The 72,089-nt window shown below is 24.9% G+C and overlaps 1 protein-coding gene across 3 annotated transcripts; it reads left to right on the top strand.

Annotated features, from left to right (window-relative positions):
- The first annotated feature begins 21,565 nt into the window (after positions 1–21,565).
- LOC145843367 (uncharacterized) lies at positions 21,566–68,499 on the top strand. Of its 3 annotated transcripts, none has more exons than XM_082950833.1 (57): positions 21,566–21,913; positions 23,874–23,909; positions 33,171–33,269; positions 33,945–33,998; positions 34,054–34,107; positions 34,258–34,365; positions 34,497–34,550; positions 34,615–34,668; positions 35,049–35,093; positions 36,358–36,411; positions 37,268–37,312; positions 40,420–40,473; positions 41,765–41,809; positions 42,085–42,138; positions 42,825–42,869; positions 43,372–43,470; positions 43,766–43,819; positions 45,014–45,121; positions 45,236–45,289; positions 45,348–45,401; positions 48,459–48,503; positions 48,612–48,665; positions 48,719–48,763; positions 48,886–48,939; positions 49,020–49,073; positions 49,261–49,314; positions 51,849–51,902; positions 52,359–52,412; positions 52,922–52,969; positions 53,951–53,995; positions 54,054–54,107; positions 54,803–54,856; positions 55,981–56,034; positions 56,538–56,591; positions 57,098–57,202; positions 57,348–57,401; positions 57,470–57,523; positions 58,030–58,083; positions 58,488–58,541; positions 58,641–58,691; positions 58,799–58,903; positions 58,954–59,061; positions 59,166–59,216; positions 60,394–60,501; positions 61,379–61,432; positions 61,655–61,708; positions 62,393–62,446; positions 62,892–63,053; positions 63,192–63,245; positions 63,321–63,410; positions 63,587–63,640; positions 63,964–64,053; positions 65,488–65,635; positions 66,065–66,171; positions 67,237–67,359; positions 67,631–67,780; positions 68,092–68,499. In XM_082950833.1, exons 1-57 carry the CDS (start codon positions 21,581–21,583, stop codon positions 68,242–68,244), a joined length of 4,263 nt encoding a protein of 1,420 aa, XP_082806959.1. In that variant the 5' UTR covers positions 21,566–21,580; the 3' UTR covers positions 68,245–68,499. The 3 variants fall into 3 exon arrangements, 2 of the variants coding, with proteins under 2 accessions (XP_082806959.1, XP_082806958.1); XM_082950832.1 differs by having other exon boundaries at positions 67,204–67,359; XR_014370235.1 differs by lacking the exons at positions 66,065–66,171; positions 67,237–67,359; positions 67,631–67,780; positions 68,092–68,499 and having other exon boundaries at positions 63,587–63,632; positions 65,488–65,625.
- Positions 68,500–72,089: the final 3,590 nt, after the last annotated feature.

Genomic DNA, 72,089 nt, shown 5'->3' with positions numbered 1-72,089 from the left:
TTAAATAAAAAGATGATGAAGTTTTTTCTCTTGCTTATAAATCACTGGAAGTCAGCTGAAAAAAATTTAAAAATGGCTGTGATGTCATAATGAATTATTATTTAAAAATAGCCTTTAAAAGAAAATTTTTACTTAATTGCTTAAAGTTTCCATTAGAATAGGGGTGGGCAACGTACGGCCCGCGGGCCGGATTCGGCCCGCAAAGTGAAAATAACCGGCCCCCAAACCTTTTTTAAATTTAAATGGAATCCGGCCCGCGGACAAAATTGATTTGGCCCGCGAGTAGATGATCCGGCCCGCTAAGCATTTTCAAAATTTATATGAAATCCGGCCAACCAATGTAAATATTACAAAATTTGTAAAAAAACTTTTTTGAGTTATTTTAATAAAACAAAAATGTAACACTTTGACCCTGAAAACGTTTGTAAAATTGGCTTTTTATTTTTGTGGTGATAAAAACACTTTTTTGTTAAAGTATATTTTTCTGTTTCGAGTCAGTTGAAGTATCCTTTTTCAAATTATACAAAAACAATTGTTTGCTGAACTAACTTTGATGATCTCACCTACCATAATGACTTTCATAAAAAATGGACGTGTTAAAAATTGCTGTCTTTCCCAGATGTGTTGTGAGTTGTTTTTATACTTGTTTAGAAAAGTAAAAAAAAATCTTTTTAAGCTCTGAAAATAATTTCAAGTCAAACTGCTCAACATTAAATTTTAATAAAATATTTTTAGTTGAGACTACAATTTCCACTCTTTTCTGCTATTGATTTTTTTATTTATGACTTTTTGATTAATTATATGGTTAAGTTTAGTGATGACCAATTGATGACAATAGTTTCACTTGATAATGAGTTTGGTCATCGTTTTGCAGACTTTCAACAACTAATAGAAGAGTTTGATACTGTGTCACCATAGTTGACGTTTGACACCGAAAATGCACCTAGTAGTATACAGTTAGAACCGCTAAACTTCAATGTGACAGTACACTAAAAAGAACCTTAAAAGTTTGACAGATTTTACGCCCTACTTAACAAGTCAAAGTTTGTTAATTTAAAAAAGATGGCAATGAAGTTACTTGTTCTGTTTGGGTCTACATATACTTGCGAACAAACAATCTCAACCATGTATATAAACAAAAGTTAGCTGCATTCAAATCTTACTGATACCAATCTGCAGTCATTACTGAGAATATCTACTTCAAATATACCTTAAGAATTTAAACAACTTGTTAAAAACTTTGATGATCCACAAATGTCTCATTGACTTTTTTTAGTGTAATTATTCTTGCTAAATTCTTCAACCTTACATTTAAAATACAATATGACAGTTTTATATGTTAGTTTTTCGTTTAGTACTATTTTCATTAGTGAAATTGATCTTAATCTAAAAGTCTATTAAATCAATATGGTTATCATGTTTAATTATAAATTAATCTCTTTTTTATTTTAGTATTTCGTTATTTTATGTTAAAATTTTATAAAAGTGTTTTAGATTAATTTTTTGATAGTTTATTTTTAGAGTACAGAACTTAGTTAAGTTTCATAAGTTGATCATTACTGTTTGATATTTTGAAAGTAAAAGTACTAGAATTTTAAGCCAAAGTAGTTTTTTATCTAGGTTTAACTGTTTTTTAAATATGTTGATATGAAAGTTAAAATCAAACATATAATTTTTGTTGCTTTTAGTAGATTTTTAGATAGATTTTTATGATAGATAGATTTGATAGAACTATTAAACGAGCCAAAATTTGTCAACTTCAAAATATGACCATGAAACTAATTGTTTTGTTCGAGATTCCATACATTTGAATACAAACATTTCTGACCATAATTATTAACAAGGATAAGCTAACTTGAAACCTAATCGGTATTTCAGTGCACTTGCAGATTTTCCCAAACCGTCATGCAACTAGATTTAAACAACTGTAGTTTATGATTAACCTTAAGTGTTACATCGAGATCTTTTAATTTTATTTTTTCGCTTTTTATTGTAAAACTGTTTATTATTTCAGAATTATTTGTTGTTTGGTTTCTTTTATACGTGCAAAAATATTTAATGAATCTTAATTAGTTTGTTCAAATTTAAAGTTTGTAGTTTAATTTGTAATGTTAGTTAACTTCTGAATATTACTATTAATGAAAACTCCAGCTAAGGATTGCCAAAATTAGATAATTTCGGATAGTTAACAATTTTTTAATGTTTTAGCTTAAAATATTAGACTCAAGTATTTTTTACTAAGTAAGTTATTGTTTTTATAAGACTAGCTAGTAGTAATTCGGTCAATAATTATAATAAATACAGAGTTATGAATACTTAATAAAAATTAACACAAAATTTCATACTTGAGAACCTTGGTAATTAAAATATTGATTCAAAGTTCTGAAATACCCGATCAAATAGCATCCAGCTGGATCGAGTTTTTTTTTAAATTAGCTTCCATTGGGATCCGGATCTTTGTTTAAAATTAGTATTTAGCCGGGTCAGAATAAAATTTTCAAATTAGGATCCGGATCTAAAAAAGGATCCAGCTGAATCCGGTAGATCACTAACTCGAAATGCTCCGGCCCGCTGAGGACTATTTTTTTTGGATCCTGCCCGTCAGCTATTTACGTTGCCCACCCCTACATTAGAAAGTGCTATTCAATGTAAATGTATGATGATTATGCATTGTTTTAGAACAGGGGTCTGCAAACTGCGAAGGGTAAATCTGCGGCCCGCGAACAGGTTATTATTTTGAAAGGAATGCTGCACGCAAATGAAAATTTTGTGGTCCGCGAGTATGTAAATGTGGCCCGCTAAGCAAAAAATATTTCAAGTTAAACTTTTTTTAGTAACTCTATTTAACTTGATTAGTTTGGTTTTAAGTCTCTGTATAATATTTAAAAAAAAAAAAAAAAAATTACTGCTTTAGTTTAAAATTTCAAAAAGACAGATTAGCATTCTAACAGGATATTTTTCTCAGTTTCATAATAACTTCTTTTTAACAACAACAAGTACTTATCTGAAAAAAGAGTGTAAAGAAGGCTTTGATTTAATAAGTTAGATATATAAAAACTATTTATTAAATAAACTAAATGCAAATGTTTTCCATTTTGTACAAAAGTAATGCACATTAATTAATTAAACTGTCATTTCTTTATAGCTTAGATATTCTTTTTCAATATTTTTATACCTAAGTTTCCTTATAGATTTTTTATTTGTAAATGTTACATTTTAGTGTAAAAACATTTAACATAACATAGTAATAAGAAATAAGGTTTATTTGATCTTTGTTTTGATAAATTTTAAACTTTAAAAGTTTTCTTTGCACTTTAAATTTATTTCTATGCACACCAACTTAAAAAGATGCTCATAATTTGAACCACTTTTTATTTAATAGTTTAATTAGTTAATGTTTAGTTTATGCGTAATTTTCTAACATTGTTGTTTCTACATGTAATATCTAAATTGCACACACACATTTAAAACAATATATATGACATAAGTCAATATAGTTTTTGTTAGGTAAACACTTTCATTTTTTAAACATTTTTTTTGTCAAACTTAGTTAATTTTTATGTTTTGCATATCAATACACACAATTGCTGCTTTTTGGAGCTACCTAATAAATATAAACTAGATTTAGGGATGGTAAATTTATTAAGTTTGTACATTGTTAATCAAAATAGTTTAAATTAAAGCAAAGAAACAACTAAACATTGCCACACACTCAGACTATCACTATTTGAAGACTTTAAATTTCAGGCCAACTAAGTCATTTTTAAAGTTTTTGGCTAGAATTGCTTTTTGTATACAAAAATATCAGAAATGTTTTGTTGACTCAGGCTGGTTTTTTTTTCTTGAAAGAGTGGCAAACTAAACTTATGATGTATGTTTTGCTCAATCAACAGTTTTAGTTTGATGAGCTATAATATAAGTTAAATTTAAGTATTATAGCTAATATAATTCAAAATGTTATTTATATTATTGTGTACATTCAAGTGTGAACAATTAGTGTTGCCAAAAAACTTGAATCCAGGAAAAGCTTTGAATTTGAAAATTTATGCTTAAAAATTCTGGAAAAAAGCTTGAATTTGAGTATTTGTGAAAAAACCTGAATTTCAAACAATTTTTACATGTAAAGTAATAAAACTTCGATTTGACACAAAAAACTTACCAAATAGATATTTTTCTATTAGAAAATATATTAAAGTAGATTATCAGTATTTTTTGATATTGATATATTTGTTAAGACATTTTTTTCAACTTTAATTAAACTTTATACTAAAAGTAAAATAAGGAATTGTACTTCCAAAAACTTAGTTTTGGTGAATTGCACCTTTACTTGTAAAATTTCACTAATTTTTGTGCTTCGCTTTGAAACTAAACCATGAAATTCTACTAAAGTGTCAAAGTTAGTAAAAACATCTCTAATAAAAATTCTCAGGTGAGCAATAGTTTTTTTTATCAGTGCTCTCATGTTAACAGATTAATTAAAGTCCTAATTTGATTTATGCGACTATAACCTTAATACTTTTCCTAAACACGACTTGTAGTTGTCATTGAAGAAATAAACAAAAGCTTTTCATTACCGCCAACATAAATTCTTCAGAAAAGTATTCAATTATAAACGGTATCTCATTTTAAGTATTAAATTTTGCTACTTTATAACTTGCCTTAACAATTTTTTCTGATTATTCTGTAGTTACTAAAGATAATCATGTGCTTTGTTGGAGAACTGACTTTGGTGATTTGTTTTTGTTATCGTTTCTCACAATAACTCCTAACTAACGTTTTTTTATTCTTGTACCTCGTCTTATATTTTACAATTACTATTTTTAAATGCAATATTCTTATTTCAGGTAAATAATTGCTAAAATGCTTAATAAAAAATAAGTTTTTCTACTTCGCTAATGACTCAATAGAATTTTATACTTTTGTTAAATTTCTTTAAGAATCTTAGACATCCATTCCAGCTGACTTATATTTTCTTGGCATGTAATTTATTTACTGCTAATAACCTTCGTTATTTCTTTATGTTGTGAACTTTATTTTAACTGGGTTGCAACACAAACAAGCTATTTTAAAAGCTTGAAAACTCAGGTGTGTGTGAAACTTTTATTTTAAACACTTTAAAGAAATCTTTCAATTTTCAGAACAGTTTTTATGACTGTAGTGTATTTTACTAATTGTAATTTTTTCTTGTTTTCTTACATTTTGTGTACTTTTTGATAATGATGATATTTTAACTAGGTATTTAGGCTTGATTAACAACTATTTATTAGCTTTTTCAAATTTTAATAAACTTAGGCTGGTTTGATACAACTTAGACATTTTTGCTTTTTAACTGGCAACCATGTAAAATACTAATTACTAACAAGATATAAAAACAAAAAACATCGGCGAAAGTCAGCAGTGCCGAAGCCTGGACTTTCGTTTGCCGTGAGACAAGCTCAAGTTTAACAATAGGGTTGATCACGCCAATTCGATCATCAGACCACAAGTTTCGGTAGACTGAGACCGGTTTCGTCCTTATTAGGACTCATCAGTCAGTCACAACCGAAAAACTTGTAGTAAAATGTTTTTTGTTGATGAACTTCGCCGATGTTTTATTTGATCGTACTAAAACGAGCGTGCCAGATGTCTTGCTTAGTGGACAATGTTTTAAACGTTGCACGGCAAATGACAATGCTGACGTCACTGATCATTGCTAGCAAATAGTTGATTCATGTGAAAGCATGATAAACCGTTTGTAGATTGACGACTACAAGTTTTTCGGTTGTGACTGACTGATGAGTCCTAATAAGGACGAAACCGGTCTCAGTCTACCGAAACTTGTGGTCTGATGATCGAATTGGCGTGATCAACCCTATTACTAACAAGATATTTTATTAAAATTTTCGAGAATAAATTATGTTAAAGAATTTGTTTTAGCTTTCTGAAATACAAACAGGTATTAATTTTATTAAGTTAACTTATTAGTAAATTTCTTATGATTGTAAATTATTTAAGGGGAAAAAACTTTTTTTGAAGTAAATATTCTTAGAAATATGAAAAAAGGGTTAATAATATAACAAATGTATAAAAGTAACCCATAAATTGTCTTTCAAGTTAGGTTTTTATAGAGAGTTAGGTTGTAAGTAAAATTACAAAAGTTTTAAGCTTAACTTATCAAGTACATAGTTTATTAACAATTAAGTATATTAGTCAATGTAAATTCTATTCTCTTAAATATTGATTTAAATCAGGGTTTCCCAAAGTGGGCCAAGTGGCCCCCTTGGGGGCCATTTGAGCAAGTCAGGGGGCCATAAGCAGTAAAGGGGCCAAAGGGGGGGCCATGACTAGAAAAGGGGCCATAAGGGAGCCTTTTCAATTTTTGGCCGTCTTTGAAAATTACGTAAATTTTTGCAACAGCAATTTTAGAATTTTAGTTTTTGGCCCTGAGTTTAGATTTAAAATACACTTTGTGTAAGTTTATTCTAGAAATAGCTTTAGTGCTTAGGTCAGATAACTCAATGTAAAGTTCAATCTTTTGCCAATTTTATTTACAGTATATGTTTACTTTACAGTTTCAACCAATTAAATTATGAAATTTACAGTCTAAAGATGTTGCTTAAAACAAAGTTAAACATCAGCTGCTCAGTTTTTAAGTAATTTAAAACAGTTCAGTTTTATAAGGTAATGTGAATTATTAGATTATTAGCTTATCTTATAAAGAGAGATAGTTATTTGTGTATCAAAACTGCAACTCCTACTTGATTCAACATGCCAACCAGGCAATCTCATCAAATGTAATTCAAGTATGTTTTCATATATTTATACTCATGTTTTAGCAAACAATATTTTATTAAAACTAGTTGTATTTAAAGTTATTTTAAATTTACAATATGATGAATCAGCAAAAAAAAAAAGTTGTTTTTCATGTTATTTTTTATTTTATTTATTAAAGCTTTATTCTTTGATTAATTTCTAATATGTATGGGTAAAGTGGGATAGGGATAAGGGTAAAAAAGCAATAAAGCTTTAAAAAAGTGTATCGATTCTGTAAATATGCATATCAGACTGACCTTTAAGTATACTATTCATTAAATTTTAAATTGTAAGTTCTTAGAATTTTTAATAACTAACATAAAACATAACTTTTCAAAATTCAATAATGTAAACAACTTTTTTTTTAAATGTAGATTCTTACTTAAATTAATATAGATTTTTTTTTATGGTTGACCCTATAAGTTATAAAATTGTAACTTTCTAGCATATTGCTAGTAAAACTATTATATTTTTATAAATAAATGTTGTGTACGTTGGTTTAACTTTTATTTTAAACCAAACCACATTTAAAAAATAATTTTTAGTTACCTTAAAAATTAAGTAGTAGGGTACCATTCTTAACTACCACTCTTATTAAATATTTCCAATAAACTCTGACTAACTCTTTTTTTGGTTAGTATGAACCATTTATTATTCTTACACATGTTGCCTTGAGCTTATTTTTTGTACAATTTAAACTTAAGATAATTAAGACTTAAAAAAAAAGTCAAAAGTTGTTTACAAAATTAATGGTGTGAAGTTCATTACCAAAATGTTTTTCTCCACACTAATCCATTGACCTTAGTTGTAAGTGTTCACATTTTTCTTTCTTACTAATCTTCATCTATTTTTTAAATCTTTACAATAAACTTTGTATATACTTGTTAGTAATGTTAAAAGTGCTAATAACCTATTTTATCTATTACCAGTTATAAATGAGATTTTTTTCAAATTATTTAAAGTATATATGAAATAATATAATAAAAAAAACTTAATAATATTTGAAAAGGTTTAAATTTTTTATCACTGAAACCTTGTAAAAAATATAAGAGTTTATTTTCACCTTTTTTTTATTTAATTAATCTCTTTACTTTACAGTAAATTTCAGCAATATTTTAAAGTTTAGTCAAATAAGTATATACATTTTTTTTAAACAAGTCATATGGTGAAATTGAATGTTTTTTAACTACTTCTCAGTTTACTTTACATTACACTTAACATTTTACATACAAGGTTGCTAAATACTTGGTACACTCAGAATAAATCAGGATATTTTGAAACTTTTGAAAATCTAAAAATGACTCAGGACAGCTTAGGATAACTCAGGGTTTTTTCTAACTCAGACTGACTTAGGATAAGTTTAAATAGAATAATAGACTGAACTATTATTTTGAATTATTGAAAAAGATTTAAGATGCCATTCTCAAATTATAATATTTTTTGGAAAAGTAAAGTTGCTCTTGTAAACTTATAAATTACCCATGGATTGCTCTTTTTATTCTTCATACAAAATTGTTTAAAACTTTTCAAGATATGGCTAAAATAAATTTTAAATTATAGTATTTTTTGAAAATAGTTAAAAAAAAAGAACCAGACCCAAATAACAAGTATGTTCAAAAGAAGTGTACACAAAACATTGATGACGGTGTATTAACTTTATATTACCTGTCTTTAATAATTACAAAACAAGGGTTACCTCACACCATTGGGGAAAAAACATTTATTCCAGCCATAAGAACAGTACTTGAAAAAGTTCTACATATCAAAAACATCAGCAATGTTCTACGCATAATCCCATTGAGTAACAACACAGTTAAACGACGCATTGATGAAATGGGAGAATGTGTAGAAAAAAAACTAATTACATTGATGTGTACCAACTTATTTTCCATACAAGTTGACGAGTCTACTTTGTCTGGAAATAAGTGTCTACTTCTTTTATGTGTACGAATGGTAGTTGGTGACAAAACCTATGAAGAATTAGCTATATCTCAGCTAATGGAAACCCACAGCACAGGCCAACTTGTTTTTAATAAGATCAAAAACTATTTTGAATCTAATAAAATACCTTCAGAAAACATCATAGGTATTGCAACAGATGGTGCTCTCTCCATGGTTGGTAGGCATGTTGGATTAATCACGTTTTTTAAAAAGGTTAATCCTAATTTATTTACAATTCATTGTGTATTCCATAGGCAACATTTAGTTGCTAAAAAATTAAGTAATCATCTACACACCTCATTGAATTTAGTTATTAAAGCTGTGAACAAAATTAAAAGACATGGTTTGCAAACTCGTTTGTTTAAAGAGCTTTGCAATGTCAATGAGGAGGAGTTTGACAACTTAATCATACACACTGAAGTCCGATGGTTATCAAAAGGAAACTGCTTGGAAAGGTTCTTAGCAGTTTTTGATACAGTAATTGAATTTTTTTCTACAAAAAACAGTGAGTTATCAATTAAACTGCAAGAAAGAAAAATTGACATAGCATACTTGTCTGACCTCTAAGGAAAATTTAATGTGTGAACAAACTCCTACAAGGAAAAAATTTAAATATCATAAAAGTCAAGGCTAGTCTAACCAGCTTTACAAACAAACTGGAACTGTTTGAAAAAAACTTTAAAAAAGATCAATTCTGCCAGTTTTCAAGCTTAGAAAACTTAAAACATCAGCTAAGTAAAGATGAGGTAGAAATTTATACATCCCACTTAAAAGAGCTAAAACTTGATATAGTTCACAAATTTAAAGATATATTTCAATTAAATGTTCCAAATTGGATAGTAAGCCCCTTTGAAGCAAGTCTTGATGAAGTAAAAGTTGAATTACAAGAAAAGTTCATCGAACTAGTTGCTGGTCCTGAGCTTAAAGTAAAGTTTTTGCGATTTGGGTATGAAAGTTTTTGGTTGCAAGAAAAAGTTAGACAAGAATATCCAGATATTTGGGAGGAAATAAGTCTTTTATTCATTGCATTTCCTTCTAGCTATGTAGTTGAAAAAGCTTTTAGCTCAGTTATAAATGTCTTTAATAAAAGATCAAACTTAGACATATCCAAAGGAGGAGACTTGAGGTTGTATCTAACTGAATTAAAACCTAACATAGAGAAGTTAGCCAGTAGTCATCAAGCTCATCCTTCACATTGAATGGTAGGAGCAGACCAAACTTACTGTAAGTTTTTTTTAATACAAGAATTAGTAAATGTTTTTATTCGAAATAGATGTTTCTAGTGTACATTTATAAAAAAGTTTTACATATAATTTTGCAGTTTGATATTGTTATATTTACAGTATTTAAAATAAGCTTTTCCAATATACCTATGAACAAAAAGAATTAACTATATGAGTTCCTTTTTTTTTTATTAGCTTAAAATATTTCAATCTGGTTTAAAAAAGTTAGAAAAAAGTTACAGCATAGTTGTCTAAAAATTATAAAAATGTTATTATATACAGAGAGATTTGTCATTATATATATAACATTGATTAAAGTATTCTAATCAAGCAAACATTTTTTTGATTTTATAACACATTACTTAGTTTACTGGTTGAAATGTCAAGAGTTTTTTTTTTTGATTATTTATTTTCAAGTACAAATTAAATCAGATTTTAATTGTTTTTTGACTTATTCTAAAAATAATTTTTATATTGATTTTATATAATTATAGTACTATGCATATATAAGACCACATAGAATGTTGACTTATGAATTTAAATAGAATTGTTTTTTTACAGTTTTAGTTCAGCTTTTATTTAACTAGTATGGTTGCCACACAATCAGACCACCTCAAATGTTTTGAAATTAAAAAATTAACTCCAGCTGGTTTGAACTTAAAAGTTTTATTTTAAATTTTCTTATTTGTCACATTTTTTCTTATTTTTATACTTTTAAGCATTTCTTTTTCAAATTTTGGCTGTTAGTTTTTTTTTCAAATAATGACCAGGTCAGTTTTTAATCAGTCGTGATGATTTTACTTTATTTTCAAGAGTGGCAACCCTCACTTAATTAAGACCAGTTTTTTTCTTGTTAAGTTATCTTAATTAGGTATTTAAAATAGCTAGATTTATTAACTAAGTACAAATTCAACAGTCTTTAGCAAGCGAACTAGCCACATCAACTAGTCTACAGCAACGTAACTAGACAATCCAGCAATCAACACCCTAACAAGCAGTTTGCCTATCCAGAGAAAAGTGTCATCTAATTTTATAACTCAATTATGTTTTATGTTTGTTAAATAAACTAATAATTTCATTGTCCTGGACAAGACGTTAAACTGTATCCAAGTAGTGTACAACGCGATTACCGAAAGGTTTTTTCAAATACTAGTACATTGGACTAAGTATTTTTGAGTTCTTTTTTTTCATTCCACAGAATATTAATTTCTTTGCAATTTTTATGTTACAACCATTAAAAATATCAAAATGTTTTTGATTAACATTTCATTTTCTAAATTTGATATATAAGGTACGAACTAAATTATTTAATTTGTTGCAACTAACATTTACAAAGACATTTCAAATTAATAAATTGTATTTATTCCAAGTTTTTATTGTGATAGAGTAGCTTTTATTTAAACAACATTTTTGTTACTATGAAAATTATTTATTACAACCAGATGTAATGTCAGCGTTAGAAGCGAATTAAGAATTTGAATGAGTCACCTTAAAAATTCAAAAATAGAGTCTTTTAGTAACAGTGGTATTACGCTGAACTTATTAGAATGCACCTATTCGTTTTTAAACGAATAAAAAGAGTGAACAATATAATTTTGTGAAGCCATATTGTAGGGGGGCCATGGCCTTTTAAATTTACTCGAAGGGGGCCATTAGAAAAAAAGTTTGGGAAACCCTGATTTAAATAGACATTCTATGTATAGCTAAAAGTCATTTAAAATAAAAAAATGAATAAAAGTAAAACCTTTCTTTTGTGTGACTAAAACTAAAACCAAAATATTATTCAAATGTCACTAAAACTAAAACTGAGGCCCGCGAAGACTTTGGAAACTTGAAATTTGGCCCGCGACCACCAACTGCCTGCCGACCCCTGTTTTAGAACTAGCAAGTATAATTTTATTTCAAAATTGTTCAGTTTAGTTACTTAAGTATAAATACACTTAGCTGGTTGTATAAAATGAATTTGTGTGAAGCAAACTACATAGTAATCTAAAACTTAGTTGAGTGTTGCAAGGTTGATACATATACAATAGTTTTTTAATTTTTGATTCTTATAGCTCGCTAAACACTGACCATTTCATTTTAACAACTTGACCACGACATTAATACTGTGAAGTTTAAACATTTTTATTTTGTTTAACTTTATATCTTCTACATATACATTTTTTTTTGTATATGTGTAAACGATTGGTTTTGGGTCTTGAAATTTTCAACTCAGTGAGTTTTCAAAACCATCATTAGAATCTCTACACCATTAGGCCACACGTTTAGTTATGAATAAAAGTATTTAATTTATTATATTAGTTAAAATTATACTTTTTCAAGTGAAATTTCAACTTAAAAACAAAGTTACATAAAAAAAAGTTTTGTTTACAAAATATAGTTTCATGTAAAGCAAGTTAAAAATAAATAATGATAAAAATATAACTTAATCTATATAAATACATGATTTTATTTACATTGAATTATAATAAATTAATGACCTAGTAAAATAGTAGACAGTCATTTTCGAAAACTTATTATTGAAAGCTAATAAAGCACTTTATTTTTGAACAAAAAACCCCACTGAAAAAAGTCTAGACACGCATCTGATCTGCACTTGTTTATAATTAGAATTAACACTAAGCATGTTTTAGAACTAAAAATAATTTTAAAAAAAGAAAAGCAAATAATTTTCTTTATTGTCACTTTGTATAACAAATTTAATACTTCATTATGAATCATTAAACGCTTCTAAGTTTTTAAGAAAGAACCTAAAAAAAGAGTGATCAGTAGCATTTAAAAATAGTATGTTAATCAAAACTAAAAAAAAAATTAAATAAGTTTTTGAAACTAGGCTACGTACTCTTAAACAAGGCACTTTGACGAATAAAAAATAATCGAGATTTCGTGTAACTTCACAATAAGCTTCTGACTATTCATTATTTTCAACATCATAGCAAGCTATTCTTTTGAAATACAAGTAGTTAATTTCCTATAGATATAGTTTCAATGGAATGACTAAGTTTCGGTGATTTAAACCTAACAAACTTTTTAAAGATGTTGTCAAAAACTTCACAAAACTAAACAGTGGCAACTTTTACAAGAGTTCATACAGGCATTGAAGATCATCTATCTGATAAGCATCATATGATTCAGCAGTGTTTGGTTTACGAAACACATTATTATATCCACCAGAAACTATAACTTAAAAAAAAAATACACAAGCTGCAAGTAATCTTGCTTGGTTCATTTTAGCAATTTCTTTCCAAGTGCAATCACTTGTATCAAATTGTGAACAGGCTTCAGTAATAACACAAGTAATCCTTCCACCGATAACAAACATTTTATCCATGATCGCACAGACACAAAACCTAACACAATCATACAAGTCAGCTACATTACTCCATTTTTAGAATCAGATGAATATTTAATAATTGACATTACCAAATAACGACTACTATCTCAAACTTCAAAAACATAAAGTTTATCTTTTAAATTAATTACTTTTAGAGAATGTTGTTCTGTATTCATTGGTTGAATAGCTGTTAAGTTGTCTAGATTGTTTACACCACTAACTGCTCTTCTTCTTAAATTAAATGAATATATTAAAATCTTTCTGGTTACAAAACATACTTTTAAAATAATTGATAGACTACTATATCATAAAACTGTTTTTGCTTTCAAAAATGTCTTTTAATAGTTGACTACAACCATCACCTTTAGTAAACGTTGTTGATTCATGTAAAAATTGTTTTAATGTTTCATTTCACAGCAATGTAAGACGAACTTTTAATAAAAGATGTTTAACATACTTGCGACGTTATGCAATATTGTGGTTCAACCATCTGTCAGCTGCGTTATAAGCTTCTACTTCTGTTCTTATTAACAGATTAGAACTTTTAAGTTTTTTGAAACATAAGTATAGTCTAACTCAAGTAAGTTTTGACCATCTAGCAAAACAGTGCTCTAAAAATCTAAAAGTTGCTTTATTAAGACTTGGTAAACTAAAATATTTGCTAACTGATAAAAACATGCAGCATCTTCAATTAACAAGTTTTTTTTCATTAATACTGTATATTCTATTACTCACTTTGTCTTTTAATAAAAATTTTAGTAACTTTATGTTTGAAACTAGCTTGCGGACATTTTGGCTTGTATCATCTAAAAGTATTTCTACTACTAAACTTTAAGAAATCTAATTAAGAATTTATCTTTTACTTAATAAGATTTACAACAACTTTAACACCTTACGTCAAATTTTATTTCAAATTAATAAGTTTTGGACAATTTTTTATTTGTTTTCTATTTTACTATATTATATAAATGTTACCTAATTTTTTATACTTAAAGTTTTTTATAACTAAAAACTGTAATATGATTTTCTAATTAACATGTAACCTTTTCTTTAACTTAATTGTTTTTGGCAAAAACTAAAGCAATAAAAATGGCTTTAATAATAACCACAAGTGATAAATGTAACAGTTAAAGTTATAAAACCTAAGTAAACTATGATAGATGTAAAGTATAAACATTTGAATTTAACAGTAGGGTTTTACTAAAATAAATCAAAACTAGAACTATAATAAATAAGTGTTATCTTATATTAAAAAGATTGAAGTAACTAATCAAAGTTAAAATTAGACAAAAATAAATAAGTAAAGAAATAATTTTTTTTTTTTTTTCAGTAGTTGACCTTTAGTCTTAAAAACCAGTGGCGATACTTGGTATTTTTTTAGGGGTGCAGAAAAATTAAAATAATTTAAAAAAAATCTTAACTTGATATTAAAAATATATTTGTAAGATAAAAGTATTAAAATTACAAATAAATAATAGTGTTATTAATTTTTAATTGTTTTTTTTTAGGAGGAGAATATGTTCTTATGCTCCAGCACACGCGAAGCCCCTGTTACATATAAACGATTATAAAATAATGATACGTCAGTAAAATAAAGAATGTTATCAAGTTAAAAGAAACAAAAATGCTTACCTAGATCGTTAAGACTTTTCAATTTGGACAATTCATAAAACTTTAAGTTTTTTGTGCCATCTTTATTGCAAAACTTCTTCAAAGCATGATTTTTGTATTCAGTAATACAGCTTACATTTTTAGCAACTTCAGTTGGCTTTTTTTCAAATTAGTTTCATTCTGATATTGTTGTATTGACATAGTAAATTTATTAGTTATAAAGAGTTAAACACCTGTAGAATGAAAAGTTAATAATCATTTTGATTGTTTGATAAAACGTTTGAGAAATAGTACTTCAAAAAATTTTCAAAGCGTGTTGAAAAATTAAAATTAGTACTTCATTATTACAAATCAATTAAAAGTTAAATGTCAACATACTTTTTCTTTCTTTTTTTCAAGTTTTATAGATTCCAAAAAATTATAACTAAAGTATATTTTAATAATTTAAATAATTTAGAAAGTCATACTTTTTAAACTTTTTGATACTTTTTTGTTAACTTTAATTAAAACTCCTATATTTTTATTTCTTGTTTAATAAATTATGTTTTTGTTATTGTATTATGTTAACATATATAAATTCCGTGTAGAAAAATATCAAAAAATTCTAATAAATACACTAGTTGTTTAGCCAGTTTATCCTATGTTTACACTTTAACTCTTGAAGCATATTTTTAAATAAGGTAGGTACCATGGGCATAGCGTAGGACACATTTGAGCATGCGTGTCTCCTAAAAAAAAGAAGAAATAAAGAAAAAAGTATAGAATGTATTATCGCTATTCTTTAAGCATTTAATTTTCCTGCTTAATTTGTTTTTTCAACTATGTATATGTAGTATATAAAAAGTTAAACGAACAATTCGAATACCAAGTATACATAGCCGGTGCGAAGAAATTATTGCGCACCGGATTTGATGCAAAACTCCATAAGAATTTTTTTTTTCAAATTCATAAACTCCATATAAATTAAGATTCAAAAAGCGCACACCTATTGTAGTGCATCGCAGTAGTATAACAGTTATGATTGATTTTTTACAAGGAAAAACACTAATATTTTCTTAACTATCCAACACTAACAAACCATCAAGTTAAACCTATCATATGATAATCATTTAAGAACAAACAAATTTGTATAAAAAAAGTAAAAATAGCTACTAATAAAGTAAAAAGTAAACTAATAATAATAGCTATTATTATTATAATAAATTTTAATAAAAAAATCGATAAAAAGCAAAAAAAAAACAATTAAGTATAATAAAACAAGTGATAAATAAACAGTAAATACTATGATTACAGTGTTAACCTCACTATACAAAAAAGACTAACTTATATCTCAAAATTTTTAGCAAAATTAGTTTCTCATTAAATTAAAAAGTGTACAAATCAAAATTGTAAATGTACCAACCAGTAGAGTTGAAAATTTCATCAATTTTTGTAGCAAGTTAGTCTACTAGTTCTTTCACTTGTTTTTTTTAAATATTCTCTAAGAATATTAAATTCTATTAGCTAGTTATTTTCATTTAATATAGATATATATTTAAAACAAAGTAAAGAAAGTTTTAACATTTAAATAAACATATATATTACTATAATACATATTTATATATCATTAAAATTTTGTGCTTAAAGAAAAAAAAAAAAAATAGTAGAGACCTTATTTAGAAGTTTAATTCTACAGCGTATGACAGCAAAATTAGCATATTAAAAAGTGTTTACTATGATTTTATAGGTTATTTGAAATATAAATATGCGTTGGAGTTCTTCTTTTATGCAACCTTTGTATGCATTTAAACTTGAATATACTATATAAATACAAAATAAGACCATTATGTATTAAAATTAAAGATTTTGTGTTTCCAAATTTACCTAATAAAGCCCTTACTTTATTGACTTTGAGAACACAGAAATATAATAACATACTAGAAAACAACAATAGAATTAAATCATTTTAATGAAAGTAATTTTAAGTAAATGAGAGCTTATTAAATTTTAATAAAAAAAAATCCAATGTTCATATGACAATTTTTGCTTTAAAAATATTATAAAGTGTTTTCAGCGGAACATCTGTAATAAAATAAAATACATAAAAAAGAAAAAAAAGAAGGCAAAAACCTTCAAGCAATTAAGTCAGGGCGTGTTTTGACTACTTTTCTGTTTCCTGTGCGGCCCCTGAAAAAAGGACTGAACGTAATAAAAAACAATTGAATATGGTTTTGTTTTAAAGTAGTACTCATACCCATTTCTTAGCATTTAACTATCAAGTAACATTTAATTTATCTTTATTTACGTAGCTTTATAATTTATTTTGAAAAAAAAAACTATATAAAAATTGATAACTATGTCTGGAGAACATTTAGAAAAGGAAAATTTTTACCAAAATTAACCAACCAAAAGTGTTATTAAAACGGTTTTTGAATGATTTTAAATCTACAATGGTTTCATTTTTAAATAGAAAACTTCACCACAAGACCAACAACAACAGCATTGATATATACATATTAATAAAACACAACGTTTTACAAATACAATTGTTTCACTGTTCTGTTAAACAGAACAGATCTTCAGTTGTTTATTGTGATAATATTTTAAAACACAAGTTAAAGTGTACATGAAATTAAGCAAAAACTTTAAGGATCGTTACGTCACTAAGTGAATCATTAAAAATTATAAGACACACTAAGATTGCATATATGTTCAAAACTATTTAAAATAAAAGCTTGAAAAATGTTTACAATTATTAAAAATATATAAAAAATAGAAAAAACTATATATATATTGATCGCAGAAACAGTTGTTCAAAGCAAAAATTTATTTTGTGTATTTTGATTATAAATACATATTAATATAAGATAAAATAGTTAATTATAAGTTAGTATTTGAATGTATTCTTTTTTATTAAAGAAACTCTATAAGTTTTACAATTGTTTATGTTTAATAAGCTTGAACATCAAAAAATATAGTTTAACACTATTTTGGTAAATTTGGTAATAACCTTCCAAAAAGGATAAGAACCGCTGTTCTAAAGAAATCCATAAATTCTCGATATTTGAGTATAGCTCATCTGTTGTTAAGGATACCACCAAAAGCAAAAAAAAGAGGTTTCGACAAGCAGACAAGCGTTTGTACAATCTTGTGAGGCAGTTTACTGAAAACGATAATTTAATGAAAATCTTACGAGTGATTTCTTACAATTCCAGTATAGATAAAGTACAGTGTTGTTAACTTTTGTTCGTGTTCGTTCTTTCAATAAAGTCTACGCCAGGTTCACACAAATAAACTAGTAATTTTAACATTATCAGCGTGGTTTAGTGTTTAAATAAATTGTTAGTAAGTTATTAATAAACTTTTTGACATATGAGTAAAAAATTTAATCAAGTATTTAATAGTTCAATTACCATTTAACTTAAAAAAAATTCCTATTACAGTACTTATTTTTATTATTAATATAGTTCTTCTCTAAAAGTAGAGCCTTTAAAGGATGTTTTCTAACTTATTGCTACTTGCGAGTGAATTCTTTTAGTATATACAGTAATTCATTTTAAATGCTGCGAGCTTTATCTTACAATTTTCTCAATACTTAATTATAATTTTATATCAAAAACTTTGATAAGTATTCTTTCTCTTGTATTCAAACTTTAGAAATCCTTAAATGTATACTTAACAGAGTGCTTACTGTATTAAGTTCAACTTTTAATGTTTTATTAAAAAAATCTTTATCATTATTAAACTTACTAACTAAGAAGCATTCATCGGCCTTAAGGGAAGCTAAATGCAAAAGTTACACTCCGTGCAAAAATGACTCCGTGTTAAAGTGACGTCCCACAATAAAGTTATTTTTTCAGTCTATGTGCTATTCTGACACCTACACAAATAGTTAGTGTGTAGCGCGATGACAAATTTTTTTTATATACACCAGATGCTTTGACCAAAATTTTTTAGAGCTGACTTTTTTATCTTTTAAATAAACTTATTCTTTTACTTTCATACTTTTAAATTATTTTAAATATAAGAATCGTGTTATAAATGAAAATATAAGTTGTGTTTTATAAATTCTAAGGTTTATAAGTATCTAAACTAGCTTTATACATAAAACCCTGATACATGATATAAGATGATCATGTTATTTACTAACAGTGTAAAGTAAATTGTTTGTTATTAAAAAATATTCTTTTTGATTTTTTGTTAAAGCTAGGCTTAAAAATCATTGAAAAAAAATGTTAAAATAAGAAAAATTCAAGTGTTATAAGGGGTTTTAACTAAATTCAATTAATCAGGTAAAGTATTTCGAAGTCGTTGAATGCTAACAACAGAAAGTTTATCTGAGTTTGTTATTATCTGTACTAATAAACTTACATAAATAGTTAATTAATTAACAACTTCCTTAGTCGGACTTCTGTTTAAATTTTTCCTAAACTTATGAAGTAATTAGTGTTGCTTTTTAGGAGTTTTAGAATTTAAGTTGTAATCTTGTCTTACAAAATTAGAAAAAATCTCTAAATGGACTATATGTTTATAACATCTCAGTCTTCAAGAATTTTTTATTAATATACAAAAGTAAATATTTATGGTAATTATTGTATTTTATGCTAGTTTAAGCTGATTTGTAATGTAATTAGTTAGTTTGCAAACAAAAAATTTGCAAATAAAACCCTTGGTTCCAAAACACCTTTAATTGTTATTGTAATTTTTTTTTTGTACTAAGAAAAGTCTATTTATTACATTTATTAATTTGAGAGATGGAACTGCTTGATTTAAATTGACATAGTTTAACGAGTAGAACCGTTTATATAGTTAAAATACATTTATTTTTATATACAACTAATTCCAAATATAAAAACTATTTTTGATAATTACCTATGAAAATGTGTTTAGTTGCTTGGTAGGAATAATTTGTTTAGATTAATACAATTTATATTAAAGTTATAAATAATAACTTTAGTTTTTGCGCTACTTTTTAATTTTTGGAAACTTTTATTCAGATAAGCTTGAAGAAATGTCAAAAGTTTTCGCAGAATAAATAGCATTGTTTAAAAGATCTCAACTGTATTTAGAGTAAGCTGTAAATGGTATATCAGAGTAATAATTACTTATGCCTTAAACTTACACTAAACATTTTTTCAACTACATATCGATTAAAGAAACTTTAGTATTGATGACAAATATGTTTTCTACCTTAATATATGGTTAATGAATAAGAATCATGCTTTAAAAGGTTTTAAGTTTAAATTATTTTACAATTTATAGTTTTAGTCTTTCATAAAAACTTGTTTAAATGTTAAGGAAACAAAAACTATCGTAATGGCAAAATAAGATATGTTTTGACACTTTACAAGAGAAAAAAGTAGATATTTAAACTATTTTGCATGCTTTTAATAACTGATAACGTAATTTGTTTAGGTAAACTTTGAAACTATGAAAAAAAGTTTTACATGTTCTAAACCGTATACTTTTATATAGGATTTAATTTTTTAATGTATTTCAGTATAAATACAACTAACTATCAAAATGAACTATATATCAATAAATTTAATTTTGTACAAAACTGTATGTGAAAACAAGGAAATATATGTGCGCATACAACGACCTACGTTTTGAAAAAAAAACAAATATACTGAAGTTAAAACAAAGCTTTGGAGCATTTTGACAGTATAATTTGACTTTTATATCTTGAAAAAGTCATTAAAATGTATAAAACATAAATTTTTTAATTTAAACTCACTATAAAATTGTTCGCACGTAAAAAACTTGGTCTAAAAGTCTTATATTATATTGTTTTTATAGATAAATAACGTTTTTAACTTAGATATAGTATGTTTAGTTTAAAATAATAAATCTATCAAAAAAAAAATTCTGTCAAAAAAAAGAAAGAAAGTGTATTCTAAATTTTAAAGCATTTTTAAATGAAAATGTGTATATAATGGTTTGACATTAAAATTTTTATAAGTTATAACAGTTGCATGTTTACGTTTGTTATTTTTTTTCTTTTAAATCAAGAATCTCAAAGTTCTTGTTAAAACAAAATTAATCTATTTTATGGAAAATAAACTGTTAAATGTTTTAAAAGTTCTTACTTTAGTATTTATTGAACTTTTAGTTTTTTTTAGATATAGTTTTTATATATAAATACAAAAAGTGTTTTGTTATAGTAATTATAAAATGTTTATTATAAACTAGTTTACGGTATATTTTTTATGATTTCAGTCAAAACTTCCAACAAAAGTCTTCTTAAAATAATGTATTTTAATACAAAATTACAAAGTTTTATACTGTTTAGTACGATAACAATGTGTTTTTTAAGTCTAATAGTAGTTAACACTTTTCAATTGTTTCAACAAAAAAAAAAACTTGCAAGTTTATTGTAGCATAACGATGTTTGGTGCGTTTGTTGGCATAGTTACAAAGTTTACCCATGCGGATCCGACCATAACTTTCCAAATTTGATTGAAAAATTGGTTGCGAAACGGTTATAGCTCTCAGTCGTAAAAACATCTAAAACAGACCGGAAAAGTATTGCTGTAAATCAACAATTAATTATATTCTTTAAAAGCTTGTTTTTAATGAATGTATCTGTATTTTGAATAACTAGTGTTGTGTACCTTATTAAATTTTAATAAAACTAAAGCTAAGTTTTTGAAAGTTGAATTTGTTACAAACATTTAGATTGAAAACAAAAACAAAAATGAAAAACTGTCTAAAAGTATCCAAAATTTTTGTAATCATACTTTTACTGTTTTCTGTTCAATCACTTTCAAATAGAAACAAAAAATCTTTGGAACGATCGAAGTCAGAAAGTATAAAGGGTTTTAGTTCTTTATCAAAAAACAAGAATGAAAGAAGAAAAAGAGAAATCTCACAATCGCGTCAGTCTCATCAAAAATTTGAGAAATTTTATGGATCAACAGATTCGAAAATAAAACTGGAAGACATCCAAGTAGACCCTGACTTTTTTACTTATTCTTCTTGGAGTTCATGGGAATCTTGGTCAAGTTGGGAAAGTTTTGGAGAAATCCCTGTTAGTTTAACAAGAATAAATAATTTTTAGTATCCTAATAGAAGTCAAATATGTTTATACATGTTTATTTATCTACATTATAATGATATCTTTGATATACCTACTACCTATTTTTCTTACTTCAATTTTTTCTAGAAGTAATGTAAAGACTATCGAAACATTTATACTTTATTTTTAGAGACATAAATCTAGTAGCTAAGGATACTTTGAAATCAGTTTTTAAAGTTTAAAGGTTGTATAACTTTTTTTAGTTTTATAAGAAAAGTATACTAAAAAGTGTTAATTTATTTTCAAACTATTAATATTACTAAGCGTTTTAAAAAACAGGTAGTTGGATATTTTGTTTAATAAATGATATATATTTAGTCGTAAAATTAATTAAAAAAATAAAGTAAAAAAATACGAAACATGAAAAATAAATAATAACGAAAGAAAATTTTAACTTAATATTGTAATAAAATTCAGTTTTATTTTACTCAATTTAAGTTTAATACTAATTAATATTTTCTTGTTTCAATACCTTCATAAAATTTTGAATTAAAATTGAAACTTAAAATTTAAAAAACTAAGCAACTACTTCCAGTTTTAATATTAAGTATAAAAACAAGAAAAAAAAATAATGATTGTTAATTTAGCTCATTCTAATTATACCAGAAATTTGCTTATAAATAAAAAGTAATGACACTAAAGTTGAGAAAAGACAAGTGCGCTGATTACCAAAGTACAAAAGGTGTTATTTAAAAATTTATAACTTTATGTATAAGCAAATGTATATGAAATTATGTATTTTTGCCATGTTAATAAAATAAACTGACTGAGGATCTGTTTTGTCAAACAGAACAGTGAAACAATCGTTTCAATAAAACAAGTAGTGTTTAATAATACATATAAATGTATACACAACATCCAAGAAAACTAAAAAATAACAAAGTTGTCGGAAACATTGAAACTGTTTAATTTAAAAGATTTATCAAAAGTATAATACAATTTAATTTTTTTTTCTTTAAAGTATGTTTTAAAAAAATAATAGAGTATGTTATAATAGGGGAGTTTGATAGTTGTATATCGATTAAACCGAGTTTAAGCGGAGCTAAACTAAATAAAAGTTTTCGTCTGACACACAATGACATATTTTTGATTTTAAAACTAACGTGTTCAAAGAATTTGGACATCACCTACTTACTTATATATGATATAATACCTTTGTATGAAATAACCTAAAGCAAAAATGTTCTAAAAATTTATAAGCCTAAAAAGAATTTCGTTTAATTAATGTTACCACTAAGGCAGCTGCCAACTTTTTATTACATAAGTGAGTAGTTAAAAGTTTTGATAAAATACAAAATAGAAATAGTTAGTTTAAAACCGTTTAAAAATATAAACAAAAGCTACTTTAAACAAACTGTAAACAGTATCCTGGAAAAAATTAGTTTAAAGTAGTTGCACTATAATCAATGTTGCTATGACTTTTTTTCTTGTTTTGATCACTTGAAATAAACTTTTATAATTAATATTATTTCTATTTTGGTATAAGTAGATTAGTTTTGTTATTACTTTAATAATTAACAATATTTTTATTTTGGTTTAATTATATTATTTTTGTTAACCACAAGTTTTACTTAAGTAAGAATACTAAACGTATACGTTAGACATCATAGACAATTTTAGAACATTATTTTACTTATTTTATAACAAACTTAACTAGTTTGAATCTTTTATAAAAAATATGTATATAGTGTTTTTAGTTGTTAAGTAACTGTTTTATCTTAGTCTACTATTATATACACGTTAATTGAAAGCATAAGAATCTTAACTAGTCCCTAACTAAAATTTTTTAAATCATTACAAATTAAATGAATTACATAAATATATTTACTGATATGTAGTAAAGGTTGAATGACTTTTAGTAAAACATATCTTAGTTATTCTGAAAGTAGTTTAAACTATATTAAATTTTTAGGTACCAGTAATCAAGAAAGGTGAAAAAGGTTATAAGGTAAGTTTTATAATTACTATAGAAAATTATAACAAACTTTAGTTTAATATTTATTAAGTTGAAAATAGTTTTATGTAGTGATGTGTTTAATTAAAAAAATTGCAGTCTAAGTTTATCTTAAATATATTTTATTAATTTTTATAAATTTTTTACTTTAATAAGCTCAAATAGAACTATTACTCACAAGTTTTTTGTAAAGCTGTGAGTCAAGTTCTAGTGTGCTATTATCTAAACATAAGAAAGTAATTGTTAAAAAAAAGATTTTTAGAAAACTTTAAAGAAAAATTGTTATTTTTTTCTACTATGTTTTGTAACCTTAGTATTTTACTATTGTTATATGTTTTTTTTGTAAGATTCAAGCTATGAAGAAAATCTAATATAAAGTAAACTAACTTATCTTAAAGTATTTAAAGAATAACACAGTAATGATATGACTGAAATCCAGATAAGAAGTTAAATAAAAATTCTCTATAATACTGCTGACATTGAAATGATCAGTGACCTTATTTGCTAAAAACACGACATTAAGTTAGTAAAATTATATAAATTGAAGCAATAATTGACCATTTACAGTATTTATTATCATCTTTAACATTTTTAATTTAAAAATAGTGAAACCTACTTAGAACAACTAAACTACTACAAGCAACCATTTGACACTTGGTTTAAGTTAGCATTTTTAGCCAAAACATTTTTTCAAAGTTTGTAACAAAGACAAAATATTTCATGCTTCTTTCGTCAGTTGTATACTAAGCAATAAAAATAAAATTTCAAATCTAACTTATATAGTGAAAATGCAATCAACGTAGTTAATAATAATAAGCAAAGAGTAATTAACAATACATAAGTACTTCTAATTACAATGCAACTAAAAAAACAATAAAACAGAGAAACAACTTATAAAACACTTTAAGAAAACAACGAAACAGTATAATAAAAATCTTTATGTTTACACAACTTAGGTTTCCTTAACAAAATACAAATAGCCTCAAGTTTAATTAAATCCGAAAAGTTAAAACAATTTTTAACAATTTTAAATCTATTTAAATTATAATTACTAGCACAATCAAGGTTATTTACTAAGTGTACAGCAATAGCAGATCTTTTTGAAGCATTTATTATTCTAATAGATTTAGTTTTCTTATTACTCTTACAAGATTCATCGATACTTTTTGGAATATGTTCCTTTATTCTTTTGCCATATTGTCTTGAGGTCATCCCGACATAACTAGCTTCACAGAAGCAGTTAAACTGGTAAACTACCATACTTTGTTTAAATTCTGCTATCGGATCTTTTCCTCCAGGTCTGAACATTGGTTTGGATACGAAAATAACAGTCGGCTTTGTCGAATGATAAGTCCTACTTACTAATTGACAAATCTCTCTTTCTAAAACTCCTGAGTTCTTATTGACATAAGGTAATACTAAAGGAATCAAGCATTTCTCCGGCCCTGCTGGCTTTATTTTGTCAAACTATTAAGATGTAAATTTAATAAGTTACTTTGTACTTAGAGATCGCCTTTCTTTCTATAAAGCTCATAAATATATTTGACAAAGTTGGCCCTAATGGGGAGCCCATGGCTATTCCATCATGTTGGGAATACATTTGTGAAATAAATGTAAATTTTACACCACTAGTGGATAACTTTATAAGTTTACGAAAACTGTTTTTGCTTAAACTGGGTGTCTCAAGTCTATACAAAGTGTCAACACAAATATCCAATACTTCATCTAGCGGTACATTTGTGAATAAACTTTTGACATCAAAGGATGCCATAAAAGTATTATTTGAATTAATCTTTTTTATTTGATCAGCAAAAGAAAATGAGTTTTTTAACATATAAGAAGAGAAATGTTCCAATACCGGATAAAGTTGGTCATTAGGAAATTTTGCCAACTTATGTTGAGCAGAGTTCACCATGGATAGGATTGGTCTTAAAGGAACATCTTTCTTATGTATTTTTGGTAAGCAATACAATCTTGGAGTAATGGAACCAACAAGTTTGATCAAATTATAAATGTCTTCATTAATTTCTTTGGTAAAAAGTAGATTTTTAAGAATTTTAACAATTTCATTCTCAACTTTGTTAATATTATCAAACTTATTTGCTAGACCAAGAAGTGCAAATTTGGTTGTGTCCTCAATAATCTCATGCATTTTATTTATATAATCTGTTTTATCCAAAACAACACAACCATTACCTTTGTCAGGTTAAGAAATTATCACAGAATCATCCTTTTTCAAGTATTTAATTACATTTCTTATCTCACATATATTTAACAACTCACTTTTATCTGGCTTAAGTTTGCAATAATTATGTGCTAAGGCAGTAAGAATTTTATTTTTATTGCTTAGTATACAACTGACGAAAGAAGTATGAAATATATTTTGTTCTGAAAAATTGAGTCTTATTTATATTGTTTGAAAGAATTTATTTTTAGTGTCAAGTAATGTTTAATTATCTAAAGACAAAATAATTGACTGTTGAAAAGTAAAACATTAGGTTTTGTTTAAATAAGAGTTAAAATACACATTACTTAAAACCTTTGATTAGTTTATTAGTAGTACACAAATAAAATTTACCTGAGTTCTTTTTAGCTTTAGATACATCTTACTTTAAATTTAAAAATTAAAAAATAAAGCTTAACTTAATTAACTTTTGCAAAGACTAGTTAGTTGTAAAATTTAGTATGTTTTAATTTTCAAAATATCTATAGAGATAAACTTTAGGCTCTTTTAGAGTATAAATTATTTTTGATGTAATTTATAGAAGTTGATTATTTATCACATTGTAAAAACATAATTTTTATTGACGTTTTTATCTTGTCATAATTAGTACTGCTTTTAATTTTTTTTAATACTAAAAATATTGTAAATACACCTTATCATATTAAAACGATTTTGCTTCGTTAAGATATTTAGTTATATAAGTATTATTATGAAACTTTGCAGTATTTATTTTTATACTATTTGTTACGAATTTTGAAGAAACTGTTTTAAATTTTTGCATTATACTTTTCATTCTCATTATTAAAAAAGTACAAAAGGGTTTACAAAAGTTTATTAAATAAGTTATAATTTAGTGGTTCGTTGTTTAAAGTAAGTTAATTTAACTTTATCCAATCAAAACGTTTTTGATAATTCTAAATTCAATTTTTAAATAAATATTTTTATTATTAATTTACTAATTCTAAGGTTAAACTCAAAAAAAGTTATTAACAGTCAGTATTTATCTTAAAAAAACTTTTTTGTTTAAATTGTTTATAGAACGATAAAAAAAAACACTTAAAAAATTTGCTTTAAGGACCTGGTGTACGAAATATTCTTTCGATTATTGAGTCTTACACCACATCGTTTAAACATGTGAATTGTTAATGATTTTAAAAGAGTTAGTTCAAAATTAAATCATCGAATTTTTAGAGTTGTTTTTACAATAGTTCTTAAAAATTACCGTTTGTTATAGTAACAGTTGTTTATCTATTACTATTTTAAATATCTAATTAGTTGATTCCAATTAAGATAGTTTTTTAGGATAATTAAAAAAATTTAGTTAAATTTTTTGGGTAGCTCTACTGATAACTTTTTTTACTAAAACTTGTTTACAAATACTAAGAAATATTCTTTATATTTAAGTAGATTGACGAGAGTTTAAGCGATTACAAAATTTTCCTTTAATTTTTTTGAAATTTATTTTTGTTCTTAAGTACAACATTTTTCATAGTCGATTAAAATTTAGCAAACTGTTTCCTCTAAAACGTTAGTTTTAGTATGATTTGACGGACTTTTTTATTCTCATACGGATTATAGGACTACAAAACTTTATATATACAATCTTTGTACCAGACATTTTTCTAATCCTTTAAAGTTTAAGAAGTGTCAGTAGTATTTTATCAGAAATAAAATACTAATTTTTTTTAATGTACTTCATTAGTTTATTTACTTCTAGGTTATTATAATACTTTTAAGCTTAGTTTACTTTCTATTTGTTTTTGACTTGGTTCTTTTGCTTTGTATTTTATTAAGCCGAAGGCTGTTGTTGCTGATTTTATAGTGTTTACTTTAAGTTAGAAAAATAAATTGTTCGAGTTTTCAAAAGTTTTTTTTTAGTCTTTAAAATAAGTTATAGCATATACAGCTGTTTTATTTATGTAATAGTAAACATTTCTTTAAGTTAAAACAATAAAATTTAGATATAATTTTTAACACAAACCACTTTGGTTTTTTCCTTCTACTGAACAAACATAAAAACTACCATTAAATTTGGGAAAGGGTCTAAATTGCACGAGGAAACTAAATTGCACGAGTGCACAAAATTGCACGAAGCGAAATTTGCAATAGGGCAAACAATTGCACGTATACGATTTTGCACTAAGGGTCAATTTTGCACGAGTTATATTTCTGCACGATGGTAAAAAAAAACCAAAAAAAATCTAGCAGATAATTAAAAAAAAAAGTTACCGACCGAGAGTAAGGGTTAGGGGTAACAGTGATAGTAAAAATAAAGAAGTATATATATATATAAATATAAAAAAATAAAAAGTAAAACTAAAAAAAAAGCTTATCGACCGACCGAGGGTAAGGGTTAGGGGTTACAGTGAAAGTAAAAAAAAAATAGCCCGTGCAAAATTGTCTACTCGTGCAAAAAAGTCTTCGTGCAAAAGTATCTTCGTGCAATTTTTTGCACTCGTGCAATTTTGTACGCTCGTGCAAATTTGACAGCTACCCATAAATTTAGTTGGTAAATAGTTTTCAAGTTTTTACTTGGTCGTAAGTTTATTTATACTTTATTTGTTAACTACATCAAACACTTCTGTATCTAAATTTTTAAAGCATGTTTTAGCTAACAGTAGTACTTAAAAATTAAGTAGATTTTTTGTTTTGCCAAGTAATTAAAGATAATAAAATTTTCGTGAAAAAATCTAAAGTTTAAATACTTACTTATCTGAACTAACAAATTTTTGTGTTTGGATAAGACTAATTGTTTGTGCCTACGAAAAGTATTTTTATTAAGTTTTCAATAACTAAGTTATTTATTTTAGTGCAATTCATTCAAATATTAATTTTATTAAAATTATTAAAAAAAAAAAAAATTGACGAAAAGAAACTTACGCTCATAAATATGTGTAAAAAAACCTCTCGGTCATCGAGTTACACACCATATACTTACATTAACTATCATGATCATAATAAACAAAAACCTCTTTTTCTTCATTAAAATAATTAAATTTTAAAGAAAAAGTAATCAAAGTAGAACAAAAAAAACAGTTTACGAAGTTCAACCTAGTAATATTTTTAAGTTAGAAAAATATATATTGAAATGGTAAATAAAACAGTATTTAAAAGTATAATCTCAGAAATAATTACTGAGATAAAAGTTTAACGTTTAAAAACTATGCGCATACAAAAAGGAAGTTTTCTTTTCTCTTTTTAAGTATAAATTTTTACAACTGCTCATTTATATCTAGACCTAAAAATTTTGTTTTAACGAAAATTATACAAAATTGCAAACATGTAAAAATTCACTTAAGACCTCAATAGTACATTAATTTCTTTAAAATAAATATAACAGCTAAAATATTATCAAATTAAAATTTTTCAGTAGCTTAAACTAATAATTAACTATTAAACTTATTGGGTATCAATTATATTTAGAATTTTGTAAATTTAGTTTGCTAAAAATATTTAGCTAACAAATAAAATAGTTTACTAATAATCTAAAACATAATTTAAATATAATACAAATTTCTACAACTAAACTAAAACAATGTAAACAGAATACGAAACTATAGTGACTGTTCTAACATTTAAGCTAGTTATTAATGTTCTCCTAAAACTTAGGAAATAGTATCCCAATGCCAATTATTTGTTCTTTTTTTATTCAGTTAAATATAAAGTTAAGTATCCTCCAATTCGACCTTAAACCTTAAAAAATAGTTTATTTTTATTTTTCTTTTAATGAGTATTACAGCTCATAGCTTACTACATTGATAAGCCAGTTATTTCCAATCAAATTCATTAATAATCCTTGGTAGTTTTTTTTGAACACCTTGTTACATAGTTGTGCATTTTTCTTTATTTGAAAAAACTTTTAAACAATTTCTTGAAGGCTATTAAAACATAAAACACCAAACAGGTTTTAAAGAATAATTTCTAAATGTAACATTTTATTTAACTTTTTAGTACTACAGATATTATACAAAAACCTGAGACACGATTCATTCAAAAATATTTTTCTTGAGCACACAAGTAAGATATATTTCAGCTAACCCTTATCAACTACTTCTGCTAGCAACTGATTTAGGTTTCATAGACAATAATCAATTTATAAATTAAGCAAAGTTAAGAAAAATTAATTATAGGTAGATTAACAGTTTATAATTACATAATAATCCTAGAAAGTTGGCTTAATTTCCTGTTTGGTTACAGAGTGCACAAGGTTTGTTCAAAGAAATTGTTTAAGGAAGAAATAGACAAAATTGAAAGTATTTTTAGAGCTCTTGGTTATCCGTCACATATCATCAGTAAAACAAATACTAATACGATCTTTGAACTGGAAAAACCTATTAAACAAGGAGCAAAAAGATGCACTATGTATTATTTAGGTAAAGAAGCAATAACTCTTGAAAAGAATGTCAAAAACATTGTCAACTCTATTTTTAGATCTATACAACTAAGAATAAGTCGTTTTGATAGAAAATCTTTGAATGGATTTTATAAGGATTTCACTGCCGATCTAGAAAAAAAAAAGCAAAGTCATTTATAAGTCCGAATTCCACTGCTATAGTATGAATACTTGCAGAATTTCTTAAAAATATCATAAATGAAGTGACCAATATGTTTCAAAATCCCATAGAAGTTGGATGAACACGTGTTTGAATAAACAATCTAATAGGTCATCGGTGATTGCTGAACACTTATCAAACAATTATGATTGTGCAAAGAATTATAATGATAGTCTTTTTTCTGTTCTAAGTAAAGCACTTAATGAATATTATATAAGCGTTTTGAAACATTTATTTATAGAAACATTTAGACTTAAGTTATGCAAGCAACAGTACGTTCATAAATCTAATCTTTATAAGTCGTTATAAATGTTTTCTATAGTTTTTCGCTTGTTTTATTTTATCTATTGTTTGTTTTACTTTTTTTTGTATGTATGCTTATCTTGGTTAAAATACATATAAATTTATAATTATGTAACTATAAGCTGTTATTCTATATCTAACTAATTTTGCTTAATTAATTAAGTATTTCTGATGAAACCTAAAACTGTTTACTTACTAAAATTTAATTTTAAAATTAGTTGTTATCAGAAGTAGTTGATAAGAGTTGGCTGAAATATATTTTACTTGTGTGCTAAACAAAAAATAGTTTTTATGAACCGTGTCTCAAGTTTTTGTATAACATTTTATTGTTACTTTTAAGCTTTTTACACTTTTATTATATTACTATACTGAAAAAAATAAGTAGTTCTATTAGGGCTCTATTACAAAAATGTTAAATCTATAGTTTTAGTTATATTTTATCTTTATCACCACACATATCGTATCTAGTTTGACTTGTAGAGAATTATTTAGAAATTAATTATGAAGATTTCTGGTTTAAAAGTACCATTCATAAATAGAAGACTTATAACACATGTAACTTCACTTTTACAAGTATTTCATTTGAAATACTTACAGTAACGTAATTTTGATTATTTTAATTATTTTATCTTGCTAAAACTTTTTTGTTTTTTTCAGTTAAACATCAAAGAATCATAACTTATAAGAAAATTGTTATGTATATAAATTTTTTGTTACTTAAAGAAAAAAAAAAGTTGTTTTTAGTAAGTTTTATATTTTAGTGTATTCCAAAAAGCGTTATTTAGTTTGATTAATTTCTAAATACTGTTTCCAAATAACTTCAAAATTTCTACTATACGAAGTAATTTCATGATCACGAAAACTGAGTTTTTTAAAGAAAATTATAACTATAAGTTATTTTTTATACTACTATTAGTTTGTGTTTAAAAACTAATTAAGCTTTAACCTAAACAGTTAGTTTACAAACTTACTTAAATATGAAGTTATTGTATTCAACTTATTTATCAATTCGGATGGATCTACAGATAGATATTTCCAAAACAAAATATCGTAGTTTATAAGTCGTTTACGTTAGAATTTTAGTTACATTTTATGATAAAACGGTTATTATCGTAATTCAAAAAACTTATATAAATAAATGAGAAACTGAATAAATAAAAATTTTAAATGTGACTAAATTAGCTTTAGTTATTACCAACCTTATAGAACAAGGTAAGCAAGCGAAAAGTCACTTTTAAAGTTTGTGTTTATATCAATGGTCAAATCAAAATTAATATTTTTTTATGTATTTTATATGTTTAAAAAATTTAAATGTTTATTCGCCATATAAATAGACAAATTTATGTGTAAGTGATCACTAATTAAATAACTTAACTAAAAACTTCAGTATTTTAAGTGTATTGACTTTATTTTTTTCTCTTTCTAAAAAATAAACTTCTGAATAAATAAGTTACCTTTTCTAATAGAAGTAATTATTAAAAAACTATCTTTTATAAAAAAATATAGTATTTTATGACTTACTTTAAAACAAAAATTCTTTAAATTTATTAAAATTTCAACAAACTAAACAAAACATTTAAAAATAGAATAAAAACATTTATGACTCTAAAAATGTATATGTTTCTGATTATACTAGTTTATTTTAAAGAATGTAATTCAAAACATAATTATCTCAATGATGCTTAGTTTTTAAAAAGCAACTTCGATACTTTTTATTTTAAACTTTAGTTAGAAAACTGTACAAAAAGGGTTTTTGTGACTTAACAAGCACATAAATAAAAATAGTCGTTTATCAAAAGTATAACCATCAATAGAAACAAAATGTAAATAAGTCATTAAAATACAAAAAAAAAAACAGTCTTAAAAAAAGCTTTAAATTCACATATATGCATAAAATGACAAATACAAGAATTCTGGTTTATTTATTTACGAATTCTTTTACTAATTTGAATATTTTTTAAAACTTTTATATCAAAATGAAATAGAATCACATACAAGAAATAGTTAAGTTATGTTTTAAAGATAAGTTTATCGTGATCTTTAAAATTAAATCTTAAATAACAAACTGAAAATTGAAAAACCAATTTTAATAACCGGTTAATTCTTCACTTAGTTTTAAGTGAAGTTTTAAAAGTTTTCTTTTTCTTTTTAACATTTTAAACCAATAATTCAAAGGGTGATCGTGGGCCACCAGGAGCACCAGGTGCAAAAGGTCGTAAAGGTGAAGTAGGACCGGAAGGACCTACTACATACGAAGTTCTCGGCGATCAAGAAGTATTGTTTGGTTTTGATAATGAGAATTAATAAGTTGTGTATTTACACTTGGTTTCATAATAAATGTTCTCTAAGCAGACTTTTTTATCTATCTAAGGTAAAATAATAAAAACTAGAAAATACTAAAAAAGTTTTTGTTGAAGTTATTGAACTCAAATTTTGTAGATAGAAATTGACATACTTTAAATAGTTCTTTAATTGAAATCATTTGAAAACATCATAGCTGTACTTTATTTTCTAATGCCATTAAGAAAAAAAAGACAAACTATTGCTTTAATTTATTTAAATGGATATCTAAAGTTTTTATTAGATTAATACTATAGATGAATATTTTATTTGAATCTAAACCTACTAGTTATGCTTTTAGTACCCAATTATACTTCCATAAGTTTCGTAAACTTTATAATTCCCTGCTTGTTTTATAAAACTTTTAATTTGTTAGTTAAGTTATTTTTAATTCTTTTTTTTATAAATATTAACAAACAGACATTTAAAAGTCTAATTATAAAAGCTATAAAAATAGTTAAAATTTTGTTCTAAAAATTAATTATGTGTACATTTCCGATTAAATACTTCAAGTAAGAATAAAGACCATAAAAAAGTAAATATCGTTAGTTTTCATATATTTACAAAGATTTCGTATTCATGTAAAAATATATTGTTGAACTTTTACAGACTATTCCTGGCCCTCCTGGTCCGAGAGGTCCGAAAGGCGAAGAAGGAGAAAAGGTAGTTTTGTTTTTGAAGTCAATTTTTTTTATTCTAATATATTTTTTATGTTAAGGGTCCAACCGGCCTACCAGGATTTCAAGGTTGGGAAGGTGCTCCTGGACCTGAGGTTAGAATTAAAAAGAAGTATAAATTTTGTACTAATTGTTTTGCTTACATTAGCTGTTTTATAAAACTGCTTTTTATTTCTGTAGGATTACAAAACCACTCAATAATCGAATAATAACACCATTTTTTAAAAATTAAAAAAACTTTATAGGGTTCGCATGGGTTACGAGGCAGAAAAGGATATAAAGGTGCAAAAGGTAAAGAAGGAATAAAGGGAAGAAAAGGAAGAAAGGGTTTAAGGGGAATACCAGGACAAATGGTAAGTTGACATTTTAAACTTTAAATTGTTGGAAAATTACTAACTGTTTCTTTAAAAACTTTAGAGCCACATTACTTGCACTAATACTAAAAATAATCTTTAATTATAAACTTTATTTTCAAAATTTTTAGGGCGATCCTGGTTACTTAGGAAGGAGAGGTCTGAGAGGAGACTCTGGAGACCAGGTTTAAGAATTAAGAAAAAAAAAACTTTTAAAATTTACTTCAAATGTATTTTTATTTATTTCAGGGATACCCAGGAGTGCGAGGAATTTATGGCGAAAAGGGAAGAAAGGGTGAAATTGTAAGTTTAATTTGAAGTTTTTATACTTTTCTTTTTAAACTTGTTTCATCAAGTAGCTTCAAAAAAAAGTTTTTTTATAGTAACAATGTATGAAAAATTTTCTGTAACTACTATTTTTGTTTATTATTCTATTAAGTTTACATATCAGTTGCCATTAACACGATTTTAACAAATTTATTTTAGTTTATTGATTTAATTTTGCTTATTTTAAAGTGATCAAATCAGGCTATATTTGCCTATAAGTTTTATATATAAAAAGAGTTTAAAAAGCTCGAAATTTTTTACCTGCTTATACAATATTTAGTAAGATTTTCTTATAAAATACTAAACATATTTTTGTTTAATTTATTGTTTTTTGTTATTCTTTTCTATTGTTTTAGGGAGAAATAGGTCCAACGGGTTCAAGAGGAAGACAAGGAATGCAGGTTTGAAAAACAAAGTTATAAATAGATATTTGACAATAATTACTTTTACTTCAGTAGAAAGTTAATGCGGTTTTACGTAATTTAGTTGGAAATTGGATAATAGTGTACTGCGGAAACACTACTTTTATAATTGAGTTTCTAGTATTTACTTTTGAGAAGCTTAGCTGTTATTCAAAACAAAAGTTTTACTCGGTAGACAAAAAAAAACTAAATATTTTAAATAAACATATTACGTGTACTATAACAAATTTTCTGACTGTTTTATCAATAAATTTAGTAAAAATTTACAAATGTTTTTTTTCTTTTATAAAAAATATACTATTGTTTAAACTCTTTATTGACAAACTATTAACGTAAAGTTATATTTATTATAAAACAACAAAACTTGAACAAGTATCTATACTTAGATTAGATCAAGAGTCTATGGATAAATTCAGATTTTATTCAGTAAGGTATATCAAAAAAAAAAAAAAAACGGTATTCGAGTTAAACTGCTGCAACTTGATTAGTAATAAAATATTGGTCGTAAGAAAACTTTATCTAGTTTAACAACAGGGGTCATATATGTATGTGTCAAAATATACTTTGTGACTAACAGTTTTTAGTTTATAAAGTAAACTCATTGTAATTTTTGCCGACATAGCAAATGGAGATTAAAAACGGCGAGTCACATTTTTGTAGTATTGTTATTAAAACACGTAAGGCTACTTGATATTAACCTTTGCAAATGTCTATACATTTTTGTTTGAAATTATAATGACCCTAATGTTGCTTTTTAATTAGTAGGTTTAAATAAAAAACAGGCTTAGTGCACATAATTCAAATTCTTATTGTAATTATTATCTATGTTTTTAAAATCCATCATAACACATCATTCGTTACTATCAAGCAACTAATCATTTTTACTAAATTAGATACAAAAAATAGTCAAAAGAAAAATTCGAAAAACTAGTTAACCAACCTGTTTTGTATAAATTTTATTCTAGTTCCAAAAATGTTACACAATCATATTTGAATTGTAAATTAACAAACTAGACTTTTTAAAATGATAACTTTTAGTTTTATCTATAAATAAAGATTTAGTTAATGATAAATATTTTAAGTGAAGTTGGTAAACGATAACAGCATATTTTTGTTAAGGTTTTGACAAACTACCTTAATTATTAAAATTTTAAATAATGATGCTGACAATAAAAAATAAATTAGTGGTTTTGTATCTATAATAAAGTTTAAACTTAAATTTAGCTTCTTTAAACACTCATAGGGTCCGAGAGGATTGAATGGTCCAAGAGGACCTCAAGGAAAACAAGGAGGGCTCGTTAGTTTATATGTTAACGTTTACAAAAGTTGTTGATAAAGTTTGTGAAATATTTATTTTTATCCTATAGTAAAAACAAAAACATTTAAATTTTTTATTTGTTTATTAATTTTAAAGTAATTTTAAGTAAAAAAACATTAAATATAAAATAAATCATTATGTTGTTTACGAACTTCATTCACTCTTCAAATGTATATAAAAAACTAAATGATTTACGTATTCCTTTATATTTAAATTGATTACTAACTTTAGTGAATATAAGTATCTTTAAACGTTAACGAACATTTTGTTGAACTTACTTCTACAAAAAGTTATCACATTTAAATTTTATTTAATTTAAGTTTAATAGTTTTCCAACATACTGTACTTTACTATCCTTACTAATTTTATTGTTGACTAAAAAGTGCTTTTAATCTTTTATTTTGCATTAAAAAAGTTTTTATGTCTGTGAAAAACATTTGTTATCTTCATTATTTTTAAACCTAATATAACAAACTTTTTTATTTAAAATTACTTTGTTTTCACTTCTTTAACATACCAAAAAAAATAGCTTAAACTCCAAACTGAAAACTTTTGATTTTAAAAGTACTAAAAGCTTCACTTTTGTTTAAGTATAGTTATTTTTAGATATAGTTACATTTAGAATTTTGAGGCTAATGCTATAATACTTTAGCAAAAAATGTTTTTCCATTTTTCTTTGTTGTTAAAATATAAAAACGAAAAAAAAATCTAAGAAATAAAAACGTTTTGTATTTTATTTAATCATTTATCTTAGTTAACAAACGTTAAAGTGAATTTTCAGTGAAACTAGATTTGTATAAAAATAACTACGATAATATTTTTTTTTAATATCTAGGGCTTTCCAGGGTTTGCTGGATATAATGGAGTTCAAGGAGTTCAAGTAAGTTTCAAAGTAAATTAAAATAAGAAGACAAAGTTAATAATATTAAGTAAATTTATAGTTTGCTTTTTTGTTCTTTTTTATATATAGTTATTTGTCTGAGCTAAAAAAGATTGCTCAATTTACTGAAATGTAAAGAGCTTATTTAAATAAAGATGTGTAAATTAAATATTTTATTTACAACCGGGTTTCGGTGACAAAAAGTTGCGACCTCTTCACGTTAAATAAATAAAAGTCGATACTTGTTTTTTTATATATAAATAATTGAAATTGGTGAGTTTAGAAATGTTTTAACAGCTGACTAAGTATTCTAAAGTTAAATATGCAAAACAAAAGGGTTGTTTCTGTTTATAAAACCTTGTTGTTTAACTAATATAATCAGTATTTTGTACAACTGATCTTCATAAAAATTATTTTATTACCTTTCTACATGATTATATTAAAAATGTCTAATTAGTATGAGTAGTGTTAAAGTAAAAAAAAAAAATTTTTTACTTCTTTAAAACAAATGTGTACACAACTAAACCATTAATCGACAAAAAAAAAGAAGTTTACTTTGCAATTTTTTTTTACAAGTATAGTTTAACTTAAAAATAATCAAAAACTGATTGAACAGTAATTTTTATTGAACAATAAGATAAAAATAGTTAAAATGCTCGATCTAAGGACCTGATGTACAAATAAGCCTTTAGGTTATCGAGTCGTACATCAATTGCTTTTACAATTTATTACGAGCTTATAAAAATTAACTATTAAAAGAAACTATATAAACTTTCGAATGAATAGTATTTGTTACGTAAGGATTAAACATGCAGTATTTTAAACTATATTTTAGTGAGTCGCACCATTTGAAACTTAATAAAAACTTTTGTTTTTTAAAACTTGTTTCAAAAATCAAGTTAAATTAAAATTTTCAAAAAGTTTTATAAACTTGAAGTAATTTATAGTAGTGTCAAAAAAGTTCCGCTATCTATTCAATAAAAAATCTTGAAACCTATTTCAGTATAAAAAGTTCTATATTAAATAAAAAACTGTAAAAAAATAACAGCACGCTTTTATAATTAGATCAAAAAGTTTATGTCTTTAGTTTTTACCAAAACCGTTGCTTAAACTATTTTTAAACCTTTAAGCTATATTTAAGTTTAAACATACTTGGTTTAATTAAAAAAAATCGTTAAAATTTAAGCAAGTTTTTTAGTAAATATACATTTGAATTTTTTATCATAACCGTTTTTATTGAAACAAAAGTTTTGCAAATATTCACGCTTTAAAGATAGTTTTTACATTAGTACTTGGAATTTAATTAAAAATATCTATTTTAATTAAAATTCTAACATACTTATTAGTTATCTAAATGAAAAGTATTAGAAAGTGTAAAATTTAATGATTTTTTTTTTTAACCTTTTAAGAAAAGGTAAATTTTTTAAAGTAAATACTTAAAAATTTAACTATAACAAAAATATAGACTAGTTAAAGTTTTTACTTTTTAAAGTGGTTGAAAAAAAAGGAGTATATATAAATAAAAGTAATCCGATGGTTTTTAAGTTTTGATAAAAAAGTACTAAATGCATTGTCAGAAAGTTTATTTAATTCAGACTAGAGGTATTTTATTAATGAAGCCGAAAGTTAAAAAAAAAAGCTTTATACTTATATTAAAGAGTTAATACAAAACAAATACAAAACAGTAAAACATTTTTTCAGTTATTATTAGTTGCAAATTGTTAATAAAGAACTTATAGTTGTAGCTTTAAAATAGAAGATATCTACCACATCAAGAATCCGGATCCGGCTTGGTCCAAGTTTTAAGATGGATACGGATCCGGCTCCAGCTGGAAATAGTGTATCTGGAACCTAGTATTTGAAACGAGCAATAAGGATTTTTAGTTCTGAAATATTTCTATATTTGAAGAAATAATCACACTTACTTTATAACAAACTGTTCCCTGAAAAGACACAAGTAAAATATCGAGTATAAACAAATTAACAGTATTAATATTTTTAGAAGTTATAGTTGAAGTATACTGTAAGTTTACAGATGTTTATTTGTTTTTTCTCGGTTCTAAAGAAAGTACAAAAGTTTTTGATAAAAAACAAAGGTAAACTTTTTAAATGCTAATTGTTGGTAATTGTTTTCTTTAGTTGTATCAATAAAACCAATAAATGCACTCATTGCTTAGTATTGAAAAAATAAAAAAACATATCCAAATCGTTTACTTTCTTATTTTATTCAAAACAATAATAAAACAGTTAAGTAGTAAAAAACAATAACACAAATAAACGCATAAAAAATACAATTTATGTTAAGATGTGGTTGATGCTTGTAAACAGTGAAAAAACAAACAAAATAAAACAAAATTTACAAAAATTATATAATTCCTGAAATTATTTATAAAACAATCATTCACTCTGAATGAGATTAATAAGATCATCAGTTGCATTATAACTCTTATTCAAATAGAAATCGAAAAAATATCTATAGTTAATTTTAATAAACCGGAAATTATTTTTCTAAATCAATTTAATTATTAACAATAACATGTTCATTGGTAAGGGCTTTAGTAAAGTGTGAAAAATCTGGATCAGCAAGCTCAGTAGAAACCTTTTGAGTGCGACGTACTTTTTAGCTTGAAAATAACTTGTGCAAAACTTGAGTTTTTTTAAAGAAAATTTGGTTTTTAAATGTGAGTCAAATTATATTTTTCGTAAAAAGTAGTCATGAAAATGGTTTTTTCAATACAATTTTGCGGTCAAAGATTAATTTTCAATTTTTAAAAATTACACGGCCTGCCAAGATTTATTTTCTATTATGTTCGGCTTTTGTTGTATACCTTTCTCATTAACTAGAAAACTTTCAAACCCGTTTGAAAAATGATTGAAACAAATAACTTTATAGTTTAGTTTAAAACATTGAAAGTTTTGAAGGTATCAAATTGACTTGGATCCGACCAGATCTCAATTAAAAAAAAAAAGAACAGGATCCGGACGGTCCTTAATTTAAAGAAAAAAAAAAGGATTCTGTAGATTACTAGTCATAAAAACTACTTTATACCTTGGTTTTATAAAATGAAATTATTTAAATTAGTTTAAATTCATAAAACTGTTTTTAGGGACCGCAAGGATTGCCTGGTCCAGCTGGTTCAAAAGGGAGCAATGGTACACTAGTGAGTTTTGAGTTTTATTATAGATTAAATTAATTAAAAAATAAATATTATGATTTTTTGAATTAATCTTCAGCAATTCTCTAAAATTTTTCTCTGAGTTAATAAAAAAGAAGGGTAACATTGTATAAATAACAATGACTCTTAATCTAAAACTTATAACTTTTTTTTAATAGTAAATTTTAGGTTAAACCAAAACAATAAAAGAACTTACTTCGATATTACATAACAACTAGATTGTAAAAGTCAATAAAATTAGTATAAAGTAGTTTTTGTTATAATTTTAAAAGTCCCTATCATAATTTATATGTTTAGAAATCTACGTGATTGTTTATCAAAATTTTATTTCACTCTTTATTATAGGTACATATTTTAGTACAATAGATATTTAATTTGTGCATTAATAATGATTAAAAACTAGTTTAAAATTATTTTTAAAAAAATGTGTAAAACTATTTGGTTTCTGCTATTTATTGCATTATAGGTAGACTATGATTTCTTATTAATCATGATGAAGCTAAATTCAAACATAACTAACTTTTTTGTATCATGTAGACTACTAAAAGTTTTTTTATAAAATTACATAATCACTTACTTTAAGTCATGCATTTTTTTGTCAAAAAAACTTTTTTGACCAATGTATTATATAGTTTTAATAAAGCATAGAAGTAAACTTAAAACTGAAAAGAAACATTTTTTATTTACCTATATATGTTTTTCTATTTACTTAGAACTCAACAATAAGTTGCAACGATATAAGTATATTTTTGAAAATTACATAATTTAGAAAATGCAACAGTTTGAAGATATATTTTAGTAAAAACTAAACAAAGTTACAATTAAAACTTGTTTAAAATATTATTTTTTTCTTAAACTCATTGACTAAAAAAAGTATCAAGTAATTAAATAGTTTTTTTTTTCTTTTTGATTTTGCAAAGAGCAAGTATATTTTGTAAAATTTTGTGAGTTATCATCATTAGACGCAAAACTGAGTAATAAAATTATATAATTTTCAGATTACCACTGATAGCAATTCTTTTTGTTTTTCTATACTAGTATACAATGTTATAATCAAAATTTAATTTGTTAAATGGTTTTTAATAGAATAGAAAGAAGAATGACAACAACTATTTAAATTACTGCGTACTTGTAATTTTGCTTAAGAAAAAAAAAAAAAAAACTTTTACCGTTGCAAAGATTGATGTTTTGTTAGGTATATATTTATAACAAATACTTATAAAATAAGTAAACATTTCGTAAACGCCTAGTCAATTCTACAAAACATTTTTAATAGGGTACTACCGGAAGAGCCGGTCTTCCAGGTCCAATTGGAAAAAAAGTTTGAACTGTTTAGTTTTTTATACACAGTACAAAATCTATAAAAGTTTAAAACTTTTATTTAAAATTTGAAGTTAAGCTTCTGCTAAAAAAACTAAAAGTAATAAAGTTATTATTTCTAATATTTTATAGTTCTAGCTTTAATAACACTTGAACTTAAATTTATATACTTGACTGAAATATAATTTTTTTTTAATGTTTGAGCTGACGTTATTTTTTTTTCTTATATGAAATCTTAAAAACGTTTGATTAAAATGTTTGATTTTAAAATGTCAGGGAGAACCCGGAAATAATGGAAAAAAGGGAATTAAAGGAATGAATGGATTAAAAGTAAAATATATTTTTTTACTTATTCACTTAATAAGTTGTATTTGACCTAATTAATTCATTAACTAAAAGTTTAAAAAAACTTAAAATCTTTCGAACAATGTTTTACAGTATTACTTTTTTGAATATAAGTTGTTTAAAAACAACTAAATTGCATTTTAAACTCTAAAAAAAGATCCTTTTCGATAAAAAAACAGGTTGTTAATCGTAATCTGTTTAAACGTATTGTTATCTACAAGTGAAATACTAGCTTAACAAGAATGTTTTTAAAAACAAAATTTTAAATTTAAAACGAATAACTTCAAACATTTTTGTATACTTAAATTAATCGCTAATCGTTTTTATTTTTTACAAAAATATCTTTTATCCAAAAATACTCTGAAAATGAGTAACTGAAAATATTGAGCTAATACATTACGTAAACAAGTTTCTGATCAAAACATAAGCTATAAGAATTATCTTATGTTAAAGCTTTACTATAAGAAATACATAACAACATTATAATTCTTAAAATGTTGTTTCAACCTTTAAAAAACTCAATTATGTGCAAATACAAAAAAAAAAATTAAGCGATTTTTTCTTTAATTTATTTTATTATTAAAACTTACTTGTTTGTACAAATATCATTATAATATTTTTCATATAACTTTCACTAATTTAACTTTATCTGGTGTTTAAATTGAATTTAGGGTAGAAAAGGATCGCCAGGAAGTAAAGGGTTTAAAGGGGAACAAGTAAGTTATTTATTCGTCTTGAGTTATCTTAAGTTTTGTTGTAACTTACTTTATTGTTAGGTTTGAAATACAAACAGTAAAAATTAAAAAATTAAAAAAAAAATTTTTAGTATATATCATACTTTAATTACCTTTAAACTTTTCTATTTTCGTACTTAGAAACCTTTTACTCATTATTTTCTAAAAATGAAATAAACAAGTTGAACTATGACTTTTTTACCTTATTTTAAAAACTCAAAACAATTACGTGTAGCATATTTCTATGTATAACTTTAAAATATTTTCAAGTTAACCAAAAATCATTAGCTATTTTTTATTATGATGTTTTTTATTTTACATATTATTCTAAAATTGTGTTATTGAAATTTTAAAAGTACATACTTGAGTATTAAAGCTATAAATTCAACGTTTGTAATAAACGTTGTTATTTAGGTATGTAATGATTTGTTTTTTAAGCCTTTCTACTAATTTATTGTTATATACACTTATTTCTTCATACTAGGGTGAGTTTGGATCAAACGGTAAACAGGGAAGTAAAGGGCTAATAGGAGAAACTGGTAAAAAAGGAGTAACCGGAACTCAAGGACCAAAAGGAGAAATGGTAATCTATAGTTAAATATAACTGAAATACTATAAAAAATTTGACAAATTGTAACAGATAGATTAAAATATCTATTTTACTAAAATTGTTTTTGAGGCAATAATTTTCTTCAACTGGCGTTTAAATTTTTATCGATGATATATGAAGAACCATCTGAAAAGTGTAATCACACTAATTCCCTGACTAGTAAACCAAACTTATCTAAATAAATCTCCGATGTTATAAATACTCATTTTAGTTTTTAAAACAAAGTCTTTGAACATTAGTTTTTAACATGTCTTAACTAACTTTTCAGGGTCATAGAGGACCTATAGGAGTAAAGGGATCAAAAGGATCTAGAGGAGATAAGGTATTGTATTTATATATTACGTCTTAAAATAATTTTTTTGACAACTTTTATTTAAAATTAACATTAAGTAAACGAAAATTTTATTTTATAAAGACCTTGTTACTTCATCACAAAGGGTTTTAAATAAAGTTCAAAAAATCAGACAATATAATACATATCTTTTTTTATTTTTAAATTATGACCGTATAATTATATAATCAAACAAATTATTAGTTAAAAAAATATATTTTCAAGGAAAAAAAAAAGATTATATATAAAAAATACAAAAGTTAACGAATTTGTTCTAATGATGATTTTTTAATGATGACGAACAGTTTTAATAATGTTTTAATGCACCACTTTTGTGAAGCCTTGAAAAAACTTTTAAAAGTTTTTTAAATATAAATTTAAAAAATCAAATGTTTATCAAGACTTATCTTTACAACTTTTATGTTTAAGAAATAAAACAGTAGTTATGTCATTACAATATTTTATTTAGTTTGTCACTAATATATAAAATTATTACTAACTTAACTCTTTATGATTCAAATACGACAGAATCTATAAGGTTGTTTATGTGTTCTTATTACCTAGGTGTACTTTCCATAAGTAAAATTCTAGAAATAACTGATTGAATCGTATAACTACTTATATGTTGTATTCATACGGTTTAGTATAAAAACTAATCAGTTTTCTATTTTTTAGTTTTAAAGTTATGATTTTTAGTAAAAATATAAATCAGTTTAGTATTTTTTAGTTTAAAGTTATGACTTTGGTCAGACTTAAATTTGAATTTAAGTATGTTAGGTTTTAAAATTAGTTAGTGTTTATTATTTGATTAGTTCTATGTATAAAAAAAAAAAAACAAATTGTTACAAGTTATATTTGTAATTATGTTCATATTTATATTTTTAATTGGTTTTGATGAAAAACTTTGTGTTTGAAGACCAATAAAAACAACTAATTCTTTATAGAAAGTTTTTGTTTACTAAACATTTTAGTATACGAAGACCTAAGATACTACATCATCACTTTTAGCACAAATACTTATATTTTTTATGATTAGACACATTTTTTGATAAAAGTTATTTTAATTAAGCAAACATATTTTTTTAAACACACGCATACTTTGTGTTAACAGGTAGATATAGACACATGAAGCTACAAAACTATTTGTTAATGTAGTTTATGAATAAAACAAGTTACTTAATTTAGGGGTTCCCTGGTTTTATCGGGAAAAAGGGAGTCATAGGTAACCCAGGAAAGGAGGGTGAAATAGGAATAATCGGAGGAAAAGGTACTCCTGGTTTTACCGGTGACCTTGTGAGTTTTTGTTATTAAGCACTATAGAATTGTTTCATTTCAGTTTTAATTTTTTTAAACTTTAAAAACTTTTTTTTGTTTTGAGAAAAATAACTTTGTACATACCTAAATTAGGGTGACCCTGGAGAGCCGGGATACATGGGGAAGAGAGGATTGAAAGGAACAAAAGTTAGTTTTGCATTTAACTTTAGTAAAAAAATTATGCAACTAATAAATTGTTGCGCAGGGTGACAAGGGTTTTCGAGGAGATAGGGGACTAAAAGGTGCGAAAGGAGAAAGGGTTTGTTTTTTATATATAGTTTTAAAAAAAATTAGTAAAGTTTTTTTTCCTTTAGTTAAAACTTAAAAAAAAAAATTAGAAAACAAAATGGAATAGATAATGCAAATTATTCGTTTTTTAATAACTAATACTAAATAAAAAATTGAATCCATTAAAACCAATATGTTAGATTTATAAAAAAATAAAAAAAAATATGTTTTAATTTTATTAGTAGTTATATTATTGATCGCAACAATAAACTGACGCACAAAAATTTTGTTTAAGGACTTGGTGTTAAAAAATACTTTATGGTCATCAAACTACACACCACGTAATAAAATATATGTTTAAAGTTTTTTGAATTTTCAAACACTTAGAGTTTATAAAACGGGATTGAAAACTGCGGACTGCAATCTAAATACAGTCCCCAAAACAAAATTCTACGGCACATGGTGTGTTTTTCAGGCAAAAAACATGCTTTTCATACGATATAATAAAGTAGTTGATGTGTAAATAAACTTTTAATTAGGTTTTTAGTTTATTAACTAATAATTATAACTACTTTATTATTATTTATTATTATTAGCTTCTTTAGTCACACATTTGATCAAAAATAGTGTTTTTTATAAATTTAAAAAATTATTTTATATATTTGCGACCCGCAGAAGACTTTTTCCATAAATTGAAGTTCGCAAAAAAAAAATTATAGGAAAATGTACTCCTTATTTATAAAAGGCTGCTGTGCTGACACTTGGTTAATTGATTGTTTACTTAATTTCTAGTTGTTTAATAATATTTAACTCCTCACGAAATATTTGGAACACAAACATTATCTATGCACGACACTACTGACTGTACACAATTTGAAAAATACTGGTTTAGGTTATTATTTTTTTTAAGTAGAAGTGATTTTTAGGTAACTTTTAAAAATATTAGAGACTGGAAATAATTTTTTACATTCGTACAATAAATCATTAACCTAGAGAAAAAATATTTCTTAGTTTTTAACGGCAATTTGCATTTTAAAAGTTTCCATAACTGATTTATTAGAAAAAAAACTAACAAAATAAGAATTCATATGATTTTTTTTTCCTTAGACTGAAGAGCTTTTATTTAAAGTTGTTAAAAATTCTATTTTTAAGTCTAATGAAATAAAAAAATATGCATCGTATTTACCTAAAACCTTTACTCTAGACGTTATTTTTATTAGGACTTATTATAATCAACCTTCTGTTTTCAAGGCTTTCAAAAAAAACTGTTCAACTATTCTTTGTAATATATAATCCGCTCTTCTATATGTTTTAAGTATAGAGCACTCTATATTAAGTTTAAAATAAAACAATGTAACAATTTTGTTCTTGACAAAAATCAACTGTAATTAAAGCAATTATGGAGGTTTTTTTCAATTCAATTCAATCTTTTCTTAATTTTAGTTAATATAAAAAGAGTGTTAAAATATGTTATCGTTGAATACATGCAAAACGATTATTCAAAAGACGTATTCAAAAAATAAAATAAATATCTCTGTACAACTACAAAAAGATATTTATAACTAAATAAAAATTTGCTTTACATATTGTCTTAAAAATAAGTGGTTATAAAAGCATTAAATAATAAAGTTTCAAAAACTTAACATTAAATTAAATTGTTTAAGTACAGTAACCTCTCGCATCTTTACGCACTCGTGATGTTACGCACTCTCGTTTAGTTACGCATTTTAGAATTCTAAAAAGTTCAAAAAAGAGTTTTTTTTTAATGTTGCACATAATGGGATTATTGCATATTTTTAATTTAAAATATGCTTTTATATGCTAACTCACCTCGCTATATCTTTAGACTTTGTAAACTTATGTTCCTTGACTTACTGATAAACATTTAGTTAATATATCTTTAATACAATGCAAGACAAGTTTATTCTTATGTGGGCAAAGGTCAAATCAAAAAATGTTTCTAGTAACATAAACAATTTCTGTTAAACATTTTCTTATATTTTATATAATTTTTTTTTAAAAGAAGAAATAAATTACAGCACCAAATGCATATTTTTGTAAAAGACTATAGAAACAAATTTTAATATAGACACCACATCATTTCTTAAATGTAAATAAATGCTTAATTATAAGTTGAATTTGCTAAGTAGAATAGTATATAAATGTCAAGTATCAAATAAGTCACATATAAATAAAGATAAAGCAAAAATTAAATTATCATTTTACATAAATTTAAAACCCTTGTTTTTAGTATATGTATAGTTTTATCTCTTGTTTTCATATTTATAAATAAAGTAAACAAATTGTTAAAAGTTGGAAAGTCCCCAGTCTGCTTTAAATACAAGCAATATCAAAAAACAGCCATTATAGTAAGTATATTTGGTACCTCTCGTATCTTTACGATCTCTCATATCTTTACGCACTTTTTCTGTGGACACAATGTGCGTAAATAAGCGAGAGGTTACTGTATAGTGCTATATGTTTTTATTACATAATGCTAAACTAAATAAATTTCTGTATAGACTTTCTACGAGATTAGTAAGAACATTACAGCTATATGTAGTCTGCTTAATTCTATAACTTATACATTTAGTTTTGTAGCTGCAAGTCTGTAAATACTTTGTGTTTATGTTAAATATGTTTAAAAACTTTGTATTTGTCACCAACTTATGAATTTATACCTTTTTTGTGAAAAGAAAAATAAATCTAAAAATAAAGTTTATGAAAAAATTAACTTTCAGTGAAACAATAGGTTTTTCAAAGTAAGCTTTTGATGTCTACTTATACTATTAGAAAAAACAAAAACAATAAAATAAAAACAATCAACTTTAAATATGTAGTTTTCAATATGAATAAATCTTACTAAAAGTCACAGTTAGCTTATTTTGGTAAATTTAATCAAAATAAAAAACCTCATTTTTAAGGTCGATTAGTTAATTATATTAATTTTAACAATCATTTATTATCTTTGATAGACCGCGCGTAATCTAGTGTACTACTAAGATTAAGTCATTTTGAAAATAAAGCTGAAAAATAAAAAAATATTCTACATTCTTATACGATATCTAAGTTTGAAATTAAACTGTAGGGATCAAATGGAACAGATGGAACTAATGGAGGTAAAGGTGCAAACGTAAGTTTTCTGCCGCTTATTAACAAAAACTAAGCTAACAACACATAATAAATATTTTACGTCAAACTATTTTACACAGCTGTAACAAAATTAGTAAACGTTTTTCAGGGAAGACCTGGTGATAAAGGGAAAACGGGCAAACCTGGATTGTCTGGGAAAGAGGTAAACAACTTAAAATTAAGTGTTTGCTTAGTATAACTACTGTTTTTTTACAGGGTAAAATGGGTAAAAATGCACCCGCTGGTGATCGTGGAAAAAAGGTAATTGAATTCTATTTAACAAAAGTTATTAATGAAAAGTAAATATTTATTTAAAATATAACCTAATAGTTATTTCTGAGTAGTTGAAATGATTTTTTACTTATTTAAAATGTTATATTTAGGGTTTACCAGGTGAAAATGGTATTGATGGTACAGACGGACAGAGAGGGGAAAGAGTTAGTTTTTTACAAAATTAAAAATAAATCTTAAATGCTTTTAAAACTGTTTTTCTAACTTAGATAAACTAAAAAATTAGGGCAAAGAAGGTCCATCTGGAAGTAACGGTAAAGATGGAGTGAAAGGAGCGAAAGTAGCTTTTTAATATTATTGTTAATATATCAGTAGATGACTTTTACTTAAGACAAATATCTTCGAATAGAGACTACTTAATTGTGTTTAACAAAATAAGCTTAAACTTTAATTTAAAATAATTTTAAAAACACGAATCTTTCGAGAATTTGTTTAGACTTTTAGTAAATAAATAACTTATTTTCTAGGGAGTTCATGGAAAAGAAGGAGACATTGGATTGCCGGGTGAAAGAGGCGAGTATGTACGTAAGTAAATATAGCAGTAAATTTTACACGTCGATAAACAAAGTTCAGATATAACTAGAAATATTAAGTCTTCTTTTATATTTTAAAGTTTTGAACTAAAAAAAAGTAAAATTAAACTATATAAGTGAAGAACTTATTAAATATTTTTAAAGTGTTATTGAAAATATGTTAACTTTTTCACTTAGCTACTGCGTTTAAGAACTTAAGTTAAATTGATAAACGAGATACACATTAACAAGTTCACAAAATTAATTTTTCTTTTTCTATTTTATTGCATGTAGTGCAATAAGTTTATATGTTTTTATTAATTTTTTTTTATAGTTCAAGTCAGCGGTTGCTAAACTTGAGCTGTACACTTTTTAATATTTTTACATTTTAAACAGCTTTTTTATTTTTAAATAGTTAAACAATGATGTTTTAGTTTTAATAATAATAAATTAAACATGTGTTCTTTCTTTATTTCACTAACATATGTTTCTATGTGTTAATGGGTTAACACACTTCAATGGAACTATGAAAATCAAGAAACTACTGTTTTAGATTTTAACCTATGTTTTCAATTTATGTTTTAGGTTTAACTTATATTAACTAAAACTCTCTTTATTTCATAGATATTTACTTATTCTACACAGAAATCAGGTTTAATTTTAGTTCATTTAAGATGTTTATGGTCTGCATAGAAATGCTTCACTTTGTATATTAAAAAAAAAAAATATTTAGAAACAGCTGCTTCAAAATTTGAAAAAATGCTGTTTATAATTTTCTTTAAAAACATTTTCGGGTAGTAGTTTTAGAACCGACCTTGCTTTAGTGCATCAGAAAACATAAAAAAAACAACAACAATAGTTTAAAGTTAAAATTATTCTGTTTTATATTTTACCAGTTTAAAAAAAAGTTTCTTAAGTTTATAAATAAGCGAATTGATTTATTCAAAATATTTTAAAGATATTTTTTACTAATAAAACTAACAAATTGGAAAAAATAATACTTAAGTCACATTTACCATACCAATTTTTAAGATTAATAGGGTTTGTAAATATAAGCATGTTTTTAGGATGCTTATAAAATTACCAAAATTCAAAACAAATTCAAAACCCCTCAATATTGCGTTTATTTGAAGTTTAATGACTTTTACATCAAAAATTTATAAAATGGTTTTAATTTAATAATCATTAGCTTCATTATAATAATAAAACTTCTCGTAAACCAACACATAAACAAAGGTTTAACTATTAAAACGACCAGAACTAGAAACTCAAGTATATCAATATGCTTGAAAAAAGCTACAGTACAACAAACAAACCTTAAAAAGATTGAAATTATACAAAAATAATTTAAAAAGACGAAGTTAAAGAGAGAAAAAACAGGTGAAACTAATAAAATAAAATAGTGTATAAAAATAACTAAAAAACATAAAAGGACCCAATCGTTGCTTTTACTTAGTTTAAATTATTTTTTTAAAACTTAAGCTTTGTTATCTGTGATGAAGTTTGAAATGAGCTTTCTAAACAACTTTTTAACTTATTATTATAATTTTTGTTGTTCACTATCTAACGTTTGACCTAAGCATTAAAATCTGGCAAGCTTAAGCAGTAGACACTCGAAAAAAGAGAGTACATTAAGTAATAAAAAATAAACTATTTGTGTGAAAATAACTTGGTTGTGCTCTGTACAGTATTCACGGCATGTATATGGTTAATTAAACTGTAATTTTTTTTTCATTTGTAGCTCATTGTAATTTCGATTAAGCTGGGTATGCAACTTGATAACCGAGAGGTCTTTTTACGTATCCAGGTCCTTGAACCATCAAGTTTTGAGCAATTTTTCGTTTTTGTTCAATAAACCACTATAGTTAAAGCCTTGTTTTGTTATTGTCATTACTCTAAGACCCTCTTTCATCAGACTTAGAGATATTTAAATTAGTAAGAAACTTAATTAACTTTTTAAAACTATTTAAAAATACTTTTGATAAAGCAATTTATTTTTTGAAAGTATTAGTGATTCATTAAACATTATTTTTTATTTAACTTGATGATTCATTTTAAGAACGAACTGGTCGTAGATTGCCTCAAAAACTAATTTTGGTGGTCGTTTCGCGCTGTCTAGTATTTATTGACAAAATTAACAAATTTATTTTACGTTTTATAAAACATATATAACTTAAAAAGGACTTAAAAACTGTACTTATTTTAAGTGTGCAAGTTAAACTTAATTCATTAACTGGTTTAGTTTTATAGATTTGAAATATTATTTAAATATATTATATTTCTAAATATAGTTTTAAGATAAGTTTTACTAATAGAGTGTAAATGAGAAATAGCTGAGTTTTAAATATAGTTTTTACTTAAAAAACCATAATATGACCAACATTTTTATCAGTAACTAGATTTTGCTAACTAGAACAAAATATCTAAAATCATTGTTACATAAGTTTTAGATAATCAAACAAATGAGTTTAAATTTCCAATTGTTAATTATGTTAATTTAAGCACAAAACAATATTAAACTAATATTCAACTAAATCTTTTAGGGCTTAAAAGGTATTAGAGGATTAAAAGGAAGAAAAGGAAATATTGGCAGACCGGTAGTTATTTTACAAATTTCTTGTTACACTAAGATATTTTAGATTCTTTTGTAATTACACTACTTTGCTTCTTTTTACATGTCATGCTAGAAAAATGAAACATGTTAAACTATTATATTTTATAATTTTCAAACTTAAAGAAATCTTTTTTTATATATGTGTAAAAACTTTGTGGTAGTTCAAACGTTGTAACATATTCTATGGCTGTTTATTTTCAATGTATTTTAATTATGATAAATTTTTTAGTACGTTGATAAAAGAAACTAAATGAATTATATGTATTCAAAACTTTAACTACAGCATTAATTAAGTTGAAAAACTTTTGTGAAAAATAAATGTACAAAAAAAAACATCTCGTTTAACTGTTTAAAGTTCAAGAACAATTTAAAAAATAGATTTTTATTGTTCTATATAAAAAAAGTTTGTCATAAAAAAAAGGTTTTCAAATTTTCTTAGGGACCAAGAGGATGGAACGGGTACAAAGGTTCACTCGGACTGCAAGGACAAAAAGTTTACTCGTTTTACTAAATCTCCTATAGCTCTACTCAACTTATCTATTAGTTTTTTTTTTTGTAAACCACTTGTGTTAGATTTAAACAAATATAAAATTAATTATATTTACATATGTCCTGGACAAGACATTTAACTGTATCCAAGTGGTGTAAGACTCGATAACCGAAAGGTTTCTTCCTACACCAGGTCCTAGGACCAAATATTTTAAGCGTTTATTATCGTTAAATAAAAAATTTTATACAAAACTTTTTATCGTTTTTAAGCTCGATTTGTTTAGATATTTTATCTTAATTAACAGCTTAAAAGTTTATTTGTAACGTTTTTCTGCTAGGTTTTTTATTTTAAGGTGTTCTCTTTAATTTTATTTAGTTTCCTGATGATTAAGAAAAATTGAGAAATGTAATGACTAACATTATGACAATAAAAAAACTTTGTTAATTTAGCAATATACTTCAAAAAAAAAAGTTACATTAACAAAAAATAAAATTTAATATTTACATTTTAAGGGTTCAGCAAACTTTACAAGAGGACCAAAAGGAATTCTTGGAGTTCAGGTAAGAAGTTAACAAACATAAGTTTTATTTATAGCTCTTTCAAACTTTAAAACTATTTTTACTATTATATTAAATGTGTTAGTCACAACAGTCTAGATTGATTACTAGTTGTTTAATGTAAAAAAGTGTAAAGAATACATATTGAAAGCTTATATTGTTAAAAATAGTCATTTTTAAAACAATTTTTTTTTAATAAAAAAGCGTATGACCTTAAAATGCTGGCAGAATTGTTTTATGTAAAAAATATTGTTTACTTATATCTAATTTTAAACGCTGTTAAACAAAATATAAAAATTAGTTTCATTTTTTAAAATTTATATTTACAATCGATAAAGTATTCTTTTGTAATAACTGTAAAATATAGTGTTTTTATTTTATTTTTTAATCGAGTGTTTTTTTGTTTATCAAGTTTTTATTATAATTGATATTGATAAGATTTAAAAACTATAAGTTATGCTATTAAACTTGTGTCTGTATATTAAAGTTTTAAACAAACATCTTATCATACTATTATATAAACTTAGTTATTAAATACTGAAAGGTTGTGTCGTGTTAAACTGTACAATAAAACCTGTTAGAAAAATTATGTTTTAATTTTTGTTAAAAGTTTAACTTAAATGTACAACAATATTTTAATGTTTTGTGATGAATGAACCAAGTTAATAGTTTTTAATCGTTACTCCGATTAAATTTTAAGAATTTATAAAGTAGTTATTTCTACTATAGGTTTAAACTTATTTTACTTCTTACGGCGGTAAGATACAAAATTTATATGGCAATATTTTTAACTTATTTCGTAAGTATTGTAACATTAGTCTAGTGTTAAAATGAAATTGTGTTCTTCTTTTTTGATGGTGACTTTAAACTTTTTTTAATTTAAATATCGTCTTAGTTTTTCAGTACTAAATTGACAAACTAGTAGATACTCTACAAAAACGTTTTAAAAACATTATTGAAAAAACCATTATTGTATTTATCCAGGGGTACAAGGGATATAAAGGCGAGATTGGTTTGCCTGGCATTCAAGTAAGTGAAACTTTAATAAGAAATTAGAAGGGCATTTATTACATTATGTTTTTTAAAGGGAGAAGCCGGTGTGAAAGGTTTTGAAGGGGGTCAAGGTAGAAGCGGACAGAGGGTTAATACATTTTGTGTTTTATCTTTATCTTTAACTAGGAACTTTTTATATGATAAATTTTCAATAAAAGTTTAAATCTTTTAAAAACCTTTTTTCATACTCAAAAAGTATCGAACAATCTAGTTTGTATTCTTTTAACAATCATAAGATAAACAATCTTAGTCAATATTGTTAGTGTAAGCTTAAAGTGATAGTTTTGATTTTTTTAAATATTTTTGTATACAATGTAGTTTTTTGCAATTTTGTTTTATACATATTTTCTACCTTTTAGTTAAACTTACTTTAAGTTTTGTAAGTTCATGGCTTACAAAAATTGTATTGACTGATAGTGTTAGTTTAAATTAGCTAATATTTTACTTTCAAATTATAATAAATTTGTACTCTCCTTAAACTTTTCATATAGTTCAGCGTTAAAGTACTGTAAAACTATAATTTCGTAATTATTTTTTTTGTTGTTAAATACTGGAACAAAGTTTGTAATCTCAATACAATCAGATACAAATAATTAAGTAATGTTTTTATTAAAAACATTGAATAGTTTTATCTAATGTTTGTAAATTTTTTGAGAAAAAAAATTATCTTTAGCTATTTAAATAAATATAAATTAGTAAGTATGTGTTTAAAAAAAAGTATATATTACTTAGTTTTTAAGTACTTTGTATAATTAAAAAAATAACTGTTAATAATATAATTAGGGGTTTCCTGGGGCCCAAGGCGAAGAGGGTCCAACTGGAAACAAAGGGTATCAAGTGAGTGTATTTTTCATCTAAAAGTGTATAGCTTGCCGACTATAGAAATAAACATAAGTTTAACAGTATCATAAGAATTATTATTTATTAGAATTATGTTCGAGCTATATCTTGAATTATCATATACTTTAATTTTTGTTTAATAGTTTATAATTTTCCTTCACTATTTTTGCTGTACAATTGTTAAAAAAACGTATCTATATTTCTATAAATCAAGCAAAAAACTTGCTCAATAATAAATTTACATGTTTTTATAATCACCAGAAAGAGTTTCAGTTGTTAAAAATAGTGTATTGTTAACAAATGAGTTTTTCTATTTTTTTATTCTTTAAAAAGTATTTATGTTCTAATACTGTGTTAAACATAGATGTTATTTGGCTAAACATCCGTATTCTAAATATTTTTATTTACAGTAAACCTGTTACAAATAAAAAAGGTACTAGCAGTTCTAAAGCTTATACTTGTTTGTACTTAACTCTTTAACGCTAGACGCAAGTTTGAAAACTTATAGGTTTATAAAAACTTAAATTTTAGTAAAGTAGTGTATAAAATTCAACATTCTATCATATGATTTTTTTTTTAACTCTTTTTTTTTAAACTTAAATCAAGATTAGAATTTTTTTTTACTAATTACTAAGTATTTTTCTAAATCGTAAATAACCATAACATTAAAAATATCTTCACCGTTTATTTATTTTTTGAGTATGGTTTTAGTGAAAGTTAACGTTTTAGAACTTATCTAAAACATTTACAGAAATTTTTCTTTTAATTAAAATTAAGATTTATCAAACTTAAATTTGAACAACAAATGATAGAAAAATTACACTTCAATTATAAAATTAAAACAGAATAACAGAAAGTCGTTCGTATTTGATAAAAAATTACAATTTTATAGCTGTAAAGATTTTTACAAATAACTGAGTAACTTTTTTAACAACTGTACAAAAAAAGTCTGTAATTTCAGTTATAAGTCGCTTTAGATTTATGAACATTTTTGTATATCTACCTATTTAGTATATTGAAAAAACCATAATGTTTTTTTTAATTAGCACATATTTTTTAGCTTTATTTTATGAAGTGTTTTTTTTTTACTTTTGTAGTATTTAAAAACTGACAACATTTAGGGTCCGAATGGGTTAATTGGATTGCGTGGTCCAGCTGGAATAAAAGGAGAAAAGGTTAAAATACTAAACACATAAAAATCTATATGATTGATTGAGAATTAAAATGTTTAAAATTTAAACTATAAAGCATGTGGTTTTATTTATTTTGACCAAATTTTTGACAAACAAACAAAAATTTTTAAATAAAATGTTTGTTTTTATATCAACAAAAACATCAGCGAAATTGTACAGAGCCTAAGCCTGGACTTTCGTTTTCCGTGAGATAAGCTCACGTTAAAATAAGGTTTGATCATACCAACTTGATTATCAGACTTGTACTCTGGTGCTTGAGGTCAGATGATTTAATTGGTATGATCAAATTTTATGTTAAAAACTTTATTTTATACTATCATTTTACTAGTTTAAATAATTCTAACCGTCACAGAGTTACTTTTAAGGTTTTTTTTTATTTGAAGATAATGTTATTATTTTGCTATATTATCATACTAATGATATTTAAACAGAAATTTAGATCATACTTATGACTAAAAAGCATGTTTTTTTAATAAATTATGCAGGGAACAAAAGGTAGTCCTGGAGTTTATGGTAGACCTGGTAGACCAGGTGAGCACGTAAGTAATTTTTATTTATTTATTTTTGAAATTAATTTAAATTTTAATTAAAGAGAATGAAATAAGTTTGAATAGAAAATATTATCCAGCTTGTTTGCAGTTTTAATTTTTAATTTTTTGAAAAATCTAGTTTTGCTAAAAAAAATTCTGCATAACTTAATGATCGCTACTGTTTTTAACTTATAAAAACTAATCTAGAAAATGTTTATAATTAGGACATTTTGTGAACTGAACTATAGTTCTAACGTAAATTCAATTTGAAAAAAACACTTAATCTAATTAGTTTAGAAGAATTTTCTGTCAATAGCTTCCCTACATAGTAGTTGATGGTTTTTATTTCGTCTCTTGTCAGAATACTAGATTAAATTAGTTCAATGTTTTTAGGATATTAAATAATAACAAATGATATTAATAAACAAATGAAAATACACGAATTTTAATTTTATTGTTTAGAATCTAAGCTAAATAATACAGAAATGTTTAAAAGATCTTTGAAAAAACTTAAGGGCATAATTGGGGCTCCAGGTTATCCTGGTTACTTCGGAAGGAAAGGACTGAAAGGAATCAGTGGAGCTAAAGGAAATTCTGGTAAAGTCATCAAAGGGTTCAAGGTAAACATTGTTGGTTTGAATATTAATCTTTAATATACTAAAATGTACTTTTATTAAAGTTTAAAACATTACTACTTTAAAAGTTTAAAGCTAAGTATTAACAACCTTAATTTACATAATTATTTTAAACATTCAACTTTGTTAGGGTGCAGTCGGAAACAAAGGTAATACGGGGATAATAGGAAGAATTGGAGAAAAAGTATGTTTTTGTATTGTTTTAGTAATCAAAATTTTTACATTTCGTTTTTATCATATTTTTTGTTCTAGGGAAGATGCGGGTTAGACGGACTAAAAGGAGAACTTGGACAAAAAGGAGAAAAAGTATATTGTTAATAGAAATGATAATAGTAAACTTTTAGTACTATGTTTAATACTAAAAACAATTTATTACTTAGTTGTTTTCAAAACTATTACTAAGTTTAAAAATTTTGAATTTTTTATAACAAAAATATCATGATTAGGAATTTTTTTCAATTTAGAAAAAACATAACTACAGTAAAATATATGAAATAAAACTAGTCTAAAAGTTTTAATTTACGAATTTTCTTACTAAACGAATAAACTACTAAGTTTTTTTTTATTTGCCGTAGTTAAAATAAAATAAACTTAATTAAGTGCTATGATTACGAGTAAGCTACACTTTTTATTTATAATATTAACCAAATAAGAAAAAACATTCTTTACTGGTAAAAAAAAGATTATTATCACTGCATAGAAATTTTTAAAGTCTGTCAAGTTTTTTTTCTGAAAAACTATTTTAAATATTGAAATACTTTAAAAGTAAACAATAATAGTTTTTACTTTGAAATGAAAATAATATTTTTTAGGGCGAAAAAGGTACAAGGGGAATTGAAGGGATTCAAGGTTCAATGGGAATACCAGTCAGTTGTTTTCAGACATTAGTTTAAATTTTATCTTAACCTTTAAAAAAGTTTTTTGCATTCTTAATACTTTTAATAAACAAGATTTAAAGAATCTACAAATGAATTACTACCATTAAACTTTTACCGAACATTCACAGTATAAAAAAAAAAAAATTTCAATAACTTATATTGTTTTTTCAAATCATAAATTCAATCATGACCTAAAAAAAACTTACTTGATTAAACTTTAAAAAAAATAGTTTCCATGGTTTACTTAGTATCAAAAAAAAAAGCCTTTTAAATAATGGTGCTTAATTTTCAAAAGAAAATTGTAACTGCAAGTTTACTTTTATTAAGACTTTAAATAAACCAACTATTCTAATAACTCGTTTTTTCTCTACAGTAAGTTCGATTTTTTTTAGGGAGAAGAAGGTGAAAGAGGAAATCAAGGTAAAAAAGGAAAGAAAGGAAAAGAAGTATGAAAGTCTTAATTTATAAGAGTATATATAAAAAAATAGTTTTTGTTTGTAGTTGCTTCAGAAGATAAAGTTTAAATAATGTTTAATATTTTATAGAGACCAGGAGAAGTTGGGGTCCAAGGAGATCAAGGAAGTAAAGGATTAACTGTAAGTAATCACTAATTAATCACTACTTATCCTCTTTTACACCGCGGAAATAAAAAAGTGTTACAGTACATAGAAATGTATTTTTTTCAAAGTTTAAAAATTTTTAGGGTCTTCCCGGGTTACCAGGTAATAAAGGTCTGAAAGGCGATAAAGGTTTAAAAGGAGAACTAGGATATAGCGAGCCGGGAATAATTGGGCCGAAAGGAGTGGATGTAAGTCCTAAATTTCTCTTTTCTATAACTTTTTACAAAATATTTTAAAGGGAGATATTGGAGCGAAAGGAAAGCAAGGACACATTGGAGCTGAAGGAGAACCAGGACCCGATGGTAGTCTCGGTCCTAAAGGAAGGAGAGGTCCCGCTGGAATATCTGTTTGTACTTTTTTTTTGTTAATAAATAATATAATGCATATTATTTGTAAATTAATTAACTAAATTTGTATTTGTATCTATTTTCAAAAACAGTAAAATTATAGAAAGAAGGTAAAAAAGGCACAAAAGGCATTAAAGGAAGACGCGGTACCGTGGTAAGTTTGTTTTTATAACGATGTTAGTGGTGCTTTTTGATTTCATTTTTTTTGCTATTAAGCAAATTTAGTAAGTTAGTTTTTATAGTAAATTTATGAAAATAGGAACATAAGACTAATTTTAAATAGTAAAGCATGTTTAGTTTAAAAATTTGAACAAGTAGTTTTATAAATTATTCTTTTTTAAAGTTTTCAATTGTTTATAATTAAAATTGTAGAATTTTTACTGTTTAAGAAGCAACTTAAATGTTTAGCCTAATGTTATAAACTAGATACAAATTTAAATAAAAAAATACAACATGATAAAATTTAGAATTAATAATACAATATAAAGTAAACTTGTTTTAATTAAACACTACCAATAATCAGTTTCCCTAACTACACTAAAACGAAAAAGTATTTTGGTTTCATATAACTGTCTAAGAATGCATTTACAATTATTAACATTTATGTTATTAACTAAACAAAAAGTTACTATATTGATTATTCGATTTTCAATAAAAAGGTACCATAATAATCAATCAATAAGAGGAGTGCAAAATAAGATTAAGTAAACAAAAATAATTTATAACAATTTAAAAAAAATTTTTCCATCCATTTAAAAAAAAATAAATATTTAGTTATGTTTAAATTTTGTTTTTTTAAATTTAAAATTTAATCTTTTTCTAAAACTGTAAAGATGAATTCAATTGATCCACCTAAAATTTTACTTAAAACACAAATTTAAAAATAAAGCCGTCATGAAATATTTTATAAAGTTTAATTTTTTACGCATTGTATGATCTTAACTTAGAACTTGTAGTTTGGTTTTATCAATTGATGTAAAGACTGTAAATACAACAAAAAAAAATATCTATTGATTTGTTTAATGCCTATCGTAAAGACTGAAAGATCGCTTTTAACTTTCTGTTTATTATTGTTTCTTTTTCATATTTTAACGTATCTATGCATATTTATATGTAATTATGTTTAAATAAACGTATAAGATGATGTTTTTATAATTTAGTTGTAAGAACATAAGACGCTTAAATTCAATTGCTAATTTTCAAATCTAAAACTTAAAAACTATTAAATGAAAAAAAAAAGAGCTTAACTAATAAAATGGCATTGTAATTTATAGTTGTTTTTTATACCCCAGTTGTTTTTATACATTTTGAAAAAATTATAAAATTTTTAGGGTACACAAGGACTAAAAGGTAGAAAAGGTAATATTGGTGCAAAAGGATACAAGGGGGAAATCGGATTTCCTGGATTAAGAGGAACAACTGGAAATTTTGGTTACAATGTTAGTAGTCAATTTACGTAAAAATCTAAACAACCCAAAAGTTTTGTAAAGTATTTAAGTTAAAAACATTTATTTAAATATTCTTAATTTATAAAACTGTTTTTTGTTTTTTAAAGTACATTATTTTTTAAAAGTAGAAGAAACTATGACACCAATTTTACATTACAACCCATATCGGTTAATTTTTAAGCTATTTCTAATCACATAATTTTTTGTTGACTAAATCTCAACCGATAAATTTCCTTAAAATTAATTTAAAAGCGTAAGTATTTAGTATTTAATTCTTTCTAATATAAACTTACTTCCATCCAGTAAGTTTATATCTGAGTTATTTACACTGCAATAAGTAAATTATATTACAATAGAAAAATATCTAAGCTTTTTAAGAATGTTAAAATGATTTTTACTTAGTCTTATTTGTAAAAACTCACGTAATGTATCTGTTGAATTAACGTCAAAGGTTAAAAGTCTTCAAGAGACTTAAAAATCTGAAAACTTAGTAATCTAATAAAACGTCAAATTTTATAAATGCAGTCAAGAATAAGTTTATTCTATGTTTATTTATTCCTGACCAAAAATCTATAAGAACTTGAGTTTTTAAACATAAAATAAGTTGTTGTATTTTTGTAATTCTAACTTAATTTATTTTTTGCTATTTCTTCTAATAAAGTAGCACAATATATTTGTGCATTTGAAACTAAATTAAAGTTTAATTTTGGAACTAGTGGTTTAAACTAGCATGTTATTAAAATATATGCTTATATTTATCAAATTTCGTTCATTAACTTTCTTCCAGTTTTAGTAAAAAATACTTCAAGTTAACAAGTTTGTTGCCTACTTTACACTTTAAATATAAAAAGTCAACTGTTTTCTAAAGGGACAGCCGGGAAGACCTGGTAAGGAAGGAAAAAAAGGGAAAAAAGGTAACAAAGTTAGTTGAGTCTATGGTTTTAGTTGTAAATTATATTACCTACGTTTTTCAAGTGTTTTTTAATTAGTATGATACTTTTACTAACTGCCTTAGAAAGTTTCTTAATGTTTAATTCATTATAGCATTTGTTGTATTATGTTAACATAAAGAGTATAATCAATCAAGCTTTTATTTAAGAACTTCAAATAAGTAAACTTTATTTTTAAATCGTTTATTTTTAAGGGATCGAAAGGAAGAAAAGGACATAGAGGTAATATTGGAAAGACAGGTATTACGGTGTGTAAACCAAAACTTGTGTAATTTTTGAATAAACTATAATAAAATACTAAACTATAGTTTTTTTAAAGCTTTATAAATAATCATTCAAGTACATTAGTACTGTAAAAAAATGTTTTGAAATTATCAACAATGCAAAACCTATAGACAACTTTGACAGAACAACAAAGCTTTTTAATACTATTATGACACTAATCTTACATAGCTTAATCATTTAAAAAATCTTTTTAATAAAGAATTGTTTAAAATCTACGATTTATAGGTGCTCATTTAAAACAAGAAAAAAGAGCTCAGGAACTCTGCTTAGTACTTTACAATAAGCTCTTTATAATAAACCTTAGGCTACACTTATGTAGTATTTTTTCAAAACATTCAATCACACATGAATATAACACACAAATTAACTAGTTTACTATTTCTTGTAATTAAGGTTTAGAAATAGTTTTCCTTATGATCTCTTACAAAAAAAAAGTTTTATAGATTCCAACAATCCTTCTTTATAATATTTTCAAAACTGGTTTATTATCATCAAAATTGAATTATAACTTTAAAGTTCTTTCAATTGTTTTAAACTTTCAAATGAGTATTTTCTGCATCTGAGTCATAGACTTATGTTGTTTTGAAAGTATTAACAAAAACTATAGAGTAAAAAAAATAATTTAAAGTAAAATTTACTTTTTAAAGGGCTTACAAGGATATACAGGTCCTAGTGGAGCAAATGGACCTGAAGGTTCCGTAGTGAGTCTAATTGTTTCGTAAAATATTTAAGATAATCTATATTTGTAGCTTTATTATAAATATTTTATCAACAAGGTTCAACAAATAAAATTGGAGCTAAATACTTTATTTATTATACAACAAACGACAGTTTTTTTATACATGTTATATATAAGAAATACATTTTTAAATCTGTCGTTTACTGTACTATTAAAAAGTAACATAATCTATGTATACTCGATGAATTTTAATAAACTTTACAGTAACAAACTGAAGTGTTTTTTACTTAAAAAACTTTAGTTATGATTAAATTCTGGTTTTTACTCAAATAAAACTGAGAAATTTTGTTGTAATTCCAATCTAAACTTTTATCGTTGCTGGTAAAAAAAAGGAACTGAAAACTCTAGATTTTTTCAAAATTAATACTTGAGTATGTATCATTTTCTTTGCATTCCTTATATTACAGGGTCGTTTTGGCAACCCAGGTAATATAGGCAAAAGAGGCAGAAAAGGTTATCAAGGCAGTCCTGGACCAAGTGGTTTGGATGGAGATAGAGGACTAAGAGGTCCAAAGGGTAGAGATGGTTACCAGGGACCTAAAGGTGATCCTGGTGTACAAGGGCCAAAAGTTTGTTTTTAACATTTTATCTGAGATATGAGTTTCTTTTAAACCGATGGTATTAAACTATATATTTTTATATTAATCTTTAAGATCAGTTATTTATGATTATTTCAGTTTCACATGTAAATCAAGACTTTTTTTTAGGGTGATCCGGGGCCTAGAGGACCACCTGGATATAAAGGATATAAAGGAGCACAGGCTAGACTTTTTACCTTGTTTAAGATATTTATAAAGTTTTTGTGTCTGAAACTATAATGTTTGCTATCACTGTAGGGAAGAGATGGATCACCTGGTTTAGATGGTGTTTATGGCAATCAAGGAGAACAAGGAGACAAAGGATTGCGAGGACTAGCTGGTCTAAAAGTCTGTTTTTGGTTTTCACTCATATTACATACAAACAAGAGTTCAGTAAAAATACTTTACGCGTCTTAAACTTAATACTAATACTAAAATAAAATTTACAAAAAAGTGTAAGTTGAATATAAAAATATTTTAGAAAAGCATACATTTTTCTATCAATTAAGTATAAACTTAAACAGGGCAAGCCTGGTGCGAAAGGCAGAAGAGGTTTAAAAGGACTTCAAGGTTCAAGGGTTTGTAATTAGTCTAAAAACGTTTTGTATATTTCTGAAATTTGACTATGTATTCTTAGTTTATAGCTAGCTTTATACTTTATATAATAAGTAAAACAAATTATATTTGCGAGTGCTCAAGACACATAAACTTCAGTGAGATGTATTAAATTGTTCAAAAGAAAACAAAGTTTTGTATTTATTAACTAAATAGCATATCATTTAAGGTTATTTCTTGACTGTTAGAAATAAATTTAGTAATGCATATTATTAATTGTTGCTTTACTAACTGTTTTACAATCAAGGATACTGCTTTAAATTAACAAAAACATATTTAATTAAAGGGTTTACCAGGCAGATCCTTTAAAGACGTGGAAAAAGAAATTTGGGCTCTAGTAAACAAAACATTTAAACGGTTCAACAACAATGCATCGGTAAATTTTTATTTTATTTTATGGTTGGTTTTTCTTAGTTTTAATAAGCAAAGTTCTCGTGAAAGTTGTATAATGAAGTTTTCTAATTGCGTTTTTTAGCAAAATATTTAAAAAATTAGGTAAACGGTTATTTTAATTTTGGTTAAATTTTATATAAAAAAAAACTCTGTGAACAGGTCTAAATTGCACGAATACAAAATTGCACGAGGGGACAAAAATCCACGAACAAAATTTCGCACAAAGGGTCAATTTTGCACGAATTACATTTTTGCACGAGAGTAAAAGAAAAACGGAAAAAAAAAAAAAAAAAAAAAAGAAAATAAAACTATAAATTTATAAAAAAACAAAAAAAAAATTACTGACCGAGGGTATGGGTTAGGGGTAACAGTGATATTAAAAAAAATAACCCGAGCAAAAATTTCTTTGAGCAAAATTGTCTGCTCGTGCAAAAGTGTCTTCGTGCAAAAGTGACTTTGTGCAATTTTACCTTCGTGCAATTTTATTTCCTGGTGCAAAAGTGTCTTCGTGCAAAAGTATTTTCGTGCAAGTTTGTGCTCTCGTGCAATTTTGTCCCCTCGCGCAATTTTGTACGCTAGTGCAAATTTGAAAACTACCCAAAAACTGTATATACAAAATTATAAATAGGTCTATTAACTTTTACAACTATTTAAACCTGCCACTAACAGTCATATAACTATACATTTTTGCACTATTAGGCCTTAGTAAATAAAAATTTACGCTTTTTTAAACATATATAAAGAAAAACTCAAAATAATCATTGAAGCATCGGTTAAATAGGCTTTAGGGTTGTTTTTTTTTTTTTGAAAAGTATTGTAATACAATACACTTTAGACTTTTTATTAACCTATAAAGTTTTGTTTAAAATATTTTTTCAACTTTGAAAGTTAAACTTTTTAGCAGCCACAAACCTTTTAAATAGTTATAAACTTTCTAAACAGTTTTCGAAATTTATAAGGTATAAAACTTTGTAAAATTAACAAACATAATAAATTTTCGATGTTACTTAAACAAAATTTTATAGATTTATATAAGTACCTTATTCTTTTATTTAATAAAAACAATATGTTTAGTTTAACATGTTCAAACTTTATTTTAAACATTGCAAAACTTTTAATAAAACTAATATCTTAAAACGTATATTTTGATAATTTTTTTTTATATGACAATCAAATTATAAAACGCTTTTTTAGGGCTTTTTATCTACTTCAAACACTTTAGTAAAAACTATAAATTTTGCATATTTTTTATAAAAACTTAACCACCATACCACCCAAAAAAGTATTTTGGTTTTTAAGTAAATCAACTTTTTTTAAACTGATAACGTTTATTTTAATTTTATTTTTGGTTATACAATAATAAAAAAACATTTTATTTTACTACTAGCCGTATAATATCAATTATATATTCATATAGGAACCACTACGTAAAAAAATGTTTGTGACATTAAGAGACATTGCAGTTAACGTAACATTAATGACCACTGAAATAGGGCATGGTAGCAAAATGAAACCTGCTAGGACTTGCAAAGATCTCATGGTTGTTCGGAAAAATCTTGATGATGGTTTGTATGTTTTTTTTTTTTAACTAGATACTTTTTTTCAAAATGTTTGTTTAGTTTCATTTTGTTTAACACAAGTGTTCACATTATTTAAAGTTAAAACAAATTATTAAACACTTGTATTTTCAAACTGCACCGTATAGATAAGTTTTTTTTTAATGTTGTAACACAATCGTTTTGGTTTAGCTTGACAACTAACCTTCAAACAGCTTTAAAAGTTTTAAGTTGGTTACTAAGAATTTGTTAAAATCTACTTGTAAGTTTATTACCATTGCCAACTACATGTTTTTAGTACCTGATTTACCTTCTCTTCAAGCATAAAAAACCGAAAAAAGTTTTGTTGAAGGAAATAACGCTAAATTTTGTGACAACTATAAACAATTATTTGCTTACCATACTTGGGTTTTAAAAAATGTTTTTATATAACTTCAGGCGACTTCTACATTGACCCCAATGAAGGTTCGACAGCAGATTCTTTTGTGGCTTTCTGTAATTTTACAGCTGGAGGGGAGACTTGTCTCATGCCAACTCACGAAAGGGTTTGTTTAAACGAGACAATAACTGTCTTAATCAACAATTTTATTTTACGACAAACTTTATCAAGATAAAAAACTACTAGTTATTTGATAAATTAAAGATACCTGTTCAGTATTCAGTCCTGAACTCCTAAATTTATATTTCTGTTATTACTTTGGTATTCAAGTTATAAAAACAGTTATCTTTGTTACGTTAACAAAATATACAATATTATATACTCTTGTCACGAACAAGTCGAAGACATTTTAAAGTATAGATTATTAATTTAAACAAAGTTTTTTTAACTATTTAGTTTTAATTCAAACTTAAAAATTGATAACAGTAAAAATATTTTTTTGCGCTGATATAAAATATAGATTCAGTTATCTTTGTTTAGTTAATAGCTTACAATAAGAGTAACATATAACTAAGTTAAATTAAAGATAGTGCTTAAGTTTTATAATATTGTATAGATTGATAATAAAGAAAATTAAGATCTTTCGGTTTAAATCTTTTAGCAATTTTAGATACAAATTAAAATTGAAGTTAAAATTGTGTTTTTTTAATCCAAATGTTTTAAAAACTTTTAACTTTTGTTTTACTTTAACTGTAAATTCTATAGTTGCTTTTAATGATGCTATATAGAAATTTTTGATAGTAAGCTATTAGAAAAAAAGTAACCGACATTTGTTTAAAGCAAGATAATCAACATTTTATTAAAAAATTGTCAGCTATAGTCTATGTCTAGTTGATTTTTTAGTGTTTTCCATTATGTAGGAAATGAAAGTGGGAAAAAAAAACTTTGAACTAAGTATTTTTATACTTTACATCTCACACCTAAAAAAATGTTTATATTCTAATTTTTATATAACATGGATTTCTAACTGAAATACTTAATAACTACTTACGTACTAAAAACCGCTCTATACCAAACGTTGTCTAAATAATCCCAAATGTAAACTTTTCTAATTAATGGGGATAGATTAAAACATATAACGGCTTGCTCGATTCGAAAGTTTATTATTGGATCGTTGAGGCGGTTCCTCGTTTATCAGATTCCGTTCAGACGATGGCCATATCTTGTACAGAGCCCAGAACACGATTCAGAACGGAACTGGTGGAACGCGAAGTACGAGGATCGGCAGATAACGTACGGGATCAAGCAAGGACAAATAAAGCTACTGAGATACTTCAGCACACGCGCCAAACAAGTGAGTTTTAGTAATAGCTAGAGAAGTGGTAAATAAGTAAACTAGTTAGTTTAAGCTTTATACATAGCAATAAGCAACTTATTTTTTTAATTATATACAAGTTATTGTTTTCTGTTGTAGTATATTCATTTTTTGGAACTTAATAACAACTTAATACTTAATTTTATATATAAGTATAGATAGTACCCTAACTATTTATATTTAAAATTATCAAAAAAACAAGTACTAGAATGTTTTTGTAATCTAGTGTTAAAATAATATTTAAAAACAGGCGTTCGTGTTCAGATGTTTAGAGACTGTTGCTGCCAAAGATAGCAGTGGATCCCACAAACACTCGTTGAAATACATTGGAGACGACGGAAGAATTCACCAGCTTCTCGATGACGATGCAAACTACTATGTCGAAAAAGACGGTTGTCAGGTATTTTTTTATAAAAGTCAATTGTAACGCGTGCATAAACAAAACTTGTAATCGAAACTAGTAAAGTTATTGAGTTTTGAGATAAATTTTACCTTGTAGTCAAATAAAACACATAAGGTATGTTTTACAAAGCACTTTTTCTACTGTAGCTATTTAAAAATTTTTACTATGCGTAAATTAAGTGTATTTAAAAACTGAAACACCTTTTTTTTAATTAATAAAGTTGATTTTTTTGTTGTTTTAGCTCTTAAACTTTATTACACTGCGTAAATTAAAGATACTCAACCGCTCTAATGAATGTTTTGAAACAGGCAAAGTCAAAAAAGAAAGATCGTACAGTTTTTACAATAACTTCGTTCGGAAATAATCTTAAAGTTTTGCCTGTTAGAGACTTTTCAATTGGAGACTTTTTACACAGAGATCAAAAGTTTGGTATGAAAATAGGACCTGTTTGTTTTCTTTAACAATAAAAATTTGATGCAACAAATAATCTTCACTGTGCGTAAATAACTACATAGAATAGACAAAACATGACTTTTCTAAACAATATTTTGAAATTATAGTTTTTATTGGTTTTTAAAGTATCTCAAGTACAAATGATACGATTTTATTTTTATGTTATACAATTATTTTCTTAAACTTTATAAAAACTTTCGTGGAAAACAATTTATCAACGTTTTCTTATATTGCCTCAATGTTTTCTGATAAACAACTACTTCTGCGAAAATTTTTAATAACATTGAGATGGTTTCTTTTATTATAATCAATTTTAGTTTAAGTTTAAGCTTTTCAAATAAAAATAAGCTTGTACACTACAAGTGTTACAATTTTTTTTTGATTATGTAAATCTTTCTTTTTTTCTATTTACAAGCTTTTGGTGTGTTATTTTATTAATAAAATTATATTTCCTCTATTCTATTTTTTATTTGTTTAACATATATTACTAACTAAAGCAGTTGATATATGAACCATTCTTTACAAAAAGCTTAAACTTAATTATATATCTACAAAGAAACGAAACTTAGAAAACTACAAACACTTCAATTCAAAATATTCTTAGGACTTTGAGAAGCATACTAAAGTAAAATTTATATTTTAGTAGTTAAACTAATCAAAAAAAGGAGTAAAGAAAAGTTGTTATACAGAAATAAATCTTTAAAATATTATCAAGAGACGTAAAATTTGGGTCAAAAACAAAAACCAAAGTTCTAAATTTTAATATATTAGACAGATTTTACTTTGTTAATTTACGGTTGCAAATGCTTATAACAGCAAAAAATCGAACTTTTAAATGAAAAAAAAAAAAAAAACTTTTAAAGCTTTCGTTTTATTAAAAATTCACAATAGAATTGTTTAAGCCGTACTTTATTGAAAATGCTTTAGAAAACGAAATATTATTTAAGAATTGTTATTTTTTTTTAACTTGACAGTCCGTTTTTAAGCTTGTGTAAGAACTTATTACAATATTTGCTAAAAAGTTGATGTTGAATTTTGTGAGCAAAAATTAAAGCATCATAAATTCTTTTAACAAGTTTATAAAAATAATGTTGTATTTAAGCTAAAGTTTAATGTATAAAAAGAGCTTAAACACGTCGGCAAAATATTATGAGTAACTTGTTAAGTATTAACATCTACAATAAAATTATTTTTCATTAAAAATTTAATTTTTGCTTTTAGTTAATGAAACACAGTTTTGTTAGACTTAAAACATTAATGAGTATGAAAATGATAATATTTAAATTATTAACATTTAATACTATAGTAGAAATTAAATAAATTTAAATATAAAGAAAAAATATTGTACTCTTAATAAAAATATATTTATCAAAATTGATCTTCCAACTGATAGCACTATATGATTTTTTAAATATTAGCCTCTATTTTTTAATATCGAAGTCAAAACTAATATTTTGGTGTACTTTATAATAGTTTTTTATGTTACTAAGTTATTGGTACTATAAACCTAAAATTTTAAACCCTTTATAGAATGTAAAAAAATACCTTTTGTAGCCTTTAAAAACTAAATCTGATTATGTAGTTTTTGTCTTTTTATTAAAAAGGTTCGGCTTGAGTAGTAGATTTACATATATTTTATTCATTAATAATGTGCAAACGAAGTAAATTAATGATACATCAGTACAATTACAATATATAAACCTTTACTCCTAACCCACCTTACTAAAAAATATATAAAAAATACAAAAACTTTTTGTTTAAAAAAGTAAAACTTTTGCCAATCAGAAATGCCTAGACTTGCATTGTAACTGACAGACATTTTTGTGTTTCAACTTTTATAAGTCAACTGAAAGACATAGCAAAATAGAAAAAAATAAGTTTGATTTACATGCTAAATACAAATCCTACATGTTTGACTATTTTTATTGTTTATGGTTTTAAAGATTTTTAAATATGCTTGCGTATTTTTATAAAACTTTATTATGAAACATGTGCTTACTCCTTTTTTATTTTTCATCTCAAAAACTACTTACTTTTATACTTTTGATTTTTCTTTAAGTATCTAATTGATCAACAAAATACAAAAAGTTTAAATAAATGTTTGCATAATAAAAATTTGATAAGAATTTAATAAAATAATCAAATTAGAAAAAAATTAAAATACAGTTTTCACAAGTACAAAAACAGCCATGTGTTTTCTTTAAGTTATTTTGTTTCTTTTGAGTAGTAATTTTGTTTAAACCAAAAAAATTAAAAGAAAAATAACTTCTAATAGTGAAGCAACTGTTGAAATTAAAACTTGTTTACAAATACATAATAAAATTATTATATTCATAGTTGAAATGTACTGTCAGTAAAAGTTAAAAAAAAATGTTAAAAAGTCTTCTGGTCAGGGGTTAGCAGGCATTTGGTAGTCTCGGGCAAAGTTTATTATACAAAGACCTTTACAGGCTGCAGTTGTAGTTTAGGTAAAACGTCTCCTTTATTAAATAATCTGTCAATCATAATACCCTTCGTTATTTTAGATCCCCGAGTATCTAGAATAAGTATTTAAAACTAACGTGCTCACGGCCGCATTTTATTTTCTATAATTAGTATGTATTTAACTCAAAGGAAACAAACGTGTATCAAGTATTTTTTACCATTTTGAAATTACTCTTTTTACATTAAATAATGTAGCAGTAGTTGATTAACAACCTAATATACTTACATTCTGCAATTGTTTTTGTTTTCTTTCAAAATGTAATTTATATTTTTAAAGCAACATTATATATGTATATATATATATATATATATATATATATATGTGGGTCACTGGCTCACTGCATACTGATATTTTTACGTTTAACTTATCGAGTTTTCAAAACCGTCATAAGGAACTTATGCCACCACACAACACTACATATTAAAATATATGATAAGCAATTTAATATAAATGCTTTTGTTATAAAAATACATTTAGGTTAAATGTCGTTGTAGGTTTTTCACAAGTCTAATTTAAGCTTTCTCAACAAATTTAAACAATTTAAACCTTGTCTGTCCTAGAAAATACATAAAACTGTATCCATGGTCAGTGGTGTATTAATCGATAACTGAAATGGTTTTTTTCGCACACCAGGTCCTCAGACAAATCTTTTTGACCGCTTTGTTATTTTTATCCTGCAACAAACTATATGTTGTAGTTTTAAGTTCTTGACTAAAACTAAAAACTTTTCCTGACTTGTTAAAGATTCTGGAAAAGCTAGTAGACTAGTATCCAACTAAGGGAATGTTTCAATGCTGAAAACAAGGACAGTATAATAGCAAAATATAATTAGCTTGTTTTGTTTTAGATATAAAATATATGTTCCACATTTACTTATGAACTAATTTAAAACTTTATTAATATTACTAAATCAATTTATGTAAAACAGAGTTTATTTTATTAAATCTATTATACTAATTTTTTGAAAAAGTGAACTTGATGAAAGCTTTGAAACTTTTCTGAGTTGAACGCTGTAAGATTGAAAGCCGATGGCTGACAAATAATAAAAATAAGTGTTGATTTCTAAAGAGGCAGGTAGATTTCCGCATTATACTATTTACTTTGTCTAAAAATGTTTATAGTTGTTGAGGAAAGAGTGAGACTGTTTTTTTTCTATCTTAAAAAAGTTAGACTTTTCCATTTAAAAAAAGTATATTCATTTAACTTTGCACTATTCCAGAAAACATTAAAGTTTACCTGCTTTTGTGGGGTTGCCACACACTCAGAATAACTCTGTATATTCTGAAGTTTATTTTTTAAATCAAGCTGACTCAGGATGAATTTGTTTTTTTATGAAAAACTCAGGATAGTTTTAGGTTTATATTTTAG

This window comes from Thalia democratica, chromosome 8, assembly GCF_965202585.1.
Source record: "Thalia democratica chromosome 8, ktThaDemo2.hap1.1, whole genome shotgun sequence".
Classification (NCBI taxonomy): Eukaryota; Metazoa; Chordata; class Thaliacea; order Salpida; family Salpidae; genus Thalia; species Thalia democratica.
This window is presented reverse-complemented; position numbering and strand designations above follow the sequence as displayed.

What these genes read in the sequence shown, in the direction of transcription:
- LOC145843367 (XM_082950832.1), top strand. Translation starts at nt 21,581, where the DNA reads ATGAAAAACTGTCTAAAAGTATCCAAAATTTTTGTAATCATACTTTTA. An exon ending in AAGGGAGCAATGGTACACTA is followed by an intron (nt 40,474 to 41,764) that starts GTGAGTTTTGAG and finishes CATTTTTAATAG; the next exon opens with GGTACTACCGGAAGAGCCGG. An exon ending in TCGGACTGCAAGGACAAAAA is followed by an intron (nt 52,413 to 52,921) that starts GTTTACTCGTTT and finishes TTACATTTTAAG; the next exon opens with GGTTCAGCAAACTTTACAAG.